The sequence below is a fragment of the Anolis carolinensis genome, chromosome 2 (assembly GCF_035594765.1).
Source record: "Anolis carolinensis isolate JA03-04 chromosome 2, rAnoCar3.1.pri, whole genome shotgun sequence".
NCBI classification, from domain to species: domain Eukaryota; kingdom Metazoa; phylum Chordata; class Lepidosauria; order Squamata; family Dactyloidae; genus Anolis; species Anolis carolinensis.
Genome location: NC_085842.1, coordinates 204,429,986 through 204,502,074, shown reverse-complemented (window position 1 = coordinate 204,502,074; position 72,089 = coordinate 204,429,986). Strand labels below are relative to the sequence as shown.

Here is a 72,089-nt window from a genome sequence, read left to right as displayed (position 1 = left end):
TTGCATATTTATTGGCATTTTTCATGGTCTCCAGCCTCTTAAGATATCAAAATGTTCCACTTTAAAAATCTTATTTGCACTTTTTAGTCATGGAAGGATATTGTAAAATGCCTTATTCACTTTCATTGATTCTGTGCTTTTAAGGGTGTCATATAAAACTCTTTAATAGGTAAAACCAACCTACCTGAAAATGGTTTCTATATAGTCTGTAACAGATTAAGATTGGTACACTTGTGTTACGTTAAGTGAAAAAAAGCAGATCATGGGCAGAGCTAGTTGTCTGCCATGCATCTGTGCACAAGACATTCAGCATGCCATTTGTCATCACCAGCACTTCCATTTCATTTTTCAAAAGCAAGTTTCTAGTCCTCATGATGTGAGGTTAACAAAAACAGCATCTGAATAAGATTTTGTTGAAGCTCTGTATGATTTTGGATTTTAAGTGCACGGTGTGGTTTCATCTGTCCTTCATCAGCTGAGCATATAGAATAGGAAAATCAATCAAGACTTCATTGCACATATTGCATTTGAGTGATCATGGACAGCAGAACTTACTGGTGATCCTTGCTATGGCACTTCCATTAGTTCTGCAATTGCTCCATGGTCCCATGACCATACTACCAGTTAGCAGCATAACTCTGCCCTCCCACAGTTCTGCTGCTCTGGAAAGTTATTTTAAAATAATATTTATAAAAACAACTTTGCAATTTCACCAAAGATTAGCAAAACAACATTTAAAAAGCTTTAAACCAGAGCTTTTCAAACTGTTTGTGTTGCTGCTACACTTTTTAGACATGTCTCCTTTTGCAAGACAGTAATTTGGCTTTATTAGTGATTTGGAGGTTAAACCAACTTTCATACAATATATATAGTGTATAACATTTTTTATAATAAGTTTCATATCATCTTTATTGTTTAAATGAGGTTAAGAGTTTTTTCCTTTACACTTCTTTTGTCCTACAGTTGATTCTTGTGTTGTTCCCTCTCTAGAGCCACTTCATGTGTTTCGTCAGCAGATTTGCTTTTCTTAATTAATTCTTAACTATAAACGTTATAAGAGTACATACATTTTGGTAGTGATTAAACCTTTCTGGAGGTTTTTACATAGAGGTCAGATGGTCACCAGGGGTGCTTGGACTGTGTCTTCCTGCCTGGCTGAAGGGGGTTAGATGCCCTTTAGAGCAGTGGTTCTCAACCTGTGGGACCCCAGATGTTTTAGCCTTCAATTCCCAGAAATCCTAATAGCTTGTACACTGGCTGGGATTTCTGGAGTTGTAAGCCAAAACACCTAGGGCCCCATAGGTTGAGAATCACTGCTTTAGAGTCTCTTACAGTAGTGTCCTTCTCTGGAGGTTTTTGGGCTGAGGCTGGATGGCTGTCTGTTGGAAGGACTTTGATTGTGGCATCCTGCCTGAATGAAGGGGGTCGGACTAAATGCCTTCTGTAGATCTCTTCCAACTCTAGTGAAGTATAGACTGACTGGGAGTCTAGGTTTTTAAACAGAGGCTGGATGGTTGTCTGTTGAGAGGGCTTTGACTGTCTTCCTGCCTGGCTGAAGGGAGTTGGACTAGATGTTCTTTGTGGGATTCTTCCTCCTCCTCCTTCTCCTCCTCCCCCCTCCTCGGCACTACCTTTGTTGTATGTGTGTGGGGGGAGGAGCATTTTTCTGATGACACACCTAAGGACTACACACAACACACTAGTGTGTCCCAATACACAGTTTGGAAAATTCTGCTTTAAACCATCAATTGGTAGAAAGGGGAGTGGAAGAGAAGAACAATTCCCCCTTCTGACATCACATTTCTGTGAGCATGCCAGCACAGAAGCATATCACATCAAGTAAGTGCTGGGACCATGGCGCAATCTTGAGTGATTATTGGGTGGTTTGCCCATCAATAGCAGGGGACTGATTTATCACAGGGAGGGGCAGACCAGCAAAAAGTTGTGCAGGATGTCATGGGATAGGGACTGTTATCAAAAGTAATGGTCCTGATTCAATGCTGGTTTGCCACCTTCATATGATAAAGTCTTCATTTTCATTTTCTCCTCAATTCATAGCTCCACTGTTTTATTTAAAGTTCTCTTCTGAACTTTTGGCTTACTTGATCTGTTCCCTGCTCTATTGTTTATCTTGCTACAGATTGATAAGGGTAGCACTTTGGAAGCTCATTCTCTCACAAGCTATTTCCTGCTCAGTCAAGGAAACCTACTGGGTGACTTTGGGCAAATCACGCTCTCTCAGCTTCAGAGGAAGGCAATGGAAAATTTTCTCTGAACAAATCTTGATAAGAATGCCCCATGATAGAATTGTCCTAAGTCAGAAACATCATGAAGGCACACAACAACAAAGCCAGCTAAGACTCCCTTCACAGCAACCCAATTGAAATTAGAAAGGAGTATCTGGAGAAAGTGGAGCCCCTGGTGGCACAGTCAGTTAAACCATTGAGCTGCTAAACTTGCCGACCAAATGTTCGGTGGTTCAAATCCAGGAGTGGGGTGAGCTCCCGCTGTTAGTCCCAGTGTCTACCAACCTAGCAGTTTGAAAACATGCAAATGTGAGTAGATCAATACATACCGCTTTGGCGGAAAGGTAACGGCACTCCATGCAGTCATGCTGGCCACATGACCTTGGAGGTGTCTATGGACAATGCTGGCTCTTCAGCTTAGAAATGGAGATGAGCAACAACCCCAGAGTTGGACACAACTAGACTTTATCTATTCCTATCTGGAGAAAAAAAGGTTGTCCTTCCAGATTGAAGACTGGAAGAGACAGGAGTGTAGTCTTCCTTTGCAACAATCTAACATTGCCTTGGAGAACCTGTTTCTTGTCTTAAGTGAAAATCTAGCTGCACAGGGGATTGTAGAATCTGTAGCCCAGTGGTTCCCAAACTTATTTGGCCCACCAGCCCCTTTCCAGAAAAAATATTACTCAGGGGGTGTAGCTTAGAGCGGTGGTCGTGGCCCCTGCTCAAGAGGGCGGAGCTGAGCCTCTCCCTTAGTCCAAGATGCAGGGATGGGAGGGGAGGGGGCGGGGCCACAAATGCGCAGTCAGGACTGGGATGGGCAGAGTTACGAGCGCTGAGGCAGGGCTGAGCTTCTATCCCTGTCCTGCAACGCCTGCCAGGACACAGGGGGCGGGGCCTCTTCCTAACTGCCTGATGGGGCTGAACCTCTATACCCCGCCCCCGTGTTCTAACAAGCACCTCAGGAGAGGTATACAGAGGCTCAGCCCTGTCTCGCACTCTTTGGAAGAGGCCCCGCCCCCACCCCAGCCCCTTCCTTTAGTCCTAAAAGGCCTCTCACGAGAGGTACAGAGGCTCAGCCCTGTCTCGGGCTCTTGGAAGGAGGCCCCGCCTCCTTCCCTAGCTCCACCCTCTGTGTCCCAACAAGCGCCTCAGGAGAGGTATAGATTCTCAGCCCTGTCTCGAGCTCTTGGGAAGAAGCCACGCCCACTCCTCTAGCTCCCCCCTGTGTCCTAACAGGTGCCTCAGGTGCTCAGCCCTGTTTCCAGCACTTGGGAAGAGGCCCCGCCCCTCCCCTGGCCCTGCCCTTGTGTCCTAATAGGTGCCATCACGGCCCCCCTGGATAGCTGCAGCGCCCACCAGGGGGCGGTAGCGCCCACTTTGGGAATCACTGCTATAGCCCAAGAAAGTAGCTTTTCCAGGCTCTGCTTATAGACCCCTCTGCCCCATTAACCACAATTTCTAGCTATGCATTGTGGACTGCCGAGTACATATTTGATGCAACCCTGCAGTCAGGTTTTCCAAAGAAGCAGCAAAAATACGACTGTTGTGGACTGCATTTGGTTCACTGGGTCACAACTTGTGCTGCCTTCATAATACAAGTTGGAGCAAAAGCATCATTTTTAATATGTGTAAATTAAACATACTGAGTGTAAACGAAGAGAAGAGAGGAAAATCACAGAGCAACCAAGTTATGGCTAGTTTATTCAAACCCTGTAAAAGGTTTTAAATTAAATCATGACAGTTCCCAGTGGGTGATGATGTTTTCCATTTCTGCCATCTAGGAAATACAATGGCCCCTGGGAATTATTTTGAAAGAATTATTATTTTTTCCAGCCTCTACTTTGATAACTATTACTATGGATAATGGAACCTAGGAAATGATACAATGTTGGAGAACAGATGTTAATTTTAAGGTTGAAATGACATTATTGATGAGAGCACCGTCATGATGGCTTCTCATCACAATAAAAGTGCCAACTCCACTGTCCAATGTAAGAGAGGATCCTGTTTCTTTGCCATTTTATATTCAGATTAAGATTTGCACAGGTAATTTTCTGTAGCCACGTGCTTTGATTTTTTGTTCTCCAAAGCCTGCTGTATATAAAAACAGACTATTTTAAAGGTGAGAGCTACAGTCTGATTTTGTACATCTTGGTGCAAATCCACAACCATTTCATTTGTCAAAAAGGTAGAAAGTGGGCAAGCAAAGACACCCATTGGCTTGTCTTTGAGAACATCTGAGTATGAGCAAACATTTCACAAAACAGTAGTGGTGGCAGGCTTACCTGTCTTACTAATTCTTATATGGCACCTTTCATTGCCAGATGCCATCCTTTGTGTAAAAGGATATGCTGACTGGGGCTGCATCTACACCAGGCAGGTTATTTATTAATTTATTTATTTATTTATTTATTTATTTATTTATTTATTTATTTATTGCAACATTTATATCCCACCCTTCTCACCCAACAGGGGACTCAGGGCGGCTTATACAGTGTTTCCTCGCTACTTCGCGGTTTCCTTATCATGGACTCACTGTTTCACGGGAAAACACCAAGCACCTGAGGTATGTACTTTCTCCCGTCCCGGGGAGCCAGTGAAGCCTTTCCTACCAGCACCAGTGGGCCCCTTGCTTTGTGCCCACCATGTTGCTCTGGCTGCCTCTGCCTCTGCTTCTGCACTCAAGAAAGAAGGAACGCTGCTCCGGCCCGGTGAGTGAGTGAGCAAGGGAGGGAGGGTGAGAGAGTAGGGCAGGCGGCAAAGGCAGAAGCAGGAGCCTGGAAGAGGCGGCCAGGTTCCTGCTCCTGCCGCTGTTACAGCCAGGCCACGCCGGGAAACGTGGAGGACTTGGAAGAGGGGGCAGGACTCCGCCCTGTCTTCCAAGTCCTCCACGTTTCCCGGCGTGGCCCGGCTGGCCAGGCTCCTGCTTCTGCTGTCGCTCCTCCATGTTTCCCGGCATGGCCCAGCTAGAGTGGAGGCAGAAGCAGGAGCCTGGCCAGCCTTTGCTGCCCGCCCTCACTCTCTCTCTCTCTTTCTCTCTCTCTCTCTCTCACCCACCCTTCCTTGCTCGCTCACTCACTGGGCCGGAGCAGCATTCCGTCTTCCCTGGCTGCAGGAGTAGAGGCAGCCAGAGCAACATGGCGGGCACAGAGCAAGGGGCCCGCCCAGGGCCAGTTCGTAATTGAAGCTGTTGAAGCCGCCGCTTGGGGCACAGCCCTTGCTGGTTGGCGGCGGTGGCGACCATTGGGTCGCTCACCACGGAACAAGGAAGTCCTTGCTATTCTCCCGAGATTTTGTGAGATTTCTGCGAGATCTCATGAGATTTCTGTGAGATCTCGCGAAATATCACGAGAATATCAAGGATTTCCTGGATTTCTGCGGCTGGAGAGCACGCCGCTGCCGTCGCCGGTAAGTTGGGGGGGTGTGTAATTTGGGGGGGGGGGGCGGCAGTTTTTTCACATAGTGAAAAAATCTGGGGCCGCTGCTGGGCCCACCAGTACTGGTAGGAAAGGCTTCACTGGGTCCCTGGGATAGGAGAAAAGCCACCTAACTATTAAAATAATGTATTATTATTATTATTATTATTATTATTATTATTATTATTAAATTATTAAAATAAAGCTTCCCTACTTCGCGCATTTTCACTTTTTGCAGGTGGTCCTGGAATGGAACACCCGCGATAAGTGAGGGAACACTGTAATAGCATAATAATAAAACTTTATTTCTATTCTGCCCTGTCTCCCTGAAGTGACTCAGGGCGGATTCCAACAAACAACAGCATATATTCAATGCCTTCAAAAAACAGATAAATATTGGCATAAAATCCCAACAAGACCCCACATATGAATACAATGTTAAAAACTTAACATCAAATGAAACCTAATATCAGTGAATTGAGTATAACATCAATAACCTAAACCAGTAGAATCAGACAAAAATTATATAGTGTCATAACATCTAAATAAATGTTCACAGTAATTTAAAAAGCCAACTGAAGTTCAACAGAATTGTGTGGTTTGGATTATGTGGCCTCAGTGTACATCTGACCTAGAGCAGCCTCAGATCCAGCACGTACTACGTACTGAATCTGGGGTGATTGTCCAGACTGGCTGCCATCAAATTGGCCCCAGTAGGCTGTCACCACATCTTTTGTATTGCTGCTGCCATTCTTAGGCATCAACACCTAGACATAAGCGTTCATGTCTGTGACATCAGAACAGGGCACCCACACTATGAGCAAAAGGGGGGTCAATATTGCAGAGAGTGATGGCAACAGTATCCATCTAGACAGAGGATCAGTATGAAATGGACCCTATCCAGCTGCCTAGACTGTTGCAAACTCCAGACTATCCTATCCACCATTATTGCCTAAAGTGGGGGAAAGTCAGATTAAGGCAAGAAAAACTGGGATACTCATCTAAAATCCCTTGGAGTCATGAATTCATTGTGAGTCTGGGTTTTCTGGCCAGTGCAGAAAAGCTCAGGGATATCTTGGAGTTCTCTAAAGAAGTAAACTATCCATAGGCCACATCTTTTCCTATCACCCTGTTGGCAACACTTTACGATAAAAATCAGAAACTTATATTAGCTGTTATGTTTTTTAAAATCTACCCCAGCATACAGCAATCCTTTAAAAGCTTTTTTTGTGCAGGTTTTATTTAAAAGAGGTTTGTCATTGCCTTTAGCTTGAGACAGTGTGACTTGCCCAAGGGCACCCAGTGGGTTTCTTTCCATGGCTGAGCTGGGATTCAATCTCTGGTCTCCAGAGTTGTAGTCCACCACTCAAACCACTATAGTAATTTTATATTTTAGCAATCTTACATACATTAAAGTACCAACAAGGGCATTTCAGTCAAAATTATTTTGATGCAACAGATGCTTCTACTCTAATATAGATACACTTCAGCATCTGCTACTTCCTGGGAGGGAAGAGTATCAATCTGATGTGGTCTAGCTTCTCTCATCTCCCTCCTCCTTCTGATGCACTCTATGATTTGCATCCATTTCTGCCTTTGAAAGACAAAGATCCTGAGGAGGACAATAGAAAGACTGGCACCTCATGTTTTGTCATATCATAGGCTATCAGTCGTGGCCAAGTATGATTGTCTACGAAGAGCAGAGTCTTGGTGGTGGGTCCATAAGAGACTGTAGAGACCTATTCTGGATCCACGTTCTTCCACAGTGAGGACATACGTTTCCAGATGGAAGGCATTCCTGACAAGAGTTTGCTTGATGTGCCTTCCTCTAGTTTACAACACATGCAAAACACCAAGTACGTCCTTTTTTCAAAAATGAAAACCAAGAGGAATTTAGAATCTTAAATTTTAGAGGAAGGCTGCCACTTTGGGTGAAGTTTCCTTTAAAATCAGACCCAAGTTGACTGAGATACTTATCCCCATGTTGACACATGGTGACCCCATTAATTTCATAGGATTTTCTCCAAGATGTTTTGCCATGTGAAAGTCTAAATCAGTGGTTTTTTTGGCCTTCAACTCCCAGAAATACTAACAGCTGGTAAACTGGTTGGGATTTCTGGGAGTTGTAGTCCAAAAACATCTGAAGACCCCAGATTGAGAACCACTGGTTTAAATACACTAAAAGCACCAGATCCTATCGGATCATGTAAGCCAAGTAGGCTCATGTCTTGTTTGTGCTTGGATGGGGGACCACAAATGAATGCCCGAATCTGCGGGCTAGATTTCCGAGGAAGGAACTGGCCAAACCATATCTGAGTACTTCTTGCCTAAGAAAACAGCATGAAATTCATGGGGTCCCATAAGTTAACAAGTCACTTGAATTTACAGACGCACATTCAGTGACAGCAAGTGTTGTACTTCACTAGCAGATACATTATATAATCCAAAACTTGATGATAATGCCCACTCTGTTTCTTACTTGATGTTTCAAAAAACGCCAGCAACAGCAACACCTGAAAGAAGTTAAATAAGCCAGTTAACGTTTCAATTTGAATCCATTTATTTCTAATAATCTGAAACATTCACAATCATCTACTCATGTACTAAAACAAATAAAAATTTATATATCCATCTGCACTGAGGAAGATATCTCATGTTGAAGCTAATAATTAGACACACACTCATATGCATGTATAATTTCATAACTGGGTCTATAGTATCCCCATTTGGACAGAGTGAGCTACCTACAGAATAATTAATAGAGCGCTGAAATCCTCAACATCCCATATACACAGAAAGCCTAATTTAACTATGATCAAATCAGTTCTATTCATTTGAGGGAAAATACATTCCTTTTTAAAGCTTCCATGAGCATATCCATTTGAAATAGTAACACACACTTCTCTATTTCTGGCCCAAAATACTCTTGCAAAAAAGTTGAAATTGTAACACTACAGAAGTGATGTCTGATGTTATGAATTCTGTTACTTTGATTAGGACATTTTTGAAATAACACTTTTATCCTTTCTATCCCCAGTTTTTCCTCCACTGTTTTATTATGATAGTTGCCTCTTCCAAAATGTGGTTTGTCTTTCATATTTCTACCATTGATGTCCATCCAAGTCAACCATTCTTTCCCCAGCATGTGAGGGACACCTCTCTCCCAAATCCATGCAATTATCTCTCTTTCTTTTTAAAACCTTTATCTCATATCTGATTGTTCACATCCATGACCACTGCTTCTCTTGTTTCTCTTCTTACTTCATACAGTTATCCACTTGCTCTTTCACATACACCATATGCTGCAGCTTTCTTCCCACATACACCCATAGGAACCCAAGACAGCATGCCACATATTTCTTCTTCCTGCTGCTTGCTTTCTCCCTTCCATTTTGTGTTCTTCTGCCCATCATGTTTGCCACTGGCAACTCTTTTGACTTATTAAAAAATCTAGTGGAAATGGCAGGGAAATCAGTTAGGTTTGAGAATCACAATGTAGCAAACAAAATTTCCACCCATTATGTTCACAGGGAAAGGCCTTCAAACTTAGATGAAGTTTCATTTGGGTAAAAGACACTCCATACGGTTTGTGTGTGTGTGTGTGTGTGTTGTAGTTCACACAATGAATTGTAATTTGTTGGTTCCAGACAAATGTGAGGGGTAAAATTCTTATACTTTTATTCTACGCTCGTAGCCTTCTAGGAGACGACTAACCAACCAGATTGTTTTGGATACTAGATTTGATGGGTCCTTGGTTGGAATGTGCTGGAATGTGTCATGTTTAAATTTATTGTTTTTTTCTCATTTGGAATTTTAGTATAATGAGTATGTTATCGTCATTTTATACTTTTGATTTTAGGTGAAGTAGTTGTGGCATTGAATGTCGAAGGCTTTCATGGCTGGAATCACAGGGCTGTTGAGTGTTTTCCGGGCTGTATGGCCATGTTCCAGAAGTATTCTCTCCTGACGTTTTGCCTACATCTATAGCAGGTTGTGAGCATACCTGCCATAGATGTGGGCAAAATGTTAGGAGGGAATACTTCTAGAACATGGCCATACAGTCTAGAAAACACACTACAACCCTGTGGCATTGAATGTTTGCCTTTATATATATGTTAACTGCCCTGAGTCCCTCTGGGGAGAGAGGGCAGTCTAGAAATAAAGTTTTATTACATTATTATTATTATTATTATTATTATTATTATTATTATTATTATTATTGCCTATCTAGTGCAACATTCTGTTTCTCACCATATCCAACAAGCTGCACATGAGCACAATAAAATCTCTCATTCATATTCTGTCAAGGACAGAACGCCACAAGATCAAAGATAACAGAGTTTATTGGATAACAGAACTCAAAATGCCCGTAAAATACAAGGGCCAGGCAGTATTAGCCTTTAAAAGCAAAAAGGGGCAAGGAAAAACGTTCAAAAGATAAACCGGATTAAACCGGAGTTTAATCCGGGTAAAAACAAAACAGCTTGCTTCAGCCTGGGGATAAACAAAACAGAAGCCGGGGAACAAAGTGTTCAAAAGAATGCAATTAATTGGCAGCAGATTCCTCTCTGCTGCCAGCACTGTGCTTTGAGTAACTTGAGTCACTCCTCCACACAGCAGGCAAGATTTCCAATACACACAGATCAGCCGAGGATTGAAGCAGTAGAGTAGACCCAGTTCCTTTCCGTAGTTCAAGCCAGACGTTTGTAGTTTCACCAAGTCCGAGTAGGGGGAAGTCAAGCCGTGGTCAGTTCAGTCCGAAATCCAAAGCAGGAGATGGCGTCCGTCAAGAAGACGACGGAAGGTCAAAGCTAATGAGATTAAGCACAAGTTTGCACAAACAAAAGCCCACACAATTCCTCCCGCCGTCTGACCCCAAATTCCAAAACAACTTACGTATCAGCACACGAAAACACACCAGTCTTCAGGAAAGCGTCCCACACAGATCCCAAGCGTTCGTCCAGATTACCTTGCCCAACGCAATTTGCAATTGCTCCCAAGCCTCATTTTATGCCAGTTACAAATCCTCATCACTATCAGCTGCCCTCCTTAACCCGGGCGTTTCCTCATCACTTTCCTCATCAGAGCTGGAACACCTCTGACTACGCCCCACAGCATCCCCAGCTGTGGATCCCGTCCCATCCCTCCAGCTTGTCCATGGGTCTAATCCTGAAGGTCCCCATTCATCTTCCATCCCATCATTGCCAGTGGCACCCAATTCCTCCCTCACCCGAGTCCAATCCATCTCATCCTCCTCCGAGCTAACCAGCCCCTCCTCCATTCTCTCCGTAAACCCCTCAAAAGACTCTTCGTCAGATGGTGCTGCAAAGATATCTCGCAGTCTCTTTCTTTCTCGCTCCTCGAGAGTATCTGACTCTCGAGGAGTCTTACGCCCACGTCTGCCAGTAACAGAGCCATGAGGCTCAATCATAACATATTCCCAATTGAGAGGTGTACTGTCTCCTGATACTGAAGGGTAATACAATCATTGTAACTACCAGCTCTTGAAAGACTTCCTAATTTGTCCAACTCGCTTTAAAAGCTGTCAAATTTGTGGCTATCACTACATCTTATGGAGGGCAATGTGTGAAGGTGTACTTCCTTCTATCTCTTCTGTGATCCACCATTTAACTCTATTTATGATGGCAAGATCTAAACTAAGAAGCTAAAAATGTTGTTTAAATCAGGAAAATCTTAAATCCACAAAAGTGCAACCAAAATGCAGAAAACGTGTCTCATAAACTTTCAAACTTAATTGGCTTCTTCATCAGGGAAAAAAGTAAAAAAAAATCATACTGAAGAAAAGGGATAATGTTAAACATTGGTCATTTTGCTTATGAGGCAGTGGTCCTAGCAGTTTTGAACTTTCTGGATGGTCTATTCATGTAACTTCCACAATAATGAAATATCACTTTAGTACATCTTTATTTGTTGTGACCAGAACAACCCACAGCTGCATAGGGAAAGCGTGCCCAATCTATTTGTAGGATATCACCTAGCTACAGCTAGCTCAGGGAAATGTCAAGGAACGGAAGAGGACAAGATCGAGGGGACAAGTGATTTCTATGCATTACTGCAGGAGTAGGGGAGTTGATTTGTTATGCGTTCTTCCACACTGTAAATTTAAAAAATGAAGAAATGAGTTCACAACAGGAGAATCAATCAATAAGCTGTTCTTGTTATCAAAAAGTTGGACTCCAAATTATGAATTATATGAATTATGGGAGGTGGCTCCATTGAGACACACAGTGAGCCTTTGTCCTATAGTAACCCTTCATGAATTACAGTGGAATGTTACCCAACACACCTTGGACTTCAGGAAACAATACCTCAAAATTACTATAATCCAATCAGAGTGAACTGAGAAACATGAGGGGATCACACAATGGAGCTTGTGCCCAAGGCCCTTTTTCCTGTTCCACATAGTATGATCTGAGAACTTCGTCCTCTGCTGTGCCCCAAACCAGACCCTTACTTGCAACACCCATTGGGATGACCATTACCCTAAAGCATCCATTGTTTACCTGGGCTGGCATCATTACATCCACCAGAACCAAAATATTATTGATTGCCACACCACATTCCCTTCTGATCTCACCCTTCTCAGGGGAGAATCAATAAATGGAAAGATTCTTCAAAATAATCCAATAACTGTAATTTGAGTTTCCTACCACAGCAGGAACCAACCAGCGAAGACATCTGAGGGAATCGCAGGCCAATTACGAAGCAGATTCTAGCCGGACACTTTCTGAGCTAATCAAAGTCTAGCATGGGAATCTTAAATTGTGTCAAATGTAATAATTATGCTTTGTATTCACAATTGCAGTATGTCAGATCTTTGGAGTACTTTCTCCACTAACATCCTCTCTGACTATTGAGAATAAACCTCTGATTTTGCCTTCTACCCATCCATGTCACATCTGGCCTTCTAGGAAGCTTGACATGCTGGGCTCTGAAACCCCGGTTCTTACAGATGCTCAAATTACACTTTGACCCAATTGCTACTCCCAGTCCCAAACAGGTGATAATTGTGTGGAAAGACTAATTGGTTGTGCTTGCTTGGTGCCAGGTTTTAATGGCCCCACAGCCTATTGGATCCTATGCTGCTGCTATAAATGTGTGAAGGGTGCCTAAGAAGAAAGAACTGAGGGACTCTTAAACTGCTAAACCTTTAACAAACTAGTCTCTCTGAATGAAATCCATGCCAGTTTGTCTTAGTGCTATTAAGAGAAACCTTAGCAGATTCTAATCACCTTTCTTACTTCGTGGAAACAGAAATGCAGGGTGGAATTGTGGTCAAAAGCCTTGCTGAAGTCAAGATACATGAAATTCCACAAATTCCCACTGTCTACCAAACCAATTATTCTATCACACAAAGAAATTAGGATGGATTGATGTGATTTGGTCCTAGCAAACTCAGCTTGGTAGCTAGTAATCACTGTTTTTTTTCCCTTCTAGACATATAACACATCTATTGTTTTGTCCCTTCCTCTCCTTCCCTTCTGTGATAAAATCCTAGGGCTTGAAGGTAAGCCAATGCATGCATAATTTCCCAAATCATTGCACTTCGAGGCATTATCCTTTTCTCCAACTCCACAAATCCTCATATGCTACTATACAGGAGAATTTCCCTTGCTAAATAGATGCTTGGCATTGTCAAATATGCCAGTGCTGGCTTGCTATTGGAGGGAAAATGCAGAATCCCTTTTCCCATTCTTCCTACAGATGAGGACAGGGAGATCCATGTGCAACAAAAGAGTTTTTCTGTAATAAAATATTATATACTGTCTTGTTGTTCTTTTTATTTAAAAAAGAATCATTCTTTAGTAAGCAATTTGGATTGGGCATAGCAAGCTGTGAGCAACTGATTGGATTTCTACCATGTGCTGTCGCATGGTGGCCATGTCCCATAACATGTGGCATATTGAAATGAAGAATTATAATGTATAACAAACCAATGCACAATGTTTTGGCCTCTTCATACATCAATGGCAAGCTCACTAGGGGTGCACACAGCATCCAGCTCATTGCAAACACATAGTTTGCAGCAAACATAAATCCCCACCCCTGCCAATTGCTGTCAAAATGTGTCATAGACAAACTGGAATCGTGATTCTGAGACAAAAAGAATAAACTGCTTGATTAACTCTTATAGGACTGAATATTAGAAATACTAATAAGATTGTGTATTTCAAAATGTGTTGTGGAAAAAACATAGTTGGTGCACTGTATAGGTATGATTACTCAGTACTGTTCTTCTGTATTTTAGGACCTTTGAAAATGAGCCAACCTATAAAAAAAAATACAGTAGAGTCTCACTTATCTAGCATTCGCTTATCCAACGTTCTGGATTATCCAACGCATTTTTGTAGTCAATGTTTTCAATACAGCGTGATACTTTGGTGCTACATTCGTAAATATAGTAATTACTACGTAGCATTACTGCATATTGAACTACTTTTTCTGTCAAATTTGTTGTAGAACATGATGTTTTGGTGATTAATTTGTAAAATCATAACCTAATTTGGTGTTTAATAGGCTTCTCCTTAACCTCTCTTTATTATCCAACATATTCGCTTGTCCAACGTTCTGCTGGCTCGTTTATGTTGGATAAGTGAGACTCTACTGTATAATGAAATCATTCTTGTAGCAACTTTGGATAGTTAGAGCAGCTAAAAAATGTATTATGGAACATAACTGATGGAGGTATTTAGTGGTTTTAGAGTATTGCACTGAAATTAGAGTATCATCATCATCATCAACAACAACAACAACAACAACAACTTTATTTATAACCCACCCCCCTCTCCCCGAAGGGTGTCATTGTGGTTATTCACATCTATCTCACAAGACCATGATATGACCTTGATCTGGTCTCTCAATCTGACCCACCTAAAAGTGTTGTTGTTAGAGGACTATATGCCATCTCAAGCTCATTAAAGGAAAGTGTACTGAACAAAAATGCAAGTCAATATCTTACATCATGAGCTTATATCCAGCTGGAAGTTCAATATAACCTCTGTATATGTGGGGAATATGTGCCCTAACTTAGTGTAGAAAGAAGAAACCATGGATAATTTGGAACCCTAGAGAAATGAATGACTTTCTCTGGAATTTGCTATTGAGTCTCACTGGAGGGCCTTCCCAGGGAGGATACCTGAAGCACCTTAGAAAGGAAGCTGGGAAGAGTGAAAGTCCACAGGAGATGAGAAAGGAGAAGATAAGAGCTGATTCAAAAAATGAAGAAATAGCTTTGGGTCTGCAAGACCTGAACGAGGCTGTTGATGACCAAAACTCATGGAAGTCTCGCAGTCATAGGGTTGCTATAAGTCAAAGCCAACATGACAGCCAGCAGCAGCAGCAACATCTCACACAGCCCAGGCAAATAGTTTATCCTACACAATTTAAAAAGTTTTTCGGCAGTGCAGGCATATACTGTACCTAACTATGTATCTTTTCATAACTTTTACTGGTTTTTTTGTCATGTCAGAAGCAATTTGAGAATCATGTATTGACAAAGGCTTTCATGGCTGGAATCACTGGGTTGCTGTGAGTCTTTTGGGCTGTATGGCCATGTTCCAGAAGCTTTCTCTTTTGACGTTTTGCCCACATCTGTGGCAGGCATTCTCAGGTGTTGTAGGTACGACTTGAGAACATACTGGTGTGAGAGAATTGGACATCTACAGAGATGTTGCCCAGGGTATGCTCAAATGTTTTATCATCCTGCTGGGAGGCTTTTCTTATGTCCCTGCAAACTAGAGCCAACAGACGGGAGCTCACCGAGTCTCATGTATTCGAACCGTCAACCTTCAGGTCAGCAGTTCAGCTGGCACAAGGGTTTAACCACTTGTGCCATCACGGCTCCTACTTTTTACTGGTGCTATTGCTTGTACAGATGGCATTTGCCTATCACCATCAATTCTATAATAATAATAATAATAATAATAATAATAATAATAATAATAATAATAACAACAACAACAACAACAACAACAACAACAACTCTGGGACTTCCGAATTCAGACAGAGTTTTGGAGCACAATACTCCTGACCTCACAATCGTGTTAAAAAAAACAAAGTATGGATTGTTGATGTAGCAATCCCAGGTGACAGCAGGACTGAGGAGAAACAACTGGAAAAGCTGACACGATATGCGGATTTAAAGATCGAATTGCAAAGACTCTGGCATAAGCCAGTCAAGGTGGTTCCAGTGGTGATCGGCACACTGGGTGCAGTGCCTAAAGACCTTGGCCTGCACTTAAACACAGTCGGCGCTGGCAAAATTACCACCTGCCAGCTGCAGAAGGCCACCTTACTGGGATCTGCGTGCATTATTCGCCGATACATCACACAGTCCTAGACACTTGGGAAGTGTTCGACGTGCAATCCAATACAACAGCCAGCAGAGTGTCTGCTGTGGACTCATCTTGTTATATTTCAAATAATAATAATAATAATAACAATAATTTATTTATATACCGTTCTATCTCTTCGAGATGATTCAGGGCGGTTTCCAACATGTGTGCAAAACAGTCAGTTGTCAAAAACAACATGCAACAACTTTACACAACAGACATAATAAACATAGGGATACTCCACTGCATATAAGAAGGTTCCTCTCATGCCTGTGAATGTAGGTAACATATATGCTACTGCCAACTTAAATGCTATGGGAAACAAGCTGAAATAGTCAATTACTGCTCTTGTCTCTTTCCAATTTTGATATTGGAGAGTGCATCACTTGGCACATTAATCCTGTCACTAGGGATCATTTCCTCTCTAAGCGTGCTTCAGAAGCATGCTCTGAAGAAGTGATAGAATGCCTCTTTTGGAGTTCTTTCTCTCCCCCAATTATCCTCCCATCCCACAGCACTGTCCGCCTCTGATGATCTCATTTTCAAATTGGGAATTGTGTTTGTCACAGCTGTTTTTTTCCTCCTTATTTCCACACACATACCCTCCAAAACAAATGAAATCCAAACCACCATTTCTATTATACAGCTGGTGGGTGGAAGTGGGGGGACTAGATGGGTGGAATCCAAGCACACAATGAACCCATTTGCGACGGACCCAGTCCCATAGTTTTGCACATGGGCCCCTGGGAATTCAGCTGCCATACTGTGCGACCTATTTGGTAGATCTTGTGCTAATTCTCCATGATGAAAAGCTGCCCGCCTCCTGGGAACTACCTACAGCCTTTATCGCTGGCCAGGTCTGGCAGTTTTATCATGCACACCAACCGAAGACATAATCAATTCCCCAGTTGGCACTTTGCACTGAATACCTACTTTTTCAGCTTGATAGCAGGACTAAATTAGTTATTTAGCAAGTAGACCCCTCATTTAAAGTGAGCAAGTGCCTTGACAAGCCTCATTGTTCAAGGCTGTTCCCTCCCCCACCCATTGCTTTCCAAAGAGAGGCCCTGCAAATCCTGGGGAAGTGATAAATAGACAATTAGAAAATAGATATATTTTGTTAGATCTACAAAGCTCCCCAGTGCTGTCAGACGTACAATAAAAAGGGGCTCTGCTAAATTGGTGGGCAATGAACACCATCTGTACCACCATCACTCCTACAGACACAAAGCCGTATGCGGCCATTTACGGGACATCCCTGAGAATAGATTGGACCAATAAGACCAGAGGGAACAGAAAATACTTGACAAAGTTGGCTGCTCTTCATTTAACAAGAATAAAATATCTAATGGAGTGTAATGGAGAGCATCAATCACGTTTGGAGTAAACCTCCGTTTTAATACCTTGCTCTTCTCTATTTGTGCAAAATATCCTGCCTGTAATAGATCAGAAATTAATATCTTTAAGGGGTGGCAAGACGATGTTCTTTAAGTAGTAATAAGTGATGTACAGCACCCAATAATAGTGATCTAAAGCAAAGTTTGGCTTTAGGACAAGGGAAAACAAAGGATGACGGTATAGTTCAAATCATTCCACAAAATGTAGTGGAACATTTCTTGGCTGATTTTTCACCTCCTGTGAAGCTGTACTTTTGATTGCTATTACTCGAGAGGCCAAGAGACATAGGCACATATATAACATAAAAAATGGGATTTTTTAAAAACCAGTTTAACTGCCATGGCTTGCTTCATAAAAGATGTGGAATTTGATGTGGTTTCCTACATTAAAGTTTCTGTATTAAGCCAGTTCCCACTCATCAACATACAGTCCCAGAATTTTCTGAGGAAAGGTAATGAATATGAAATCAAATTCACTCACTAAGTTGCTGTCATGGAGAAAATAGAGGTGCAAGAACAGAATGGAATTGAGAGTAGATCACAAGCTAGATCACCTTAGAAAACCATAGTTCACGTGTTCCTTAAGAAATTGTTTAATAAAAGCATCCATGTGGCACAATTACTGGAGTCAATCATTATAATTGAGTCAATCAATATACTTTTCTGTTAAAGTGGGACATGAGGGTATCTAGGAACCCTATACAAAATTCATCCAATCCAGAAAAGAAGAGGAAGCAATATTAAATTGAAGGGGGAAGACAATAAGGATGGAAAATGGGGGTCACCGTTGTATTGAGGTGACAGAGAATCTACCCAGATACAAAGACATAACCATATACACTTCCAATCCTAAATAAATATCCACTAATTTCTGTGTGTGATATTTTTATTTTGTAATTTTATTTTGTAATTTCTGTATCAAACACAGTTCACAAACACATTTCATTTTACACTACAGAGTAGTTGTATATGCATGCTATTTATCCATGCCATTTTAGACTAGGATAAAAATAAAGATTTCCCCCTGACATTAAGTCTAGTTGTGTCCGATTCTGGGGGTTGGTGCTCATCTCCATTTATAAGCTGACAAACCGGCATTGTCTGGAGATGTCTCCAAGGTCATGTGGCCAGCATGACTGCATGGAGCGCTGTTACTTTCCTGCCAGAGTGGTACCTACCTATTGATGTATTGATGTTTTCGAACTGTTAGGTTGGCAGAAGCTGGGGCTAATAACGGGAGCTCACCCAGCTCCCCGGATTTGAACTGCTAACCTTTCAGTCAGCAAGTTCAACAGCTCAGCAGTTTAACCCACTGCATCACTGGGGGCTCCATTTGAGACTACTCCCATAAAAAAGATATGTTGGAAGAGATTCTGAACTATGAATAATTGCCATAGATTGATTGTGCTTTTTCAATGGACACTGCATAACTTGTCCTTAGGTTACAGAATTGGAATAAAACCCCATTTCTGAGAAATGTTTATAAAGATGCCATTATGATTCAACAGGTAAAGAAATTCTGGGGGTGTATGTTCAGGCCTATGCAATGTGAGAATCCCATTTCAGTCAAATAAAAGTGGTCATAACTGTCAGAGTCGTGTACTCCCAGAGGGGTCGCAGGGGAATTTTCAGACCAAGGACAATCCGAAGACCTGAAGACCTCAACGGCGGATCAGGCGGAAGATAACATGGGCTGTGAAGGCGGAAGAAAGCTGCAACAGATTGAGAAGCCACCGTCGTCGTGTTAACCCTGCCAATGGTTGGGACCCTCACTCTGTGAAGACTATGTGTTGATCGGTTGTGCACAAACCTCTACACATTAAAAAAAAACCTCACGCATAGATGTCTTCCAAGAAAAATACTACACTTGGAAGGCCATCATACTCTGACAATGAGGTATCGCCTAAGTAAGTACACTGAAATCAATTGGGAAATGAAAAGAAACGTCTTAGCAAATAGAAGCCCTGCTCTCAGTCCCGCCTTCTTTGCAAGCACAATTGGTGGGGATGACAGACAGGGCCTTCGCGGTGGTGGTCCCTCAGCTGTGAAACTCCCTCCCCAGGGATATTAGATCAGCTCCCTCCCTCCCGACTTTCTGTAAAAAAGTGAAGACATGGCTTTGTGACCAAGCCTTTGGAGAACTGGTACAATAATAGATACAAAAGATGTGCAACTGACTACTGGAACGACCCGGACTATACTTGTGGATCACGTGAATTATTATGATTGTATTGTGCTAAATGCTTTTAATGTTTTAATTGTATTTTATAACTTTATTTTGAATTTTTATTTCATTGTACACTATTTTTTAAAGGCATTGAATTGTTGCCTATTTATTTATTTATTTATTTGCAGCATTTATATTCCGCCCTTCTCACCCCGAAGCGGACTCAGGGCAGATCACATTACACATATAGGCAAACATTCAATGCCTTGACATAGAACAAAGACAAGACAAATGCAGGCTCCGAGCTGGCCTCGAACTCATGACCTCTTGGTCAGAGTGATTGGTCTCAGCTGGCTGCTCACCAGCTTGTGCCACAGTCCAGGCCTATGTTGTAAAGCCACCCTGAGTACCCTTCGGGGTTAAGAAAGACGGGGTAGAAATGCCGTAAAATAAATAAATAAATAAATTTCTACCGCTTGGGGAATAAATGATTTTCCAGATACAGTAGAGTCTCACTTATCCAACATAAACGGGCCGGCAGAATGTTGGATAAGCGAATATGTTGGATAATAAGGAGGGATTAAGGAAAAGCCTATTAAACATCAAATTAGGTTATGATTTTACAAATTAAGCACCAAAACATCATGTTATACAACAAATTTGACAGAAAAAGTAATTCAATACGCAGTAATGCTATGTAGTAATTACTGTATTTACAAATTTAGTACCAAAATATCACGATGTATTGAAAACATTGACTACAAAAATGTGTTGGATAATCCAGAACGTTGGATAAGTGAGACTCTACTGTATCCTGTTCAGTCTTTTCCTTAAAGTTATAATTTCAGCCACTTGTTTCAGTTGAGAGATTTTTAAGGTAAACTTTAATTTTAGGGTATAGACAAAAAGAAAGGAATAAATCAAACCCAAGCACAGAAACAATATCAAACAGTGCCAAAATAGAGGAAAGTAGCAGCATGTTACAAGAAAACCAAACAGAAAACTCCTGACTACTGTCTAATTAGCACTTGATGGAGGAAAAATGCTACAATTAAAACAAACTGAGCTTTTAAAAGATAAAATTAGGTAAAACAAACAGATTCTGGTACGTGGTTATATCCCATTTGGATTGTAGTAACACTCTACTTTGAAGGGTGTTTGGAAACTTCAGCTGATCCAAAGAGCTGTGGCCAAATTGCTAACAAGGACTGGCTGCAGAAAGCAAACCCCCACCCCACTATCCCCACCCCAATTGCAAAGCTCCACTGGCTTCCAGTTTGTTTCTGGGCACAATTCAAAGTGCTGATTACCACCTATAAAGCCCTATATGGCTCAGGACAAAGCTATTTGGTAAATCGTATCTACCCGCATGAACCTGCCTGTCTCTCAGGCTCATAACCATCTCAAGGATGGTTGGTGGAGATGTGAAAGAGGGCCGTCTAGTTGGCTGCCCCTGGGCTCTAGAACTCTCTACCTAGGGAAGCCAGCATGGACCCTTCCCTGTGATCCTTCTGACAGCAGATTAAACCTTTTTATTCACAGAGGCTTTTAAAGCAGAAGGTTTTTAATGGCCCAAAGGGTGCCACATGTTTTTAGAAATTCATTTGAACAGTTTTTTAACTTGTTTTTGTAATTGTAATATTTAATTCTATTTTAATATTTATATCCTGTAGGTTTCAACATTGGATATTTTTTAAGATCTGGGTCTTAGCCCTGGGAGAAAAGCAGTGTACAAATAATCATCATTACCATCATCTATATCAGTGGTTCTCAACCTTCCTAATGCCACGACTCCTCAATACAGTTCTTCATGTTGTGGTGGCCCCCAACCATAAAATTATTTTAGTTGCTACTTCATAACTGTACTGTTATGAATCGTAATGTAAATATCTGATATGCAGGATGTATTTTCATTCACTGGCCCACATTTGGCACAAATACCCGATACGCCCAAATTTAAATACTGGTGGGGTTGGGCGGGGATTGATTTTGCCATTTGGGAGTTGTACTTGCTGAGATTCATAGTTCACCTACAATCAAAGAGCATTCTGAAATCCACCAATGATGAAATTGAACCAAACTTGGCACACAGAACTCCCATGACCAACAGAAAATACTGGAAGGGTTTAGTGGGCATTGACCTTGAGTTTGGGAGTTGTAGTTCACCTACATCCAGAGATCACTGTGGACTCAAACAATGATGGATCTGTACCAAACTTGGCACAAATACTCAATATGCCCAAATGTGAACACTGGTGGGGTTTCAGGAAAATAGATTTGACATTTGGGAGTTGTAGTTGCTGGGATTTACAGTTCACCTACAATCAAAGAGCCCCTTGAACCCCACCAATGATAAAATTGAGCCAAAGGACAGGTAGAGAGATCTCCAGCCTTCTGTGCCAAAGGGGTTTCCTAAGACCATCAGAAATATGTGCTTTCTGATGGTCTTTGGCAACCCCTCTGAAGTCCCCTCACGACCCCCAAAGGGGTCCTGACCCCCAGGTTGAGAAACGTTGATCTATATTCTATAGGCAATCACTCATGGATGAGTATGACCAAGGGCAGAGTCTTGACGTTGGGTCCATAAGTGACTATAGAGACCTATTCTGGATCAGCATGGTCTTTCGCTCCCAAGATAACTGGCCCATCTACTCATTTCCCTCCCAAAGCAGCTCCCCAAAGGTGGACCCATTTATTGGTCTTTTTAGCAGTTCATTCTATCCATAAAACATTTTTTAGCATCATATTTCAGTTTAGTTGATTTTTTCCTATTAGATTCTTCACTGTTTAGCTTTTACAATCATGCATAAAAATGGGAAATATTTTAGCATAGAGAATCCTAACTTCACTATTCAGTGATATATCTTTATACTTTAGGATTTTGTTTCCTTCTTGCATAGCTGCCCTTCTGAATCCTAGTTTTCCTAACTGCAGTCTCCAATCTCATTAATGATTGCACCAAGGTATGGAGAGTCTTGGGCTATTTCAATTTCTTCATTGTCTACTTTAAAGTTATATAAATTATTTGTGATAATTCTTTTTGTTTTCTTAATGTTCAACTGCAATGTAAACTTGCAGTTGCACTTGCTTCCATGACTTCCTTCTGTAATCATTCCACGTCTTTGCTATTTTCTGCAAGTAGTACGAGGCATATCTTAAATCTTTGATGTTCCTTCATCCAATTTTCATGCCTTTTCCTTCCGGGTCTAATCCTACTTTACTTATGATATGTTCAGCATACATTTTAACAGATAGGGTGATAAAACTTAGCCTTGCCTGACCCCATGCCAATTGGAAACGGTTTTATTTCTCTGTATTCAGTGTTGATGGTAGCTTCTTGTCTCAAATACAGGTTATGAATCAGGGTATTCAAATATTGTGCTACACTTATTTTTTAAGGAGAAAACAATAGTTTTTTATGAGCTACACAGTCAAAGGCTTTGCTATAATCTATAATGCACAGGCTTTTTTCTGAAATTCTTTGGTATGCTCCATTATCCAACATAAGTTTGCAATAGTGCCTCATCTTTTCCTCTATGCAGCTTGTATCAGGACCGTTATAGTGGTCCTGCAACAATGAAAAGGCAAATAATGCTTACATTATATGTATAGGTAAAAGTAAAGTAAAGATTTCCCCTCAACATTAAGTCTAGTTGAGTCGGACTCTGGGGGGTGATGCTCATCTTCATTTCTAAGCCGAAGAGCCGCTGTTGTCCGTAGACACCTCCTAGGCCATGTGGCCGGCATTACTTCATGGAGCGCCATTACCTTCCTGTCAAAGTAGTTCCTATTGATCTACTCACATTTGCATGGTTTTGAACTGCTAAGTTGGCAGAAGCTGGGGCTAACAACGGGAGCTCATCCTGTCCCGCGTATTTGAAGTGCCAACTGTCCAGTCAGCAAGTTCTGTAGCTTAGTGATTTAACCTGCTGTGCCACTGGGACCCCATGTTATATGTATATTATAGAACAAATGCAAAGAAAAACGTAATGTCTAGCTGCTGAACTGCATTAATTATATTATAAACTAATTAAGAGATGGAAGTTAGAGTGCATGTGAAATTGTGAGAAAACAGCAAAGAAGGTAGAAGATAAGGAATTTATGATCAGAGCAACACGTAACAAATGGAATGGGGTTAAATTATTAAGGATACAAGAAGTAGAGGAAATAATTAGGAACATGAATGAAATAAAAACAGAAAAATATAACAAATTAGAAAAAGATGGTATTAAGATGGTATAGAATTCCTGATGGTGTAGAACTCCTGTATTTTGGCATGTTGGTTAATTCAGCATTATTTGGCTTTACCGTTTTCATATTAGCAGTTCATTATCTGTGGCACAATCTACTCCTGATCTTGTTTTTTTACAGATAGAATGGAGTTTCTCCATCTTCTGTTTGAAATTTTGTAGTCTATTCCATTTGAATACCGGTAACAAGTGATATCCTTAGATGCAGTCACCATTTTGGTTTCCTGAATAATGAAACTGTGATGAACAAGCTTGCCTGTCAGAACGTATCTCCCTGCTCCATGTGAGAGATTAAGATCTTCTGGAGAGGTTCTGCTCTCAGTCCACCTCCTTCACAGGCACAGTTGATGGGAACGAGAGACAAGGCCTTCTCAGTGGTTGTTCCTCAGCTGTGGAACTCTCTCCCCAGTGATATCAGATCAGCCCCTGCCCTCCTGGCCTTCAGAAAGAAAGTAAAAATGTGGCTATGGGACCAAGCCTTCAGATAGCAATTGTAGTGCAATAAATGGACATGTAATATGTACAATGGCAACTGGAATTGCTCTGGATTAAGATTTTGGTCTGCATGATTTTAATAACTGGTATAATGTTTAGATATTTTAATTCTTTGGTTTTAATTTTAATGTTTATTTTAATTGTATGTTGTTTCTATGGCAGCGAATTGTTGCCTATGTGTACTGCCGCTCTGGATCCCCTTTGGAGAGAGAAGGGCAAGGTATAAATAAGGTAAATAAACAAACAAATAAATCCCAAACCCTGCTTTAGTGTGAGATCAATTTATTTCTGGATTCCAGCATTTATTCAGTTATTTCTTCTGCCTCTGCAGTTAGGTCATAAACCTGAATTATGTTTATGCACCTTGAGCCAAATTTGGTTTGGAACTCAATTTCAGAGATTCAGATTGAGGCCCAAGCTGACCTGGATCCAGACTGATCTGGAGTACTTTCATGCTACACAGTTTTATGCTTTGCAAGGATATTTCTTGTCCCATCTGCAGTCCACATCTCACCCACATTCCTCACACTCTTTTCCAGACTGTAGTCCAGATTCCCTCTTTGGGAAGAACTCATTTGCAGTAAGGCACACAACTACCCCAAAAGTTCTATTTAATAATTGATGGCACTCATGAATAATAATAAAAAACCCAAATTAAACTCACTAATACGGAGGACTATTTGCACAGAGCTATTCTATTTAAACAGCCATGTAAACATCCTGTACAATCCTAGGGTTTGTAATTTGGTAAAGCAACAAACAAGCTCTTCCTAAATGCCCCTCCCTAAATTCCTGGATTTCATGGAAGGTTGCCAGAAAGGGGCATCTAAGGGCCTTTCCAGACATGCCCTATACCCCAGGATTTGATTCCAGGTTTTCTGTTTACCCAGATTTCTGGCAGTGTGGACTCATATAATGCAGTTTAAAGCAGAAAACCTGGGATAAAGAGCCTGTCTGGAAGGGCCTATCTATCTATCTATCTATCTATCTATCTATCTATCTATCTATCTATCTATCTATCTATAAAAATGTAATGTGCGTTTTTCCCATGGAGTAAACAACAAAACCATTGAACCAAATCACACCAAATTCGTCCACAAAAGACATAGTCATCCAATATGTGTCTTTCAATTTAAAAAAAAAACTAGAAAAATAAAATCCAAATTACAGAGAACGAGGAAGGGCCATTCTCCCCCTGGCTACCAGTTAGAAGGGTAGGCCCTGCCCCCTTTAGGCCCCGCTCACTTTGTGTCATAGCAACCCCCTCAGACACAATAGCGCCTGTGAAGTGACGTACTAATGACGAGATGTATGTAGAAGCATGTTCTTTGTCTGAAAATGTATAAAAGGCAATGTCAACGCCTTGATCGGGGCTCTGGTTTGCCTTTGGAAGAGATTCCACTTCCAGAGTCTTCAGCTGAATATAATAAACCGGACTTTTTGGCCTCTCAAAGGATCGCTCTTGGTGTTATCTCTCCTATCATTTATATCAGTATCTGCTTTGAACTGGATTATCTTGAGTCGACACTGCCATATAATCCAGTTCAGTGTGGATTTTATACAGTTGTGTAGAAGGGGGCCTCATATAATCCAGTTCAAAGCAAATAATATAAGATTATAAATATAATATATAAAAATTACTGTGGTATAATAAAACAGAACAATATAATCTCTAAAATCAGAACTGTGAATAAAGAACAACACTCCGAAAACAGGGGAAATCCAGTCAGGAAACAATCAGGGCCAGCTAACACCTCTCAACAAAGGATTCCCTCAGCAAGGACGCTAAGGAGGGAGAGAAGTAGTATGTATTATCAAATTCATTATTATTACTATTGTTGTTGTTGTTGTTGTTGTTGTTGTTATTGTGTTGCTGTGAACCATGAACATTAACACAATATGGCTCCAATATTTTATTTCCCATACTACCACACTTTGCAATGCATGGCCGGGCACAGCTAGTAGTGCTATAATTTTGTTATGTTAAAGGGCTCCAGATCTGGATTAATCTAGTTCAGAACAATTAGATCTGGTATTATACTGAATCAGTTGCAAAACCCTAGCTTTCACATGGTTGCTTTTTTAAACAGTAACTTCTAATAGCTTTCTTCCCTTTAAACGGCATAGTACACCTTCCTACTTCCCACATAATATCATTGGGTGGTATTATCTCTGCATACTTAGAATTAATGGAAAAATATTTATTGCCACGCAGGCAAGATGGAATGAGTAGCAGCAATAAAGCCACCAGAGTTTCATTTCTGCACATGACCAAGCAAAACCATAGTCAGATATTTAATTGCCACTGCAAAGTTTTTTGTTGAGAAACATATTTCCCGCTCTGTGCGTGGAAGATGTTGAAACATTGCGTACTACCAATTCGCGAATGGGCTTTGATCATAGAGCAAGCTGCGAGAAACATTTGGGTGGAGATGGTTTCAGTTCTATTACCTTTTTCAAGGACACACAGATGAAAAGCTTTGGGCAGAGCACCTCCTGCCAAAAGTATTAATGGGAAGGAAGCAAACTGTGACCTTGTTATCTCTTTTCTGTCCCTGCAATAATGGCTGTTGGCTTTCAGACATAGGATGAGCATTCCATGCAGCACTCTGGCTTGTTTCCTAAAATACTGCACACTACTTTCATAAATTATACATGTCAGCTCAATAATTCCCTCAGGTTAATATATTGACTTAATTAAGTAAAACAAAGGGTGGATAATTAGACTAACAGCCTAAGCTTCTCTTTGATTCATATTTTTGTAAATGTATTTCGCCATAGTTTTATTTATACTCCAAACTTAAGCAGTATATGATTTTTTTTTAAAAAAGAAAATATCACCCACAAAACAAGAAGTAGATGCATATTTATATTCTGCCTCCGTATTTGTGAATGCGACTTTTGTGGATTTGATTAAAATGTTCTCTAGGAATTTCTATGTTCTCCAATGTAGCTCTGTAGTCAGCTTCAAGTGCAAGTTGACCATAGATTTGCACTGAAGAACCTGGAAATTCCTAAAGGTGTTTTCTTAAGTTTGAACAATAGCATTTTATTCATGCCTTTTCATTTTCACAGGGGTTGTGTGTTCATAACCATAGCGACTATAGAGGGCTGACTATTGATTTAGTGGGTACAAACTTCTAGAAACCAAGTCTTCAAGTCAATCCCCACAGCTTGCTTCCTGTGTCAAAATTATCCCAGAACTGATCCAGAAGGGACCAAACAAACTATACAACAGAATGGCATGTCAACCATAGGCAATTCCACTGCTCTGTCTGATCTTTGAACCAACTAAGGTTGAATGTTTTCAGTGGCATCAAAAGAGAGATATCTATGCTCACAGGACACTGCCAATATTTATTGCTAAAGTATAGTCTTGATCACTAGTATAGATGACTTTAAAGGAAGATTATACTAAGTCATGTAAGATAAGGCTATCTGTGACTATTATAAATCATAAGCTACCCACAAATTCAAAACCAGTATGGCTTTGAATTCCAATTTACTGAGAAAGAATGGTGAAAAAAGTCTATATTGTCCCCAATTCCCACTTATGGGCATCTCAGAAGTATCTAACTGTCTACTTTGTGAAACAGGTTGAGGTATTTTCCTCCATTCTCAATTCATCCCTCAGCATATTTTTAGAAAGAAAGCTTCTTGGGATACAAAATAAAATGTCCAGAAGTAAAGCCTGGAAAAATAAGAAGTGCCATTCTGCCAGTAGGGCCACTGGCCATACCAACTGTGGGATTTTGGGAGTTATAGTCCCACAAAAGTAGATTTTCCAAGATGTTCCAGAGGTTGGGAAATTTATATCTGAATGAAGAATGGCTAAGGAACTTCACTAAGAATTTAGTCACATAATGATCTCAGGCCCCTTCTACACTGCCACATAAAATACAGATTATGTGCTTTGAACTGGGTTAATTGGCAGTATAGACTCATATAATTCAGTTCAAAGTACATAATCTGGATTATCTGCTTTGATAACCATTGGTATTGTAGACCCATCCCGAATTACTCTTCCTGCAACTAACAAAATCGGAATGATGCAGAAAAAGATATAGACAGGGCAGTTGTAACAGGCTAATGCAGAAAGCCACATCTTAATGAAAATGAGGAATATCACCAATTTCCATTTTAAATCAGCTGCAGGCTGAAGTGTATTCCTCTATGGATTAGGAGTGGCAGTTGCATGTTGGGAACACTTTGAACCGAGACCTACCTCTACTTCACATTGAGACCATGTACTGATCACTTACCTTTCCTGTTCATCTAATATCCTATTCTGGGACAGGAGACATCCAAGGACATTTCATAGGTACAGAAAGGAACCTTTTCTTAAGTCAGGTATCTCTCCCTGATTTAGGAGATGATCTGTCCTAAGACCCTTGTGATACTACCTTGAAGTCACAGGGTTGCAATTCTAATCTATCTATATGACTGACGCTATTTAGTACATTTGGGTTGCCTAGATTCAGAATGGTAATACTTTAGAGTTAAAGCTTAACAAATCCAAATTTGCCTATTGCCTATCTGAATGCTTTCATTCTTTTTCTTACAGGGCGGGAAACCTCACATTGTTTCAAATCAGGAAATTTTGAAAATATACAAAGTATATTGCACAGGTCATTCAGGGATGGATTTAAATAACTAGCCTAGTTTTTTTTCAAAAGCAATTTGAAGCATGACACAAAGTCTACTAAGAACACATGAAAAACTCCAAGCCTTAGCTATACTTAAATAGCACTTTGATATTGAAATCTTTCTGTTAGAGCTTTTAACCATTTTAAAAAAATTATGCAGCTCACATTTTCAAAACTTAAGGAAGCTTTTAAAACCTTTATTTTCATTGATTTGCCCCGGTGGCAAAGTACGTTAAAGCACTGAGCTGGAGACCGAAAGGTCCAGGTTCAAACCCCGGGAGCGGCGGGAGTGGCCGCTGTTAGCTCCAGCTTCTGCCAAGCTAGCAGTTCGAAAACATGCCAATGTGAGTAGATCAATAGGTACCGCTCCAGCGGGAAGGTAACGGCGCTCCATGCAGTCATGCCGGCCACATGACCTTGGAGGTGTCTACGGACAACGCCGGCTCTTCGGCTTAGAAATGGAGATGAGCACCAACCCACAGAGTCAGACATGACTGGACTTAACATCAGGGGAAACCTTTACCTTACTTATTGTCATATCCCTTCTTGTTTTTATATTTGTGGGGTGACATAAATTGAGGATTTGCCACATTATTTGCTCTCCTGCTCCTTATATTGAGCCAAGAACCAAACGTTTGAGATCCATTCTATCTTGCCTACATTCTAAAAGATTTTCAGAAAAGACTTTTTATTCCCATGGGCTACTGATTCAGTGGTAACTCACAAGGTTTCTCTTTTCATGCTGGCTACAAAGAAAATTCAGGCAAAATTTATTGCTGATGTTGCAGTTGGGATGCTCTTATCTAATCATAAACTAACTTCTGGTATTGTTGTTTAGATTTAATTTGTCAGATTGTATTTTTAATATCCAAGATATATTTCGTGTAGTATATTATTGCACTTTTATATTTATATTGTGGTTGCGCAATGGGTTAAACCCTTGTGCTGCTGAACTGCTGACCTGAAGGTGGGTAGTTCGGGTGAGTTCTCATCTGTCAGCCCTAGTTCCTGCCAACCTAGCTGTACAAAAACATGCAAATGTGAATAGATTTGCCGGCCACATGACCAGGTGACAACTCAGGCTCCTCAGCTTGAAAATGGAGAAAAGCACCACCCAGAGCCAGAGATGAGCACCTCCTGCAGAAGCCGGAAATTAAAGGAGAAGCCTTGCCTTTGTTTGTGTTTGTGTGTCTCATCATGTGATTGGAAAGGCATTGAATGTTTGCCTATGTATGTAAATGCTGTAATCCACTGAGTCTCCTAGGGGAGAAGGGTGGAATATAAATAAAATATATTATTATTATTTCATCTTGTACAGTAGAGTCTCGCTTATCCAACATAAACAGGCCGGCAGAACGTTGGATAAGCAAAAATGTTGGATAAAAAGGAGGGATTAAGGAAAAGCCTATTAAACATCAAATTATGTTATGATTTTACAAATTAAGCACCAAAACATCATGTTTTACAACAAATCAACAGAAAAAGCAGTTCAATACACGGTAATGTTAGGTAGTAATTACTGTATTTACGAATTTAGCACCAAAACATCACAATGTATTAAAACATTGCCTACAAAAACATTGACTACTAAAAGGCAGACTGCATTGGATAATACAGAACGTTAGATAAGCGAAGGTTGGATAAGCAAGACTCTACTGTATTTATTTTGTATGCAAATCGCCTCTATTCTAAGTATTAATAAATTATGACAACACAGTATATGAGTGTGTGTATGTGTAAAATAACTATTTAAAAGAAAAAATACATATGTATGGTTCAATTATTATATATTGTATGTGTTCTGGCATTGCATATCTTTTGGGTCATTAAAGGGAGACTATATGAATGATATATGTCTTGTGCCAGGAGAGAGATGAGATGTAACTTACATAGGTAGACAGCATTTATTTTATTTATATATTTATTCAGCAATCCAAGTGGAGCTCCCAGTGGCACAGCAGGTTAAACCACTGAGCTGCTGAATTTGTTGACCGAAAGGTTGGCGGTTTGAATCCGGGGAGAAGAGTGAGTTCCCACTGTTACCCCGTTTGTCACCTAGTGATTCCTGGAGATGCATTCTCTCAAGTTAAAACGTAATTTTTATATTTATAATTTTCCCATTCTCAAAGGAGTCCTTTGTGAATGTGGACGGCTGACTGTATACTAAAATGGAGGGGGGGGGGGGTGCCATCCTCCAGGAAAATGTAGAGAAAAACACATTGAACAAGCTCCTGAAGCAGGGATTTCCACAGGTGTGGCAACAAAAATGAAGTCGCTTGGTGCAGAAGCTAACTTACTTTCCAAATATGGCAGCCTTGGGTGGCAGGCCTGCCCCAGACAAAACAACATGAGACAATTCATGGGTGGGGCAGGCATATAAAAGGATGCATCTCGATCACCTTCCCGACTATCACTTTGGCACAGTAATTTGTTTTCTTCCAGGAATATTAGGCATAAGAAATCAGCACCATGGCTGAAGAAAGAAGAGCCTATTTCACACATCAGAGCGTGTAAGATAACTTGAATCAATTATCCCCCGCTTGTTTTTAGTTTAAAAAGAGGGGAAAGGGAGGGGTAGGAAGGTAGATTTCCAGAATATACTGCTTTCTAACACCATCAGGGGTTCAATAAATGTTGCCTGAATTTGTTACAGTTGGACTGAAGAGATGCTGTGATGATCAGGTTCATTGCATCAGGATAAAGCAGTTCTTCACACTGGAAGATTGTGGAAGGTTAAAAATATCCCAAAGTGGCCAAATTATCTTGACAACTATAGCACAAAGGAAGAAAGCTTTTAGACTGCAAGCTAATGCATCATGCAAGATTACCTGATCAAGGTCACCTTAGCCCTGCATCTTGAATCCAAAGGTGGCCAATTAGATGCCTGGAAGGAACGTATGGAGTGAGCAGGGAGGAACCCTCTTCTTTTGCTTGCTCCGAGCAACTTATGCTTTGATGGGAAGTGCAAGTTTGGAGGCAGCTTAGCTATCATGGGCAAGAGCCAGTGATAAAAAGAACCCCCCAAGGCAAGGGGCTGGATTTAGATTTAGGCACACCTCTTTTGGAAATGGACTTCTCTACTCCACATGAATAGAAGCGCTATGTGACTGTAGTAGCTATCAGTCTGAGCACCATTATCCAAGATTTCCTTCCCTCCCTTAATGAGCACCCATGGGACTAACTATCCTCTGGAAGTACGAGTTGCCTAGATGAAGAAAGCTATAGTGAAATGCAGATGTTTGGTTTAATTTTTCAGCCTCTGCTTTCAGTGACAAATAGAAAAGACCTTCAAGAAGCATCACCATTGAGATGATTTGAACAAAATCTCTCAACATGTGACTATAAATAGCTATCTGCACTAGTAACTGGCTATCCAATAACAGATAAGGCTTCAGAATGAAATGGACTACATGGCTTTTAAATAGTAGGATAGACATTCTAAAGTGAAAGCAAAACAGTGATGTGTGGTGTGTATTTTTTTTCACAATGGTGATATACTCTGGAGGCTAGAGTGGCATATTGGACCCCTGGAAATCATGAAGGGATACAATCAGGACCATAGCCAGAAAAAAATGTTCACATCCAGATTGAGACACAGTTGATATTAAGTTGAGGAATACTGACAAACTAAAACATGTCCAGATTTTTTTTTTCTTCGTGAAACTGCAAGTTGCTTCTGGTGTGAGAAAATTGGCCGTCTGCAAGGAAGTGGCCGAGGACGCCCTGATGTTTTACCATCTTGTGAGAGGCTTCTCTCATGTGCTTGCATGGGAAGCTAGAGCTGACAGGTAGGAGCTCACCCTGCTCCCTGGATTCAAACCACCGACCTTTTGGTCAGCAGTCCCGTTGGCACAAGGGTTTAACCCACTGCATCACCGGGGGCTCCAGATGAGGGTGTCTGAAATGGTCAAAGGTCTGGATTCCTGAATTCCTATGAGGAGGCGACTTTAAGAGCTGGGTGCATTTAGCCTGGAGAAGAGGCTGAGTGGAGACATGATTGCCATGTTTAACTATTTGAAAAGATGGCATAAGGAAGAGGGAGCAGCCTTGTTTTTTGCTGTCCTGGAAACTAGGACTTGGAGCAATGGGCTCAAATTACAGGAAAGGAGATTTCACCTAAACCATAGGAAGAACGCCCTGACCGTACAAGCTGTTCAACAGTGGAACATTCTCTTCCAACTCTATAATTCTATACAAAAAAAATAAAAAAGAGACAATGGTAGGTAAAGACACAATAGGCCAGGTTTATTCACAAAGAAGTTTCTATTTAAAAACACAAATAAAATACTAGTCCTTGAAGGGACCTGAGATGAAGCAACTAAAATGAACATGTGTGGGTTAGGAAAGCTTGTCCATATTCTCACAATGAGCAGAGAATTATAACTTGCAGCTAGAGAGGATGTCTTCTACCAGCCGTTTGTAGACCCAAGCATCACCCTTCAGCCGCTGTCTGCGAATGCCCACGACTTCAGGCCTGCTCAGCTGGCAAACCTCCAGCTCAAACTGCATTGTCACTTTGCCAAAGTCTGACTGTGTTTGACACTTCAGTTTATAGCTGTGTAAGACAAAAGAAAAAGGAGAATTAGTTCAGGCACTTACAACAAGCAAGGTATTTCAGGGGAGATTGTTACATGAGTAAATTGGGTAAAGGGCCAATTTCTATGCAAGTGTTACACTGAGGACCAATATATTCAGTTAGTGTAATCAGATGGAAAATGGGGATGGGGAGGAGTTAGACGGTGAAGGAATATATCACTCTGTAGGGCACAGGATAAACACTCTATATTCCTTTTAAGGTAAAGGTTTTCCCCTGACGTTAAGTCCAGTCATGTCTTACTCTGGGGGTTGGAGCTTATCTCCATTTCTAAGCCGAAGAGCAGGCGTTGTCTTGTAAACACCTCTAAGGTCATGTGGCCGGCATGACTGCATGGCGCGCCATTACCTTCCCGCCAGAGCGGTACCTATTGATCTACTCACATTGGCATGTTTTCGAACTGCTAGGTTGGCAGAAGCTGAAGCTAACAGCGGTCGCTCACCCCCCTCCCAGAGTTTGAACCTGGGACCTTTCGGTCTGCAAGTTCAGCAGCTCAGTGCTTTAACACACTTTGCCACCGGGGCTCCTTAAAATATTCCTTTTACCCTGCCATAAAGTTTCCCTTGAATGATCCATAGGATATGCAATGCCAGATCTGAAAATGCATGTTGAATTTCACAGCATATGATTATTGTGAGTAACAAGGCAAGGGGCAACAGAAAAGGGATGGGACACTTGGGTCCTTTGGATAGTACTGAACTGCACATTCTAGCATGTGTGAGCTATGCTGGCTAGATTGATGGGGTTGCAGTTCTTCATCATCATTTTAATCAACATAAACTTAACAGTATTTCAGTGAAAGACCCCAGTGGGCATCCAGTTCCACCCTCCTTCTGCCATGCAGGAAAAACACAGTCAAAGCACCACCCACAGATGGCCACCTAGCCTTTGCAGCAGCAGCAGCAGCAATAACCCCACGGGCCATCCAGTTCAACTACCTTCTGAAGTAAAAGCACAATCAAAGAAGGCGGGGGAAAGGGTCTGAGCAGCAAGGAAAAGAGCTTGAGCAAGGCCGGGGGGGGGGGGGGGGGGGAGGAGAAGGGTCTATACTCTGGGATGCTGCTGCTGCTATTTGTGCAGTTCCAAACTTTAATTTCCCTGCATTTCTCAAAGAGGAGGAAGAGGCAAAAGGAGGAGGCAGGAAGCAACATGGTACCGTGGAGCTCCTGACTATCACTCGTGGTGGCCCAAGGGCTCCACGGAGCACAGTTTGAGAACCCCTGAGTGACACATTATAATAATAATAAATAAAAATCTTTATTTGTACCTGCCGCCATCTTTCCGAGGAGACTCGGGGCAGATCACAGAAACACTATAATTGCTGCGTATAGACAACTACACAAGTACACAAGTATAAATATATGGCATAAGTATAAAAAGAACAATACACGTAGCATCCCAATAAAAATTGTAAGAATTATAAAGTTTCCTAAAATGTAGTAAAACTGGCTATCTGCAATAATAAAGTGCGGTGTGGCACAATTGGTGGGTCATCGAGCTGGCCAGATTACACAGACTCAAAGGCCTGTTTGAAGAGCCATGTTTTTAAAAATGCCTCTGAATTGAAAGTCAAGAGAAAAGGTTATTGTTAAAAACTGGACTACACTGAGAATTGATACTTACCCTTTCTGTACATATTCAACATGCTTTTTGGGCAGCACAGCAATTATCTCCTTCAGCAGATCATCTGGATTCAGCAAGTTAGTTGTGGTCACATTGTAATGAGCCTAAAAAAAAAATTCAACCAATACAGTTACTTGTGACAGATGTGTTGAGTACACTGAACTGTTAGCATCAACTGGATTCACTTTCTTGTCACATTCACCATCAGGGTTCTTCAGTAGTTTTGCACCTCTAAAATTAAGTAGCATAGCATGGGGAAGGGAGTCATTTTTGGTTAACTTTGCTATCTTATAAATTAAGATCCAACACCACTATTCTGCATTTCAGGTCTGAACACTTGCTGCTCATTCCCTTGGGATTTCGTTCTGTTTAACATTTCAGTCTAGTCTTGTACATAAAAGCCCAGAGGCATTTTGTTTCAATACCTACCACTTCAAAGGTAGTCAAAGTAGCTTCAACGCTTTACTTTTCTAAAACCAAATACCTTGGTGTGAGAGTTGTAACTACCATAGCCTCTGCCAATTTGCCCCTTGAATTTTACTAAAGTTTAAATTTGAGCCATGAAATCCCTTGAGAGCATCCTACCTACTTGCCTATTAGTAGTTAAGCATGACATCTGGGTCTTTTTGTCAGATTTCTCTTCTGGCTTGATCAGAAAAGCTATACTACAAGAGCCATTTGGTAATACAAGGGCATTCAGCTGTAGCTGAGTCTCTGCCACTGAATTCCTGAAGCTGATAGTTGCAAAAGCTGACCACAATTTGGACTTAAATTTGCAAGTAACCTTCCAAATTTTGTCTTTCTCTGTTGAAAGTCCTAAAACCTACTGGACTGTGAATTTAAGCAGGGCAGAGAGAGAAAGTAGGGCAGAGAGAGAAAAAAACATTTAGTTAGGACCAGGGGCACACTTGCAAAACTTTATTTGAGAAGACAAGGCAACTCAGTTTAGTATGTTGTCTTTACCATATTACACAGTAGCTGCTCCAAACTGATACACTGCAAAGACCGATACTACTAAACAAAATTATTAAATAAGTTATTTAGTTATTTATTAAATAAGTTTGTCAGCAACACGATAGGGGCTTGCCATTTTAGCAATATCACACACACATATACCACAAATCTCTGTTTCATTGTGCTGAGGATCCTGGATGTTATAGCCAAAAGAGGTATCTGTATTTACTTCCATATTTAGCTAGAAAGTGTCAGATAATTTCATTATTGAAAGAAATCCCAGCAGATTGAGCAAGCCTACCTTTAATTTCCTTGGGCCATCTTTTGCAGACCCCTTCCTTTTATTTGGTGTAAGCATTGTAATCACTTTATCCAAACCTCTTTCAAGGCTCCCAAACATTTTGGTTCCTTTCCTTTTTTGGCCACTTTCCATATGAGCTTGGTTCAAGTCCAATTCTACCGAGCGACACCTGTTCCGAGATAGGAAGCGCACCATTACTTTCAGCAGCTGGGAATGCAGTTTTAGGCACACCAGTGAAAGGTCTTTTAACTACTGTTTTGGAATGGGAGAAGGAAGAAACTGACAAAGAGATGGCTAAAGGACTGGCGGCACTGCAGTAATTTAGGATTTTGTGAGAGAACTGTATATGTGCTCCAATTCTCCGGGGGGCACAAGAGTGAATTTTAATTATGGAAAATAGGAATGTATCCAAGACTACTGAAGTGTGTAATGTTAAAGATTTTTTCCCCCACAGCCTTTTAATATTTGTTGGTAAGTGTAAGAAAGGATTTAAATAGGTTTTTGCAGAGCAAACATAGATGCCATTGCAAAAAGCTTTGCACATCAATACAAGGATTATGACTGAACAATAGACTGTCTGAATATGTTCAAGTAACTGGACGTTTACCTTCTCTCGGGACTAATGACTCCTGCCATTAATTCTTCTGGTTTTGCAGGTGTTCGTAGCTTAACTGGGGTTTCTCTGGTGACTTGACTCCTGTCTGCAAGAAACACCACCCAAGTTTGAGTGAGCAGATTTAGACACAGGCTTTATGATTCCTTCTTGCTCCTCATGCTTATTAGCTTGGTAGCAAGACAGGGTCACCCACTGGCAGTAGCTTGGGTACATTTCACAAATCACCCAGGTGTGAAGAGAAAAATTATAAGCTTAAAGAACTCCATCTCCCACCTCAATGAAGCACCCCAAAAACTGGATAAAGACTGGACACAGTCAGTGTCCCCAGAAAGCGCTGTGCCTTAAGGTGGCCTATTAAAAGGAAAGCACCAAAATGGAAGGGATAGAGAATTCAGACCACAGACAAGAGGTGGGACTTAAAGGCAGATCCTAGGCAAAAAAAAAACTATTAAATCTTTGCAAGTTGTAAGGGAATAAGATCAAAACAAGTAACCACAAGTAACTTTTCAGGTAACAAAGTAGCAAAGCCTTGTCATTTAGATATCTTGTGTATGTATATACAAATACACACACAGAAACAATGACAATGTAACTTAGTAAATTCTCACCTACACAATATCAATTTAATAACAAATGGAATGTTTAGATTTATATAGTAATAGTTAAAATTAGATAAAATAAATGTAAAGAACTGGAAAAGAAGATAGGAAGAACATAGGATAGTATGGGAAGACATGACTACCAGTTTTGATATCGGACAACAGCAGTGTTCTTTTCTGTTATGGAGGACATTTGGAGCTTTCAAAACTTTAGAAGAATTTTCAAAACTGTGTATAATAGTACTTAAATTGAAGACACAGATGTAATAGTTATAACAAACATAAGGTTTCTCTTCCCCTTCAATCCCCTTCCTTGATGATATAGTAGACATTTATATAGTCCTAATCTACTAATTGGAGCTCCAAAACCCTCATCCCCTTTATCTCCTTTTTTCTTTGTGAATTTTTTTGAAATGCATAATAAAAATGTATGGAAAAAATAAAGATGGTAATTTGATAGTCAATAAAGGCAATTAAAAAAAGGAATGAAATATGAACAAGTGTTTTAATGTGATGACTTGTTTAACAATATTTTAACTTTTTATCATCAGCTCTATCTCGTCAGTTGTCTTGTAACCTGGCACTTGCAGATGCAATAAGGTAAGCATTTTCAGAATGTTGTTGTGAGGATTCTTTGAGGAAGTTGTGACAAGATTATGGAACCGTCATCATGCCTATTAAAATCTGTAAAGTAGGCACTGATATGGAAAATATTGATGAAGTAAAGGGTTGAGATAAAATAGGTCTTTTGGCCTTTAGACTTCTTGTTCTCTAACTGCTGTAGGGGAGAAGTACACAAGATCTCTGCACAGCAAAACCACTGGTCACAGGACGCTGCTGATATATCCATGGGGAAAGCGTACTCATAAGAAGGAAGCTCTTTGCTTATAGTGGCCTCATGCCAACTGACAACCCTATCCCCTAACCCTATGCAAGTATTTCCAAGAGCAGTTTCAAAGGCCTCCATACCTTCAGGTGTAAGCCCATGGTTTGGAGTGGTCAACACTCTGTTCTCATTCATGATCCTAGTTGGTGTCTTGGGTGGAGGCAGAACAAAGGGCTCTGGCTTTGCTGCAACAAGAGCACTACAGTTCTCTTTGTCAGCGTGCTTCTTTGTTCCTCCTCTTCTTGGCATGGGAAGGAGAGGTGATGTAAACTCTCCAACATCCAGCAACATCGGGGGCTTTAAAAACAGGATAATATAGATGAAGGGAACATTTTGCTTTACCCTCATCAATCCATTTGTGAATAACAGTCTCATTTGCCAAGTTCTCAATCATCTCAGCTATTGTTAAACACAAAGTTCAGTTTTCCGATGGAAGAAGTCTATGTATCCACACATTAAATGATTTCCTTTTCCTCATTTCAGAGCATTAGTTCTTTATACAACCCCACACTCGCTGCAATATGAAGAGGAAATGTGAATCTAAGATGAAGCTGCTACCTTTCATAGCATTGATTAATCATTCTGTCATTGCCTAGAATCCTTTTAGTGACATAAGTGCATGTAAATGAAATTTATATGTGAATACAATAGGATTTTAGCACCTTTTTATGTTGCAGTCTCCTCCCAGGTGGCCTACCTCTCTGCAAGGCCAAGTACCCCTGCCCTCAACTATTCAGTGGCCAGAACACAATGCAGGGAGAATGAAGATCAACTAGATGGTTCCAATTCTGCAGTTACCCACAGGAACTAAAAAGGCATCCCTCTGATCCTCTGGGGTGGGAGGCAGCAGGGGTCCTAAAGGATACCAGCTTTCTGCAAGTTGACTACAAAGGTGTGGGTCTGTTGCTCCTCACTTTCCACTGAATGGCTGTGAGTAGGCACAAAGTCCATAGATGTTTTGTAGTGTGCAGGGAGGGGGGACAAAATTTCCTTAAATGGCAGGATCTCAGCCATTCTGTACTTTTATAATGAATAGCCCCATATTCTGAAATTGTTCATTTCTACAGATTCTAGCTCCATGTTTCTAACCTTACCCTAGCAGGAATTTTTTAAACTTCTTCTAACTTAGAAGTCTGGGTTTTTTTTCATGTCAGGAGTGACTTGAGAAACTGCAAGTCGCTTCTGGTGTGAGAGAATTGGCTGTCTGCAAAGACGTTGCCCAGGGGGCACCTGGATTGTACTTTCATCCCACTTTTCATTTGGAAGGCTCAGAGCTGTGTCTACCTGGGGCCCTTTCACATTGCACAGTGGTAGTGTCGCGATGCCACAACTGAACTAGTTCCATCTTATGAAATCCTGGGGTCTGTAATTTAGAGAGGGCCATTTACAGTACTCAGCCAGAGAGCTCTTTTAGTGCTATGAAAGCCCAGATTTCATAGGATGCAGCCAGAGCAATTAAAGTGGAATCATGGTGCCATAACTGTGTAGTGTGAAAGCATCCCTTGTCTCCTTTCTAACACTAAATAAATATATTGCTTGCTTACCTTTAACATTGCTTAACAATAATAGAAAGATGACTTGGTCCAGCTAACTCACTAATGTCGCTATTATGCAGATGTTATTGGGCATGATCAGAGGTCAGATCAGGAATTACTTGTTTTAAGGAAGAAGTATAACCACCAGTAGATTAATATTCAATTCCAATAGGATACAGCCCTAGCTCTGAGAATAGTTTACATCAATTATTGGTACAATATATTTCATTTGGAAAAAAAGTAAAAGTTATATATATACCTGTTTGGTTGTGGGTGTATTACATAACATTACTGGGAGGTCTTCAGTAGAGGCTAAAAATTCCATGGATCCAAACACATAAGGTGTTTCTTTACTGTCTGGGTCATCATCATAACTCAGGGTTTTCTTGACCTGTTCAAAATAATGTTTTCAAAAATCTCATTGAACGAATCCCTTTCAGATCTGTTTTGTTGTTACTTCAGAATATTTTTTTAAAGCAGGGCACTATGCTAAGCAAAGTGGCCAAGACTGGTACTGATAACCTTTAGTTTGGTTAACAAGTCATCCATGCAATACTACTCCCATTAATTTTGGGCTGAGACCCCATTTTGCTTATCATCACTAGTAATGAAGACATTCAAGCTTGAGGTTATCCATGAGAAAGTAATTGATAACCTTAAAACGTTTAGCGTCAAAGTTTTGCCTCTGAAATTGGAGGGCCCAGTGGAAATCCTTTCATTTTTATACATGATGCTTTTTCAACCATGATGCTCCTTCTGTGGAAAAGTCGGCACCAGTGACGTGCTACTTCCATGTTAACCTCTTATTCAGGCACTAGATGGATGGTGGTATGCTTATGTCTGAAAAAGCAACTTTCTGAACCTTTCAGCCAGGCTCCAGATACTGCACTTTTAACAAGTATAATTTCATTACATAATAGCTTCTGAACCAGAATGCTGAATGCACGATGACTCAAACCAGTGTTTAGCTTTAGCTTACAACAATTTAAGAAACAGAATGTGTCAGTTCCTCAGAATGACAAACTGCTTCTAGGATTGAAGATAGATAACATTTATTATTATTATTATTATTATTATTATTATTATTATTATTATTATTATTATTATTACCACCACCACCACCACACTCTTTCTCTCCACAAAGAGACTCATACCTTCCGGTCTCTTGATGGAGTGACGCCAACACAGTCTGCTGTTAGAGAAGGAATCCTCAGACGAACAGGCTTACCGTGAGCCTTCTTGGACTGAAGCAAAAGGTACGTCGCAGACACATTATCATATTTCCACTAATAACAGAAGCAGATGGTACCTTTTAAGTACATATGCCTTGGGGTGAGGAAGATACTTGTCTATGAATTACTAGCAATCCTAGAGAAGCTAAAAATGGCTACATTCCATCTTTGCATAACAGAAGATTATACATTATGCTTTTTGTAATTTTTTTATCCAATATCAAGCACGGAATTCTATACAGCTATTTTTCTTGCAAAAACAGTAACAGGATTGTATTGTCGAAGGCTTTCACGACGAGAATCACTGGGGTGTTGTGCGGTTTTGCTTGCATTGGTGGCTGTTATCTTCAGATGCAGGTGAAGCGTCAAGAGAAAATGTTGCTAGAACACAGCCATACAGCCCAGAAACCACACAACACCCCAGTAAAAGGATTGTATAGGACAGTGGTTCTCAACCTGTGGGTCCCCAGATGTTTTGGCCTTCAACTCACAAAAATCCTAACAGCTGGTAAACTGGTTGGGATTTCTGGAAGTTGTAGGTCAAAACACCTGGGGACTCACAGATTGAGAACCACTGGTATAGGAGAAACATGACCATGAGTAACATCATGCAAAGTCTGCCTCCGAGAATAAATTCCAGGGCACAGATGCTGAACATTCATGCATTTAAACTGAGGAAGGTGGGGGGAAAGTCAAGATAGTTGCCTCTGTATTTTTGCGGGTTTAACTTTTGTTGATCTGATTGTTTGTGGATTTGAATAATACATTATCTCTAGGAATCTCTACATCCTCCAGTGTGATCCCATGGTAAACTTCTGCTAGAAGTTGATCGTAGAATCACATTGGAAGGCCTAGAAATACACAGAGAGGTGTTCTCTGGTTAAATTAAAAAAAATGTGGATTTCCCCTGTCATTTGGGGGGGGGGTGCCTGCTCCCCTAACTCCATTGAATGTAATGGGTGTGAGGATTTATCGAATATTTCAGTGCCATATCCTAAGCATGGAAGCAATAAAAGCCATGAGATATTAAACAACTAGATCAGTTTTGGCACATAATCATCTTCCTGCAGAAGAAAGAAGGGAGAACATTCAGAGTTCTGCAGTCTGGCTCAAACTCCAAATTTGTCTTACTGTGAAGACTTTTTGTTAAGTTACAGAAGAACACATGTCTGTTACTCATTTTTTCCTGCCTTTGGCCCCTCAGAATAAGGTGTGTCTGTTTTGTCTAGTTGAGTAAGTTAGGCCATTTAGAGTCAGACCCACATTCATTCTACCCTTCCTCTTTATGAGGAGAGATTTCTGTGAAATTTGCCTTCTGCCTCAAGCCTCTACTGCATTAATGTTATAATTGTAAAACAGTCTGTACTTTTCGAGTCAATGTGCCATGAAATATGCAAATTCTTACCATGAAATAAGCAGTTGATTGCCATGAAAAGGAAGCCTGAGCAGTAAAAGAATTCAGATTTGCAAGATATTCTGAAGAGATGTGAAACGTAGTGCATTCTATGTATCACTGGTGACACACAGACATGCACACATCATATTGTTCAGGACAGCTGCAAGAGAGCAATTACTTAGCCAGTGGGTTTCAAACTGGAACTGTGTAGTTGCTCAGAAGTTTAAAAGAGAACCCACATTGGGTATAGCAACCATAACAAGACTTCCTTAAGAACTGTGTAGGCCATCACTCATTTTCATCAAGAGACATATAGGGGATTGCTGTGGTGAGTTATAGGATCGTCCTATGCATATACCCTTTGCAATATATGAATTGATGGGACTGCCATGTGCCCCCTAGCCATCATCACAGTCCGCTGCAACAACCATTGCTGCCACCATGACAATTCTACCAAAGTATTTTTTAAAGTTAGATAACTCAGCATCTTCAGAGAAAAAGCAATGAACCACAAGTTTAAGGACAGACACTAGGTCTAAACTAAACTAGGCCTGTCCAGCCTGTGGCCCACAGACCAAATATGGCTCAGGACAGCAATGAACACAAAATCGTAAAGTTACTCAACACAGCATGATTTTTTTGTTTCCTTTTTTTGTAACTTGATTGCACAGTTATTGAGAGCAAACTTTGTAGATGACAACAGAATAAAATGGAGTGATTAGAATATGTTACATCTACAAATATTCACATTATAATTGCAAACAGTTCAGCCAGATCTGCTCCACAATTTCAAAAAGAAAAAAACCCTCCAAACAGGGCAGAGAACAATTAGGATTATTATGTGAGGACTTTTTTTGCTTATTGTAGTGGCGGATTTCACCAAAATTATGCATGGACTCATCAGTTATCATTATTTTATGTGCTCAAGACAATTCTTCTTCTGATGTGGACCAGGGAAGCCATAATTAAAGTAATGTACACATGCAGATATATATATATATATATATATATATATATATATATATATATATATGTGTGTGTGTGTGTGTGTGTCTGTGTGTGTCTGTGTGTGTGTGTGTACACACATACACACACACATACATACACACACACACACACACACACAAACATGGCCCACCACAGAAGGTTTGACTTCTGTAGACTTGATTGAAATGTTCTCTTTACAGAAGGTGATCAAAGTGGTGCCGGAGAGCCTAGCTATTCTTAGAGCAGTGATTCTCAACCTGGGGTCCCCAGATGGTTTTGGTCTACAACTCCAAGAAATGCCAATCAGTTTACCAGCTATTAGGATTTCTGGGAGTTGAAGGCCAAAAACCTGGGGACCCTATGTTGAGAACCACTGTCCTAGATGAATATTCTCTCAGGTAAAAAAAATTACAATTTTTTAATTTGCATTCCTTCACTTTCACAATGCCCACAACTCCAGTGAATGTAAAGGGCTTGCTGAAACGTATACTCCATTATATACTCCATTTTAGAGAAATACCCATCCACATCTTCAGTTATATGCTGTTATTGGCTAGCAGAAATGCATCTGTTGTTGACTTCATTATTAAAAAGTACAAGTAAAAAATATGTTCCAGATATCTGTGTCTGTCTGTCTCACATACAGAACAGTTCCAGCCAGTAGTAGAACTAAGAAGTATGTTTTTCCGGAATCCCAAATATATTTCAACCACATGTGAATTCTCCAGTGGGAAATGTATCTGACAATAAGGCAGGCCTTTTCAATGTTATTTCTTCCCAACATTTGGAGGTCTTTCTTTTCACTACAAAACATTCAAGTAGTTGTAAATATTGTTTCAAATTGATTCCTTATAAAGAGATCTAGCAGTTGCTTTCTACCTTTTAATTTTCCAGGAACATTGCTCTTCCATGAACAGTATTCAAAAAGTATCTGAGGAAGGTGAAAAGGGCAGAAGAGAATCTAACATACAGACTGGACACTAGGTCATGCAAGCAAGAACTAAGAACCAGAACCAGAAACTAATTCAGAAATCTGTTCCTTCTTTTCCTCCATCGATTGGATGTTGTGTTCCTCCATCAGTTAGACTGAGTCATTAAGATTAACTCACAGAGTCAGTTAGATCAAACCCTAATGGTTTGTAATGGACCCTAAGATGTCTATGTCCTTGTTGCCATACAGTAGAAGTGGCCAGTCTAGGTCTATACAATTTCCTGTTTCTTTTACATGATGAACCCTGAATCCACAAGAGTGAAGTGGAAAGTTCTGAGCACAATAAATGCTTTTGATCAGTAGCAGAGGAATTAATCACAGTGCTGTCATGCAAAAATTTGATTCCTGGTGATACTAAACTTCATCATTTCCACTATCGAATTTAGGACATGGGTAGTCTGTTGCTAATCTCTCAGTCACTTTGTTGCTAATCACTCAGATTGCTAGATCCAGATCTACCTTCTGCCTAATAGTCTCAACACTGACCACAGAAGTTGAGAAGTCAGCCTAGAGTATACCCAATGTTCTTCCAGCTGTATGTTGCTGAGGAAATCTGCTAGAATGGGGCAAGGATCCAGGGAAGAGACCTAAGTGAGCTTCAAAGCAAAACCAGAATTTCTTGGAAGAGTAGTGAACCTTTGGTGCAAAACAAAGTGAAATTATTATCTTTATAGCTCTTACCTAGCATATTAGACAACTTCAAACCTAGTAACAGAACAATTAAAAATTAAGAGTATGAAGCATCTGTATTTAAGGATTTAAATTAATACTGAATTAGAGATGTTAGCTTTGAAAACCACTGTACAAGATTTAGTTTTACCCCTACGAACAAATACATTTTGGCCCACTTGGTTCATTCAACAGTTATTATTAAAGTCAAATATTACCTCTGAAATGACATCTGCCATGCTTTCTCTGCTACATTTGTGAAAGACGGACAGTTCTGTTATGCAATCTTCATCAAGATGTCCAAGCTTTAAAAATAATTAAATACTGATGTCAAATGCTGGTAACTGCATTTTTTAAAAAGTAATACTATTCTCTTTTTACTACTGGGTATTTTGCATATTTCTGCATCTGATTACTAAGCATATGTAATCATGAGAACATTTTACACTTAACTATATTGTCACATATATTTATTGACAAATTCTCTGTATTGGGGAAAACATATAGATATGTAATTCCTTCTTCTGAATTTTAACATATACATGGGGAGTCATAAACAGAACTGTATTAGGATTCACAACACACAGTGGATGTATTGAACTGTCTTCTACACAATTGGATGAGGGCTGAAATACGGAAGCAAAGAAAGATGAGGGTGAACCCTCTGAAAAAATGTCGGACATAGCTCATCTGGCATCAGGCAAAATATTTGGAAGCTGGGAGTAATCCCCTAGCTATTCCACATTAACAATGCAATCCCCAATGTGTCTTCTGCAGTGTAAACTTTAGTGAGTTCAGTGCAGTTTACTTCCTAATAAATCGGTACAGGATTAATATAAGAGGCATTTAAAAGCCTCCACAAACAATACATCTGATTATATATTCCCAGATGCAATTCCCAACTTATTTTGGCCCTTGATTCTTTTTCAAGCTATGACTTCTACAGCTCTGGCTTTACCATCGTATCCTAGATCGCTCAACTGCCATTCAAATTTTGGGAGCTAGTATGTCTGCCTGCTTTCCAAATATGTTACTAGCATTAATTTCTTCATTAGAGATATAATTTTGTATGATCTACTGTATCTCCTATTGCTATAGCACACTCTTTCTTTGAGGGTTCAGAAAAGATACAAACAAGAACTGTTTAAATACACATAGCCAAGCATAAATAAAGCAATAGTGTTAGAGTAGAGAAACAGTGACACTCAATGGACAACAGGAGGCCAGAATAATTTCATTTGCTTCATCTCTTACACAGAAGCACAAAAATATTTGTAAAAGATTTTTCAAACAGATCTACTGCTCATCCTACTATAGATGCAAGGCATGTTTTACCAATGTCTGAGTTTTGGAAACATCTGCCCAAAAGGTATGATTTTTAATCCCCACGTTTTGCACAGAAGTGTTTCTAAACAAGTTTAAAGGACACATGAGTTTATTGGTAAAGAAATTGAGCTTGTTTTTTGAACTATAGGTCACTGGGCATGGTCCCCCCAAAATTAACTTTTCTTAACCCTAACATACAATGCAGGTTCAACTGATCTAAAAGCCTGAACAGCTTCTGCCAATCTGATGGAAGAAAAAGCAATCTAGATAAAGAAGCAATCTTACATAATATCAATATCATGTGTATCCTATTTGCACATGAACCCAAGGGAGAACTTATTTTTGTTTAACAATACAAAATAACAATCAAATTCTTTTAAAAGTCTTAGATGAAAATCTAGGTTCATCAAATGGTTTGCATGGTTCTATCCAAATGTTTAAACACATCCCATGTATTCTTCATAGTTCTTATAGTTGGACAATGGTAAACTAATACAGTAGTATAACCCCCTGCTAAGAAACAGGAAAATCACATTCAAAGCACCCCCGACAGATGGCCATCCAGCATCTGCTTAAAAGCCTGCAAAGAAGGAGCCTCTACCACGCTCCAGGGCCGAGAGTTCCACTGCTGAACAGCTCTCACAGTGAGGAAGTTCTTCCTAATGTCCAGGTGGAATCTCCTTTCCTGTAGTTTGATGCCATTATTCTGCGTCCTAGTCTCCAGGGCAGCAAAAACAAGCTTGCTCCCTCCTCCCTGTTCATACATGGCCATCATGTCTCCTCTCAGCCTTCTCTTCTGCAAGCTAAACATGCCCAGCTCTTTAAGTCGCTCCTCATAGGGCTTGTTCTCTAGACCCTTGATCATTTTAGTCGCCCTTCTCTGGACACATTACAGTTTGTCATCTCCCTTAAATTGTGGTGCCCAGAATTGGACACAGTATTCCAGGTGTGGTTTTTCTTTCTTTTCTTTTTTTTTGTCAGGAGCAACTTGAGAAACTGCAAGTCGCTTCTGGTGTGAGATAATTGGCTTTCTGCAAGGATGCCCAGGAGACACCCGAATGTTTTGATGTTTTTACCATCCTTATGGGAGGCTTCTCTCATGTCCCTGCATGGAGCTGGAGCGGATAGAGGGAGCTCATCTATGCTCTCCCCGGGTTGGATTTGTACTTTCCACTGAGCTCTTAATGTTAAGCATCTTGCAAAAGGCCATTATTTAGTGGTATGCTCCTCCAAGACAGACCCGTGAGGCTGCTATCGTAACAGCTCAGGCTAGGTTCAGATTAGCTGTATATTCTCATTCACAGCAATTATTTTACTCACAGGATATTTGCTTTGCCACTGGACAGCAAAGGAGTCGCCATGCATGAGCCATGGGTGATTTAAGAGATGCTTAACCATTATGCGTTTCTTTGGGTCCACCTAGTGGATAAGAGGATAAGTGCAATTCGAAGTATAGCTATGACAAATCACATTTAATAAATATGCAATATGTTGTAGCATTCAATTTTTAAAAAGGACTGTGAGGTTAAAAGCCTAAAAAGACATTTCTAGATTTTTCTCAAGCTTTTACTTTAAGGCAGGTACCAAATAAATTGTTGTTGCTGTATTATTTTGCTGTTCAGAATGATGAAAACAAAAAATCACCTCCAATTTTAGGGATTCTATTTATTCTAGCTTTTTAAAAATAAAGTATTTGTAGTTCACTCTTCAAGAATGCCACAGAGAATGTGATAGCAAAAAGAGAGTGTACTCTTTGGCCAGCTTTCTGCTTTTTTAACCAAAAGAAAATTCAAATAAAGGGATGGGAAGTTTATTTATAATTTCTAATGAAATGGCACAACTCTTTCAGGTTATTCCCATTTATTTTTTAAAAGTGTAAGACCACAAATTCATGGATGATGATTCTACTGGTACCCAAACAGAGTATCTTTTGCAGTGATACTAAAGAACAAGGGCGAGTTATATTCTTCGTGCCCTTTGATGCTTTTCTAAGGCATCTCACCTTAGGATGCTTGACTAGTTGGGATCATAGTTAACCTTGACTTGATCTTTCAGTTAATAAATGCCATAGTGTTCTCTCCCCAGTTCCTTAAGCCTATAAAAAGCTATTTCAATTTTTAAAAGGGGATTTAATAGAACTGGGGTGGGAAGGAAGGACAAAGTCACAATCTACACTAACCATTTAATGAAGTTTGAAACCAGCTTCAAACTGCAGTGGTCAGACAAAATCCCACAAAAGCAAGCCTTAGTATGTATCAGTGCTTTGCGGTGTGTAATTACCATCCAGGCCTCAAACCACTTCCAGAATTTCCTATGTAATCAACTGCACAGTGAAACCACTTTCTTCACTACCAGTTTGAAACTGCATTAAAGGATCAGTGTAGATGGGGCCAAAAAATCATGCCATTAACTTCTGGCATTTCTGTAATTATGACAGAACTGTCAGTGTGTTTGTTTACCTGCAGCATCTGGTGAAGAAGCAACACACTGCCAGGCGAAAGCCATTTTGGAATCTCATATTTCCCCCTCTGTAGAGAAAGCAAGTGCGTCATTCGCTATAATTGAATTGGTGAAACTTACAACGGTCATTGTTAAAATAGCACAGCAATTTTTCACAACCATTTTGAAGACAATTGAAACAGTATCGGCTACTTTTCAAGGGTCAGTCTTGAAGCTTAACAGCAACAGAGCTTGACCAGTGATGGGCAAGCTGGAATAGAAACATTAAATAGACCAGAGTGAGCATCAATGCAGTGGAAGATTTAAGTCCATAGCAGACAAGAATTAAACCATAAAACCTCTCATCTTTAGGAAAGAGGAATCAAAGAGCGTGAATGAAATTCAGCGTTAATAGTCAGTGTAATATCCAACATGCCACATGATTGAAGCTTTCCACCGTTTGCATCATAGCACTCAATCATTGCAAATACCACTTCATTGCGCTGGATGAGTTGAAGACATTTTATCCTGCGTGTCTAGCACTGAAATTTAATGTAAGGGGCAGGCCCATTTTGATTACCCGTTTTATTTCTGCGATTCCTAATAGGGCCAAATTTAAGACATCTGTGCTGGAAGGACAAGAAGTGATTTTATCAGTGTTAACATCTACTGAAGTGTAGAAGAGAAGACAATGTAGATGGCTATTGAGTCCCATAAAAGGAGTCGCCTTTAATCAAGTAGGTGGCACAAGATAATTGCAGGGGTTCAAGACAGTTGAGGTATCTTATGGTGCTAGGACTTCAGTAACACAAGAAGAACCTTCATAGGGCCCCCACATGATTCCTATCTCTTCTTTAACAGCAGGTCTCGAGGGCCACATTTTTCCTATCCCTCATTTTATTTTTATTGTATCATATAATACAACTTTTCTAGAGATTACATTAACATTAGTTTTTACTGATACTTAATTTGAAAGACAAAGACATTATGTCACCAAGGCACACAGTTGTTGTTTTTTTTTTTTACCAAGAAAAGATTTCTTTTTTTATTCTAACAGTAGTAACTATTATCACTAGATGTTAAGGGATGCAAAGTAAAGGCCAATATACAGGCAGCCCCCAAATTACAGACAGGGTTGTTCTTAAGTTGCATTTCTATGTAAATCGGAACAGATACATTTTAAAGTGTAACTCTAGCCTTATATTACGTAAGCTTTGGATAGCATAGGGAAGGGTTACCACCCCAGTAGTGTTTGTTTTGCTCTCTGCCCTTGTTCAGAAGATTTCACTTCACTTTCTGTCCCTGTGACAACTGGATTTTGAAACACATAGCTTGTTGTGGAAACAAGGATTGGCGAGAAAGCCAGGAGTGAATTTCCCTTTGTAGGGGTAGATTAACTAAATAATAGATGTAGGAGAGGAAATACCTGCTCCAAAAATGTGTTGGACTACAGCCTTGATCATCCATTGTAGCTGTAACCCATCACATCTGAAGCTATTGGACTGATATTACATCTTGGATTAACCTTATCAGCTTCTGCTTTTAAATCAACATATTTCACATTTCTGTTGAAGATTTCATGATGATCTCCCAGGAACAAAATTTAACAGCTGTTTGTTTCCCTAGAGTTTTGATAGAATCTAAACCAACAGAAAGAAAAATTGGAGGCACATAAATGGATGCAGACCTAACTCTGTGTTAAGGGGAAAATCTTAAAATTGTTTTGTTATTCTACTAAGCTTCGTAAAGTTTAAATAAATTCTCACTACAGATAACAAACATTTCGTGAAGGTGGGACAAATTTTATCATAATCACAATGTTCCAGCATTAAACGCTCACATTTGTGTCAGAGAACTCTGAATTTTGCATCAGCAGAAGCCCAAATGATAGTAACTCCTTCTGTGTGTTGCATGGGCATTCAGCAAACATATTCTCTTACTCTCACAGGCAAGGTATGATTCTCTTAATTTTGAGCTATTTGTCCAAGGACAATATAATTCCATTTTTCATTCAGCTTTTCAGATAATGGCTTTGACTGGAGCCAGTGAAAACCTTCATGAACCTCTCTCTATACCAGTGGTTCTCAACCTGTGGGTCCCCAGGTGTTTTGGTCTACAACTCCCAGAAATCCCAGCCAGTTTACCAGCTGTTAAGGTTTCTGGGAGTTGAAGACCAAAACATCTGAGGGCCCACAAGTTGTGAACCACTGCTCTATACCAATCATCGCTCCTAATTTTGCTAACTGGCTCTGGTTATGTGATAGGATTTTAATGCAATGAAAAACGTTATTCATTTGCAAGTCATGTTGAGAGCTGTAGGACGGAGGGAAGAGAATTAAAGTTCCATTCGGCTCATGTCCCAGCATCAGTACAATGTCAGATTTAGGCCACAGGTAGGAATCAAATGGCTTATGTACCTTATGCAGTCCTGAAGTGGTCTAATGGGTCCATCAAGACCCCATTTAAATCACTTCCAAAAATTGGCACATACAGACACATCTTCCAGTAAAACCACAATGAAATATTTTATACAAACAGAAATTCTTTTTTATGGCTCTAAAAACAATAAAACCCTTCCAAGAATATTAAAAAACATGCAAACAGAACTGAAACAGGATCAGCAGAATTGCTATATTTAAAAACTGAAGCTGCAAATGTTTTTAAGTCACTGAGAAGAGCCTATTTAGGACTCTGCCATTCCCCCTCCCCCAAAAGAGTGTGATAATTGAAATTCAATAAGCCATCAAATCGAGATGCAGATAAAGAGTTTGGCTTCATTACTAGGGCACTTGTTTTCCTAGATTCTTACACAGACAAGCAACAGGACCGGGGTTAGAAGAAAAGCAGACAGGCGAAAAACACAGCCTCTAGACAATAACCAGGTTTTCCACTCTACAGGAGGCCTGTATCCTTCATTTCACTCCATGATGTGGCCAGAAAATGAAAACATCACCCAAGAACAACACAGCCAGCAGAAAAACAGGAATTACACACCTGGCCAGGGTTCAGGAGAAGAAATTGTCCTGGGCAGATTAAATTATGTGGGTGCTTGCAACAGCACAAGTACCTGAGCATGCTGTAACTGCTATGCTGGCATATTGTCGTGTACGAACACATTTAATGGATTTCCCTCAAGGCTGTCCAACATATAGTGAGAGATTTTTTACACCTTCCTGCAAATACAGTGGCACTGCTTGGCTACTGCCTAACAGAGATTATTGAGGCAGGTGGAAAGGAAATAAGCACCGAGATTGTAAATTAATTCCAAAAAAGTCCTTGAAATTAAAAGCTGAACCTAAAATGTCTCCATGCAGTATGGTTGCACTATTTGTTACATCAGCAAGCATAAAGACAGGATAAAAATGGAGCAGCCTTCCAAATATAATTTGGAACTCTCACTCGTGCTTAAAGGTTATAGGTACTAATCTATAGTTCAATTTCTGGGAATAGGTATCTTCCATAGTAGCTCATCAAGCATCTTTGCTTAAAGATGCAACTGAATCCTAGAAATAAACCTTCAGAAACATTCCAGGATACATACATACCACTATTTTTCTATAGAGTATCATAACGTTATCATCATCAAATGGTAGAAATCCACAAAGAAGAGCATACAAAAGAACACCCATACTCCAGATATCTGCCTGGGAAAATAAGATCAACAAACAAAAGTCATGGAGAGCAGCTTAATATACAACATTGTATTATACATCTTAGCAAAAAATTTAATTCAGCAATGAACAACATAACAAGTGTCGCCTATTGTGAAATTTGGTTAACTATCCCACAAGCAGTGTTTTACTCATCACAATAAATGTGCAATCCTGTTGCACCCCAGACAGAGTTCACCTTGCCCAGTAAAACATGAACTGGATATCCTTACTATTCAGCAGCGTTGCCTGATCTAAAATCTCAATGAGACACTCTCTGATTTAAGGTCTACAAAACATGAAAGCATTTCTTTGACCTTAAGGTTCCTTCCTGTGCACTTTTTTCTGATTCCCCCCTCAGATGCCTGTCTAACCCAACTGTTCCTTCAGAGGAACTATCTTGGTCTGTCAAGTCTTTATCAGAGATTGCTAAGCTCCTTTTGGGTGAAAGGTCCTCTCCCTGTCTGCTGGACTTCAAAACAGTTCGACTTTCAAACTCCGTCCCACAGATAGAATCTTGCTCTGAAGTCCCCTTTTTCCTCATCTAAAGAACCATCTATCACTCTCCCAGGCTCTGAAACCCAATCTGCTCATCTTCATCTGGCAGAGCCACAACAAATCCCCTTTTCAGGTGAGTGGTGTGAGCTCATCTTCCTCCCAATTTTGGAATAGAAGGGATGCAACCATTCCTGAGATTATGGAGCAATTTGAAGGAATCTAGAAACCTGGCACTGGAAAAACAACTCTTCAATCTATCACAGCTCTGAAGCTGAGCACGAAGGAAGGAAGCTACAGCTTGTCATCACTGCATCTCCAAGATACTTGGAAACATCAGAACAAGACACATCCACAAAATTCACTGTGGGATATGCCACATTAGAATTATTCTACACCTCGTAAACCTTGGACATGTGAAGGCAGTGAATAGAGATAAGGAAGTAAAGAAATAATACAGAAATAAAAAAACCTGAAGAGTTCAAAAAAGTACTGCAATACCTCTGAACCAATGTATACTTTGCCCTGAATTAACTCTGGAGCTGCGTATGCTGGACTTCCACAACACGTGCTTAGATGGTAATCCAGACCACCCTAAAGTGTGAAGAAACATGGTAAGCAGGATCTTCATGAGCCCCTTTTTCATTTTAGCAAAATATATACACTGAACTCAGTAGGCAACATTAGGTCAGGTACCTGAGCTGTTACGGTATCTGTTATCTGTTATGAGCTAAGAAAGATTAATTCACGTTAATATTTTTGGTCTTTAAAATTTCAGTTGTCCTATTGGTTACCATAGGGATCTTTTAACCTGGGTTCACATGCTGGCTTCATTGTAAAAGTAACATCCCTGAATTTAATCTTTAGCCTGACAAAAGAGTTGGATCTTCATATTTGCAGATTTAACTTTCATTAATCTGATCATGCCCACCATGGCTTAGTTTACTGGTCGTTGATGTATTTTTTGATATTTTTACTCTGCTGTTTTTAATTATTTTAATTAAATTGTTTATGTGCTATTATGTTTTTAATTGTGTTTTAGCTTGTAATCTTTGTTTATGCTGGGCTTGGTTCCCATTCAAGCTGCCCTGGGTCCCTTCGGGAAGATAGTGGCAGGATATAAAAATAAAGTTATTATTATTATTATTATTATTATTATTATTATTATTATTAATAATAATAATAATAATAATTTGGTGGATATGTTATTCCTAAGAAGCTCTCTAAGAAGAGTGCCTCTATATCAACTTCTTCCCTAGTACTGTCAATTGACTTGACGCAACTCTCTAAGCAAGATCACTCCTTGGAGATACTAGAGGCTGAACTTGGCACCTTCTGTGTGAGATATAAGTGCTGTTAGTGCTTTCCCAGATTTAGCCTGAAAAGATTCATCAGACAAGGCAAAACCTAGAGGCAAGTGGAGGCACAGTTTGCTTTGCAAATAAAACAGCAGGAAACCCTCTAGGGCTGGGGAAATATTATTTAATGTCTTCAGTAGTGGTTGGCAAAGAGAGCAAAAAACAATGAACTCTAATGAAACTGAGGCCATACTCACCCTTGGTTTTGCACAGAGACCAAAATCTATCAGCTTCAGGTTGTGCTCAGCATCAATCAACAAGTTCTCCTGAAAAGACAGAGACAGCATGTTACAAAAAGTGCATTCACAAGGATTCAAGACAGCCCTAACTGCATGTTGTAAATGAAACTATTTTTGAACAGGAAAAAGCAAAGCTCAGTGAAATAGTCAACCATGCACACATGCTTAAAACAGAGTGAGAGGAAACAGCTGCTCCTGAGATAGAAGCAGATGAAGAAAAAGTAAAGAATCAATAGAAATCTATATCTTCTTGAGTTTTGCAAAAAAAACAAAACAAAACAAAAGAGTTCACTCATTAGCTGAACTGGCACTGAGGCACACTACATGTGGCCATGCAGGCAACTAACCTGTGTGCAGTGTGGTTTCTTGCAGTGTGGAGAAACTATAAGTTTGGCTGGACAGAATGTCTTTTGCAGGCACCGGCCAAAAGCAGGGAAGTAACAGGCCAAGAGCAATGATGTAGTTTTGTGAAGCAAGAAAACAAATTTAACAGATACACTAAAGATAATGTGGCTAAAGTATGAGTGCAAATTAGAAAGTAGGGTAGAGAAAAAGGGCTTGAGGCAAATGTGACAGAATACAAGTAACAGAAGAAAGCAAGGGCTTATCAGAGGCAGATGTATAGTCTTGAAGAGTGGGGTAGCCAAGCAGGCTGTGTCCCAGAGTTTAACTGAGAGAGGATACATAAAGGGAGCAATGAAACAGAAAAGAGTGTGGTAAGCAGAAGCCCAAAAGAGCAATAGTGGGGGAAGATGTGAAACTGGAGCTAAGGAGGAGTGGAGCTCTGGAGCATTAGCAGGAACCAAGTAGCAAAAAAGTCTTTGAATAAGAGAGCACTTATTGTTGGGGCAGAGCCTGGATTAAGAGGGAATTTCTGCCATTTGTGGCTTCTACTGATGTCATTGCAGCATTAGGACCTGACAAATTTTAAAATGCAATGTGAACCGAAATAAAGGATATGGATGAATTGACTTTTTTGTTGAAGAAAAATACAGGCAAGATAATGAAAAGAACGAATTGGGACGATCTTCAGGACTATCTGGATAATTTGAGAAAATGAAGATTACGAGAGACAATTTTGCTATTTTTTTCTCCTTAGCAAGAAAAAATATTATTGAATAATAAGAAAATATTATCCAAGAAGATGGAATGGAAGTCTTTTTTTTTTTTTTGCTTTTTGTTTTGTGTGTGTGTGTGTGTGTGTGGGTATATTTTTGTAGATTGTAGACTTTTACCTTTCTCTCTTTTCCCTACTTTTCTATACCTTGGGTTGTTCTCATTCTTTCGATGTAGTATAAAAAATTTAATAAAATTATTTTAAAAAAATGCAACACGAACCTATGACAGTAGGGAAGCTGAATTGCCCATAGGTTATTTGACAGCAGGTTCTGAATACAAACAAAGGTCATAATCAAGAAGGTCTGCAATACAGGTGGTTAGACCTTTAGACATTTTGTTACTACCTTGGACTCTTACCGGTTTGAGATCCCTATGAGCATATCCCTGACTGTGTACATATGCGATAGCAGCTACAATTTGGCGAAAAAAGACACGTGCTTCCTCTTCCGCTAAGCGATCCTTTGCAATTATGTAGTCAAATAGTTCTCCTCCAGGACAGTACTGCAGGGAAAAATACAAAAGTGTCTGTGAGTTAGGGACTGATCTGGAAACCTATGAAAATGGTCGAGACTCTGTGACATCTAAAAGACAATTATTTTATTTTAGAAAAGAGAATGTTGCTTTATCTTTTAAGAGACACAGTGGTTGGCCAACTTCAGTGCTCCTAGAAAATTTCCTCTTCTCTCTCAAGGGAGTAATCTCATTCTCTCCCTCAATTAGTCTGAACTGATGGCCTGCAGAATACTTTTGGGTTTCAGCTATGAATCCTGAGCTAGATATGGCCAGCCAGGACCCTAGATCGATTCAATTCCCTCAGGTGAAGCTCGTCAATTTGTCATTACTGAGCCTTGAGGGACTTCATGGATGCACAGCACAAATATGCCATCGAAGTAGTGTCTGCAAGTGTGCAACACATTTATTTCTAGTAACAGATTGGCACCGACCTCTTCTGTTTCTACAGTGTGTGCAACACATTTATATCAAATACACATGTGCTTTCATATATCGCCTGCATAAATCGAATTGAGCAGATTGGTTTTAAAATTGTATACCTTAACATTTGGACAACTTGCTTTGTGGGTAGAATGCACCCATTGTAGATGCCAGTTTGGTAACCAATCTTGAGACATAAAGAAAAATTCTTCTGTACTCTGGTCTTGCACAACTCACAAACACAGAACAGAATGGTAGATAAATCTCTGGCTGCTACCCTTTCCACATCTGCTATTGCTGTGGCAGCAGACTAGCTTTCCTCCTGATCTATCTTGAGCAAAGTGAATTCATTAATGATGCCAAACCCAAAAGATACTGTAAACAAAGTTTCAAGTTCTCTTCCCCAGGACAACAGATTGAATCCAACACCTTTATTCAAGTGACAGAAGCAGCTACATCTGTGGAACCCAGAAGAGGCAAACCGGTTTCTTCCTCACAAATATGCTCTGCAAATCTTACAGAGGGCTACGAAACTCTCATTCAAGCAATGGCTTTGTTAAATAATTTTTATGAATATTGCAGTGAACTACCAGAGTCCAAGGGGATCTTCCTTTTGTAGAGGGGTTAAAAGCCAATCTTAACACCTGAAGGGTTTTTAATCTTACCTCTAGAGCCATAAATATCTTCTTTGGTGTCTCAATCACATGGTATAAGCGGCAGATGTTCTGGTGGCTTAAGCTCTTCATGGCTTCAATTTCTATTTTTACACGAGGCAAGTCATCCTAACAGATAAAAAATTAAGGGTATTTCTAGGCAATTGTATGTTGTAATAAACTGAAGGCCGAACCAAAAATTACTTTCCTTCAGAAGCAGGCTTCTTATTTTCCTTTCCCATTTATTTTTCCTTGGTATCATGTCTATTAAATTGTAAGCCTATGGTCTATTTGAGAAAACCTGCTGGCTCTGTCAGATAGATCCTCACCTATCTATCCAAATGCCTTTCTTCATAGAAAAAGAATTGCAGGGAGGGGTATAAATTATTTTCCCTTAATTTGGGGAAAAGCAGAGTTCTTTATGATATCAGCTGCAATGTTTACACTTGGTTCAGATTAAATGGACAAACCTAGTGACCAACATATTTCAGTTACTAACACATCAGAGGGAAGGAAGATTAGTTGACAAAAAAACCCTGCTGTAACAAGTGAGTTATATTTCATGGCTCGCCCACACAGCTATGCTTTTGAGATACATCTGACTGGAGAACTGAAAAAACAGGGGATTTGGGTGATAATGATAATAGTAATAATAAGTTATCTGCCTCTCCTAATGGTTCTAAGTGAAATACAACACAGCCAAAACATATCAACATAAAATACATCTATCTATCTATCTATCTATCTATCTATCAATCAAAATACACTAAGAACACTAAAAAAGACAGGGAAAGAGACTGAGCAGAATCACAAGGATTACCTATAGTCATATCTTCGTATACATATTATTTTGTAGGCATCGACAACAAAAAAGGTACGACAACATTTCAAAGTCAATAGCTGAAGGTAAATTCAAGTTATAAGTTACTGAAGAACATGCCTATACAGTATAATCAGACTACAAAGTGATTCCAGAAATTTTAAAGTGATACATGAAGTCCTAGTTTTTTTAGGATTAGAGAACTCCTAGCATTAGTAGAGACCAAAGTGATTCCAGATGTGTGAATGTAATCTTTTAATTAAGACAGTGTCACTGCCTTAAGATCAAAAAAACTCCCAACAGTTTCACATTAGCACATTATACAGTTAGAAACATCATTCATTCAGACAGAATTGGTCTCTCCTCACTTAGAAACTCACTTACCCCCAGAGTCAGCTTGTCCATTATTTTTATTGCGACTTGTTCACCAGTAAGCAAGTGACGGGCCAATTTTACCTTTGCAAAGCCACCTACAGATAAGAAAAACCATGAAGAAATATTTGTCTTCAACTCCACCTTAGAAAGCATAAGGGAAACTACTTATAGGGTGCAGGGGAAGATACTGCTGGCACAAGACAGGATGGCTTGCAGGTGCCTTTCAACCTGTTTCCTGCTAAAGCACTATTATTTATCTGAACAACCGACAAGATACGTGTCTGTCTATCATCTGGTTCATACGTGACTTGTTCCCCTGGAGATTCTACATTTTTAAGTAACAATTTTGTATTCCTTTTAATATACTTGCAACTTAGACTGTATAGCTATGAGATACCTGTGATTCATTTCTTGAAATCTCACCTCAAAATACAGCTCGCCTGTAAAATTTTCAATACTTGCCTTAAAACCCACATATGTATATCTGGATCAACATACATTTATTACTTGTGGGTCTTGTCAACTCCTCTCTATTTCTTTTATTAATATGTCATGTCCACTGATGCAGTTATAGACCAAATATAGGGTGTTTGAAAAAGAACTCCTTAGTTTTAATGTATTTATACTTAAAACTAGGGAGTTCTTTTTCAAACACCCTGTACAGACAATAGAATATTTTGTATTGCAAGTATACTAATCCATTTAGTAGACTGGGATTGATGCGTAAGTAGGTATACTTCAATTCTAATTTACCGCAGAATTTAATGCTGTATTTAAAATCACAATTTTTTAATCTATACTACGAGGGCTATCCAGAAAGTAGGTTACGTTTTGGATTTTAAAAAGGACAAAGTATAGGATAAATCATTTACCATATGCAGATGAAAGACACATTCCAATACTACAATCTCATTGAAATTTAGGCACGTTTTATATAGATAAATGAGTTTGAAAAGTACTGCTCCAGTAAATTCCCTGCTTGTGTCCTCAGCTCTTGCCCCTTCTCCCTTCCTGCAGCATAGCCAAAACGCTGTGCTGCCAGCCACGCCCCCATTGTTGGAAACGGAGGAGAGAGGCGGCAAATTTACTGGGGTAGACCTTTCCAAACTCATTTATATATATATGAAATGTGCCTAGATTTCACTGGGGATTACATGAGATTGTAGTATTGGAATGTGCCTTTCAGCTGCATATGGTACTTCATCCTTTGTAAAATCCAAAACGTAACCTACTTTCTGGATAGCCCTCGTATATTTATTATTTCATATTCATTGTAAATTATTATTTAGGACAATTCTGGACAAAATGTAGGGTAAGTCATTAGTAAGTTAACTTTTACTAGCTCTTGTAAAATTCAGTGTCCACATTCAACAGACTACACCTGTTGAAGGACCAGTAACAGCAGTAGGTTTTAAAATAGAAGCCCTTTTGCACCCCAAAATATGTTCTGAAAGATTGGAAAACTGTTTAGATTGATTTCTTTTGTGCAGCAAAAGAAGAGAAGGAAGTTTTCCCACACTGGCTTTAGATCTAGATAGTTAGCCACTTTTCCTTGGATGTGCAAAGAAGAATACCTGTTCCAATTGTTTCATGTAGTTCATAATATTTGAGAAGTTCCTCATAGTCATCCACAGCCATACTGAATTGCGAAAGTGTCCCCTCCAGGTACCTGTTAGGACATAAGTGATGATTTATGCTCATACATTTATACTGATATATGGCAATAATTTTTAAAAATGCCATGGCAAACACCATAAAAATGAAATGCAATTCTCTAACTACTATATGGTGTAAACATTACTAAAACATTGGGGGTTTTTAATGCAGGGCAAGAAATCAGTTTAACCCTTGGAGAAATTTCTTCTTACAGAAGACAAATGAAAGCAGAAGGCCACAAGTTGGAATAGAAAGAAACACTTTAGAACTTCTTGGTTGGACCAGACTGTGATGTCAACTAAAGGTCAAACTACAAGCAGTAACAGAGGCAAGACTGCCTGCTAAAAAAATGGCAAGGTTGCATTATGAAGTTTGGGCCTGCCAATGTCTCAACCCAGAATTCTTGGCTACTGGCACCAAACCACACCAACAGAATGTCATTCTTCAGAAGATAATTTCACAAGCGTCTTACTACATGTCCAGAACTGTGTCACATATCTTTCGTTTCTTTACAATCAGTACATTCACTGGGTTGCTGTGAATTTTCTGAGCTGTATGGCCATATTCCAGAAGAATTATCTCCTTACGTTTTGACCACATCTATGGCAGGCATCCTCAGAGGTTGTGAGGTCTGTTAGAAACTAGGCAAGTGGGGTTTATATATCTGCAGAATGTCAAGGGTGGGAGAAAGAATTCTTGTCTGTTGGAGGCTAGTGTGCATATTGCAAGTGGTCACCTTGATTAGCAGTGAATAGCCTTGCAGCTTCAAAGCTTGACTGATTCCTGCCTGGGGGAATCCTTTCTTGGACAGTGTTAGCTGGCCCTGATTGTTTCATGTCTGGAATTCTCCTGTCTTCTGAGTGTTGTTTTTTAGGAGGAAACCATGAAAATGAGCAAAATCTGGCTTCTCTAAAATCAGAACAGTAAATAAAGAACAACATTCAGAAGACAGGGGAATTCCAGACAAGAAGCAATCAGGGCCAGCTAACACCTCCCCGCAAAGAATTCCCTCAGGCAGGAAGCAGCCAGGCTTTGAAGCTGCAAGACTTTTCAATGATAAGCAAGGTGATCAATTGCAACATTTACATTTGCCTCAAACAGACAAGAGTTCTTTCTCCCACCCTCAACATTACTCCACAGATATATAAATCCCACTTGCCTAGTTTCCAACAGACCTCACAACTTCTGAGGATGCCTGCCATAGATGTGGGCGAAATGTCAGGAAAAAATGCATCTGGAACATGGCCATACAGTCTGGAAAACGCACAGCAACCCAGTGATTCCGGCCATGAAAGCCTTCAACAACTGTTTATATTTCCCAATTTTTTCCAAAAGAATATTATGACATATGCTAAGACTAATACTTTCTGTTCTCACAATATTACGCCTGTGCAGTGTCAACATACATAAAAGCAGGTACATTTGCTTTCTGAGCCTCTTTGTGCGATTTCCATGCCAAACTTCTGTTCTAAGTCTATACCACATATGTAGCGCACAGCTTTCCAAATTGTGTCACGCCACATTAGTGTGTAGGTCTGTCACATGAACAAAAATCCTGAGTCTATGTTAAATGAGCAATAAAATGTATTTTAAAAATATAAAGTTTTTCATGAAATATGTCGTGTCCCCATACATTTCATTATTACAATTTATGTATACAGTAGAGTCTCACTTATCCAACGTTCTAGATTATCCAACACATTTTTGTAGTCAATGTTTTCAATACATCATTATATTTTGGTGCTAAATTTGTAAACACAGTAATTACTACATAGCATTACTGCATATTGAACTACCTTTTCTAATTTGTTGTATAACATGATGTTTTGGTGCTTAATTTGTAAAATCATAACCTAATTTGATGTTTAATAGGCTTTTCCTTAATCCCTCCTTATTATCCAACATATTCGCTTATCCAACATTCTGCCGGCCCGTTTATGTTGGATAAGTGAGACTCTACTGTATGTCCATATCTCTTGTAAAGGGTTGGTTCCACACAGCTGAATAAAATCCCACATTATATGCTTTGGAATATATAGCAGTGTGGACTCTGCCTTAATAATCTGTGTTATATGGCTGTGTGGAAGGGCCTGGAGTTGTGCTGGGTTTATGGCTATGGGGAAACTTAAATAAACTTCAGCCTACAGAGGAATCTCAGTTTAATTAGAGCGAAGTAAGGAAGGAGGAAGAACCCCATGTAAAAAGAAAAAGAAGCGCTGCTGTGTCCTTCATCCACTCACCAGGTGAAGGAAACAACGGTCCCAACGACTCTCCGCTCCGAGCCTTTCCCAAGCCGCCTGCCAAGGTTTAAAATTCCCGGACCGAGCAGCCACTTCCGGTCTCCGTCCAAAGGAAAAGCCGCATTCTCGCCGGAGAGGCGGGGCTTAGTGAAAAGGCGCATGGGAGGAAGGTCAGAACGCGCTGCTATGAAGTCGCCATGTTGGGATGTGTGGCGGAAGTTGTTTTAAACAGGCGAGCGAGGATGAGGGTTCATTACTTTGTGTAAGGCCCCTTCCACACAACTGAATAAAACCCCTCATTTTCTGCTTTGAACCGGGCTAGATGGCCGTGTGGATTCAGATAACCCAATTCAAAGTAGATATTGTGGGATTTTCTCCCTTGCTATTCTGGGTTATATGGCTGTGTGGAAGGGTCCTGAGTCTCTCTAGTGCAGGAATGGGCAAACTTTGACCCTCCAGGTATTTTGGACTCCAACTCCCACAATTCCTAACAGCCAGTAGGCTTTTAGGAATTGTGGGAGTTGGAGTCCAAAACGCCTGTAGGGCCAAAGTTTGCCCATTCCTGCACTAGTGCTAGGAATGATGTGGAGTCTTTCCCACATAGTCTACTGGCTTCATCTACACTGTAGAATGAGTCCAGTTTTGACACTATATTTGATATTGGTGTTCCCCATAGTAAAGAGATTTAAATATGGGCTTAAAGCCAACCTTAAAAATTGTGGCATAGACACTGAGAACTGGAAAGCCCTGGCCCTTGTGCACTCTAATTGGAGGTCAGCTGTGACCAGCAGTGCTGCGGAGTTCGAAGAGGCACGAATGGAGGGCTTAAGGGAGAAACCTGCTAAGAGGAAGGCGCATCAAGCCAACCCTGACCAGGACTGCCTTCCACCTGGAAACCGTTGTTCTCACTGAGGGAGAACATGCGGATCAAGAATAGGTCAGCCACCTCCGGACTCATCCCCAAGACACCAGAATGGGAGGACTATCATCCTCGGCCTACGAGGGATCGCCTAAGCAAGTAAGTCCCCGTAGTAACCTACGGATGCAAGAGCTGGACTATAAGGAAGGCTGAGCAAAGGAAGATAGACACCTTTGAACTGGTGTTGGAGGAAAATGGACCACAAGTTGAACTGGTGTTGGAGTGCCTTGGACCGCAAGAAGATCCAACCAGTCCATCCTCCAGGAAATAATGCCCAGCTGCTCACTGGAGGGAAGGATATTAGAGGCAAAGATGAAGTATTTTGGTCACGTCATGAGAAGACAGGAATGCTTGGAGAAGGTTATGATTCTGGGGAAAATGGAAGGAAAAAGGAAGAGGGCCGACCAAGGGCAGGATGGATGGATGGTATCCTTGAAGTGACTGGCTTGACGGTGATGGAGCTGGGCGTGGTGACGGCCGACAGGGAGCTCTGGTGTGGACTGATCTATGAGGTCACAAAGAGTCAAAAGCGACTGAACTGATAAGCAACAAACAAAATTATAAAACTTGAGTAGGTTGTCGTAGTAAGAAACTGAGAATGAAGAACCCATGTAAGCCATCTTGTAGTTAAAGGCCCCTTTTCTCCCTCTAGCTAGCAACTCATCCAGGGAAGGGGAGCTTCCACACAACCATATACCCCAGAATATCAAGGCAGATAATACACAATATCTACTTTGAACTGGGATATCTGAGTCCACACTGCCATATAACCCAGTTCAAAGCAGATAATATGGGATTTCATACAGCTATGTGGAAGATCTAGTGATTCAGAAGTGTTTTCCAGGTGTGTGGGGGAAATCAGTTATGTGTCTACTATGTGTCTTTAAGCCACAATTAATCCTTAGAGTTGTGCTTGTTTCATATAATTTTCCAGACACAATTTACTTTTGTAAAACAGTTTTTCTTAAATTGTATGATGTGGAGCACTGCCAATCTTGCCCTCCCTGTGTGTTCAGGGCTAATTTGGAAATGTTTATTTTAATTTTTATTTTAAATTACAAATCACTCTTCTAGAGCCCCTTCTACACTACCCTTATACCCCAGGATCTTATCCCAGATTATCTGCTTATCCCAGATTACATGGTAGTGGAAACGTGTATAATCCAGTTTGTTCTGATAATTTGAGATCAGATTCTGGGATACAGGGCAGTGTAGATCCAGCCAGGGCCGTAGCCAGAAAAAAAATTCGGGAGGGGTTTTGAAAATTTCTGGGGGAGGTTGAACCCCTAGCACATACCCCTCTCCGCTACAAACCTGTCAATATCTGCTTGAGATAGTGCCTGGAGGGACTCTTAATGTCTTGCATCTCATAGACTTAGCATGGGGATTTGGTTAACCAGTTAAAATTCATGAGTAAACGAGATTTTTTTATAACTTGAAAAATTTCGGGGAGGAGGGGTTGAACCCCTAACCCCCCCCCCCCCCCTCGCTACAGGCCTGGATCCAGCCCAGGATGATACTTCCTTCATCACAAACTCAGAGGAAATGATATCGAGTGTCTTTGCCAGCAAGAAGATAATGTTTGCTTTATTTCACTTATGTTGAAAAATAGGAATGGATGGTGCAAGAATGTGCTTTTCATGGAGTGTCACTATAGCTCTATAAAAGACAAATGATTTCTTAAGTTGGACTTTTTGAAGCAATGAGAACAAATGTCTGCCAGCAGATGGCAGCAGACCCAAGTAAAGATCTTTTTAAAAACAAGCAGGGCACAATAGTAATTCAGTGAATGAAAAGCATGAGATAAATAATCCAGCTGCAGTCAGTGCTCCACATTTGCTGAGGTTAGAGCTGCAGGACCTCTGTGAATGTGGCAAAAGGTTTAGAAAATCCTTGAAAGAACAAACACCTCTGTAGCGGTGTATCTACACTATAGAATTAATGCATTTTGACACCACTTTCACTGCTGTGGTTCAATGCTATGGAATCATAGGAGTTGTAGTTTTAAAAGGTATTTAGCCTTCTCTGCCACAGAGCGCCAAAACAAACTATGAATCCCAGAATTCCATAGCTTTGAGCCATGGCAGTTAGAGTGGTGTCAAATTGCATTAATTCGACAGTGTAGATGAGCCTAGGAATCTCTAGGTCTTCTTGCAAAACTCCATGGTCGACATCTAGTGCAGTGGTTCTCAACCTGGGGTCCCCAAATGTTTTTGACAGCTCCCATAAATCCTAACAGCTGGTAAACTGGCTGGGATTTCTGGGAGTTGTAGGCCAAAAACATCTGGGGACCCCAGGTTGAGAACCACTGATCTAGTGGTTATTGGCCTTAAGTTGTTCTTGAGGACATAAAGAACGTTTTACCTCCATTACTGATGTAACATCCCAACATGATTTTGGCCTAGGCTGGTACCATCTCTAAATCCTAAATTGTTTCAGATCTCCTGTCTCGGAAGGCAGGGAAATGCCCAACCTTAGGGGGAGTTTTTGCTTCACAAACCCATTTGAAGAGCCTTTTAAAAACTTTCACAGGCCTTGCATTGATAAAAGGTGTTCAGGGGAGCATCTTTGGATGGGTTAAGGGAAGGTTATGGATCCTCAGCGTATAACATGCCACTGGAATTGGGAGAAGCATACACAGCATTCTAACCATACATTTGCACATAACTTATTTCCCATTATAAGCAATGCTAAAAATTGAAATATAAAAGGGGAAATGATAAAAGAGGGAAATGCCATTCTTCCCCCCTTTGTATAACTTAGTTCTCCTGCCTTCAGTTCTTGTCATCCTCCACTTTCTGCCCATAGGATTGCTATGTTAGGGAAATAACTCTTGCTTTACAGAGATACGTTCACAGATAAATGGCATGCATATTGAAAATCAGGCTCAGCTATTTAATAGTGTTTACATATAAAGAAGTATATTAATTTGCGTGCTTCTCTGGTCTTATTTTTTCTGCAGCAGATGAACATAAAAACACACAGAATTCTCCTACAAAGAATAAGCCACTCAGATTGGCTAGCTCCACTTGTAGAAGTGTAAACATAGTGGTTCTCCTTCTGAAATACTTGCCATGTAGACCGTAGTTATGTTGACTGACAGCTCCTCAAGTAAAAGAGCCTCTGATACTTTACATAACTGAATTAACATTCTTTAATCTGAAGATTTAATTGTAGCCTGTCCCCTTATTTCTATTTAGTAGGAGGGAAGCTGTCTTCTCCCTTCAGTCACTTGCTCTGTGCAGCGAATACCAATTTTAGAACCAGCCCTTAACTATGATTGCCAGTCTGTGGTCCCTTTGAGTTATTATTGTATCAGCACTTCTCAAATCATTTTATTTACATCAACAGACACTTAGTAGGATATCTGAAAGGCTTGGTATGGATTTATTTCCTTTTACAGTGTTGGTGCTGACTATTTTCAGTCTGAAGTCCAGCAATCATAACTTTTTAAAAGTACGCTTTGTTGATCATAAGCAAAGTCCTCATTCCTGCTCCATTTCCATTTTCTATGTATGCTCAAATTCATGAATATTTATTGATTTAAAGGACTAAGTCTCAAATGGGGGGATGGCATGAGGAAATGAGGAAAAACAAACCAAGGTTTAATGTTAAATTCAACTGAAACACTCAAAATTATAATTTAAAAAAAACAACCATGGTTTTTCTGACACCACTCTACTTCAGTGATGGAGAAGCAAAGCCATGGAAGGGAGGAAGGAAGGTAGAGAAAAGGTGAATGTCATCACCACATGCAGTCATGCTGTTTTTCAAGAACTGCTTGTCAGGTTGCACTGCAGTCACTATAAATAGCAGCAGGATGGCCAGGGACATTTGGAAGTTAGATCCTGGCTTCATTTAAGATTTTTTCTGTTTTGTATAAATACTGAGAACTCAAACACATTATGTTAATTTTTATAGCTTGTTTTAAAAGTGATTAAATTATGATATTGGTTTTTAAAGTTCATCTGGAGTTTTGCCAAAAAAAAAATCAAAACTTTTGTTTTTGTCAGTTTTCCCCATTTTTTTTTTTTTCGCGTCAGGAGCAACCGGAGTTGCTTCTGGAGTGAGAGAATTGGCCGTCTGCAAGGACGTTGCCCAGGGGACGCCCGGATGTTTTGATGTTTTTACCATCCTTGTGGGAGGCTTCTCTCATGTCTCCGCATGGAGCTGGAGCTGATAGAGGGAGCTCATCCACACTCTCCCCAGGTGGGATTCGAACCTGGTAGCTTTCAGGTCAGCAACCCAACCTTCAAGTCACTTAGTCCACTACGCCATCTGGGGGCTCCAGTTTTCCCCATATGAATACTCTAATGTGAAATAATTATTTAATAATTTATCATGAGCAAAATAACAATTGATTCAAAAAGAAATGGAGGCTAATATCAGGGTTGTAGTGAAAGCCAAAAGAGACAAAAAGTAGTTTTGAACTGTTATTGCAGGTCAGAGGTTTAGACTGGATGGCCCTTATGGTCTCTTCCCCAACTCTAAGATTCAGCAGAAATGCAAATTTTCAGCAGAAGCACAATTAAAGCCCTGGGAGATCATGCAAACAAGATCTGTGAATCCCACCTCCTCCAAGGTGAACTGAACCACCTAAACTGAGCTATACAGACCAATGGGTACTCTACGATAGACATCAAAAGAGCTGCAAGAACCAGAACAAGCTACGAAAGTAAAGACAAAGATCCACCTAGAACAGTGGTTTTCAACCTGTGGGTCAGCAGGTTTTTTGGCCTACAACTCCCAGAAATCCCAGCCAGTTTAGCAGCTGTTAGGATTTCTGGGAGTTGAAGGCCAAAACATCTGTGGACCCATAGGTTGAGAACCACTGACTTAGAGGAAAAGTGCTCTTACCATACATCAAGGGAACCACTGACCGGATGAAAAAAATACAACCTACAAACAATTTACAGACCCACCAAGAAAATTAAACAAATGTTACGTTCCGCAAAGGATAAGAGGGATCCTCTAACCACTGCAGGAGTCTACCATATACCGTGCAGCTGTGGGACCACCAAACGCAATGACCAAACACGAATCAAGGAACATGAAAGGCATGGCAGACTAACTCAACCAGAGAAATCAGCCATAGCAGAGCACTCGATGAACCAATCTGAACACAAAATATTATTTGAGAACACAGAAATGCCGGACCACTCTGATAACCATCATGTCCGACTACACAAAAAAGGCATTGAAATCAACAAGCATGTGGACAATTTCAACAGAAAGGAGGAAGCCATGAAAATGAACAAAATCTGATTACCAGTATTTTTTTAAAAAAAAACACCAGAATTAAGACACTAAATAAAGAACACTCAGAAATGGGGGAATTTCAGACAGCAAACAATCAAGTGCCAGTTAACACCTCTCAAACAAAGAATGCCTCCAGGCAACAACAGCCAACAAATACCCCCACAGATTGACTTTGCAACTGCAAGGCTACTCAATCATAATCAAGCTGGCTAATTGCAACATTCACACTTGCTTCAAACAAACAAAAGTTCTTTTTCCCACCCTGGACATTCTACAGATATATACACTACACTTTCCTAATTTCCAACAGACCTCTGAACAAACCTCTGAGGATGCCTGCCATAGTTGCAAGTGAAACGTCAGAAGATAATGCTACTGGAACATGGCTATACAGCCCAAAAAACTCACAACAACCCACTGATTCCAGCCGCGAGTCTTTAACAACACAAAAAAGCAACTACTGGAGTAGCTTATAAAAACTGTAACTAGATAGTCCCCATTCTCAAGCTTGCAGTTTAAATGGCACGAGACTCAAGGAAGTGAGTTTTGAGGGAGAAATGGGCAGAGGCATGACTAAGGTGTTTTCATGTCACATGTATACAGGAGACTTGATCTTTACAAATACTTTTCTTGTCTACAAAAACTTTCTAATCATTGGGAAACACTTACCACATGTAACCTAGCCTGCTGCAGTTTACAAATAGATTGTAACAATATTTTTCCCTTCAAACAGTAACCTTCGGGTTTGTTTGATTTTGCTTAGATGACACTCAGGCATATCGGTGAGACTGCAGCTAGATTTTCCTGTGCTTTCTTATAAGTGCTTACATCAAGAGTAAAGCCATTGAAGAGCCTGTGTGTGATGTTAGAATGACACTGAGAGAATCTTACATCTGCCAGATGTTCTGCCAAGGCAAATCAGCTGTCAAGTATTGTGAAGGCTAACACCTTTCTTTTCCAAAAATTGCAAACCAAAAAAAAAAAGTGTTACAATATGCACATTTTCAGGCTAGTAATCTGTACTGGAAGCACCAGCTCAGGAATACTGGGTTGAATTCCTAGTTGGCCAGTGGCAAGACTGTGTGCCCAAACTACCTCACTGGTTAGCAAAAGTTAATTTGGAGTGTGTGTCCTTAAATTTGGTAGAAGAAAGGGCTGGGACAGAGGGAAAACGTTGTCCTAAAGCCATCTCCTTAAAACTGAGCTTTCCAAACATTTCATGTTGGTGATACACTTTTTAGACATGCATCATTTCTCAACATGATAATCCAGTTTTATTAGCACAGTGGAGATGAAATGAACTCCTTATAAGAGATACGGACACACACACATATTGTAACAATGGAATGTCTGGGGACACAACCTATTTCATGAAAACTTTTCATTTATATTTTTAAAAAGATATGATTTATTGAGATACGATGTCTCATTACATTTGCACGACATACCTACACACTGCAGCTGACAAACTAACACTTCATGACACATGGTTTGGAAAGTTTCACCTAAAAAGATAGCTGTATGATCTCAAAACACTTTCCAAGTTTCCATTTACAACAATCTGCCCAGTGAAAGTGACATTGGGTTGTAGATCAGCCAGAGGCTGATGGTTTAACTGAAGATTTAGAGTGGATTGTGGGCTTTCCTGTGGCCCAAAGTGATGGGCTCTCAAGTCTGCGAAATTCAGGTCTTACCCCATTCCCTCCCATCTTTCCCCATCTTCTGGGATGGCCAGCTACCCTGTGTTGATGCCCATCTTTTCCCCACTTTCCTCCCACTTTTCTTCATTTGGAGTCCTGAAGATGGATTTAGGGCGCTGCAGAAATGGAGCCTCACGAAGTCTCACCAGAAGTGCCTTTACGTCATGTGATGGCCTTCATGGGACTCCTGAAAGGCTCTTTTTCCGAAGCACATGGAAATTGAACCCTAAACCCATGGGGTGAGGTCTTTACTCTTGAGGTTGTGGTAGCGCAGTGGGTTAAACCACTAGCTGCAGGAAATCTGTTGACTGGAGGTTTGGCAGTTCAAAGATGCGAGTTTGGCTGAGCTCCCGCTATCACCCCTAGCTTCTGCCAACCTAGCGGTTCGAAAGCATGCACTGCAAGTAGATCAATAGGTACCACCTCGGTGGAAAAGTAAAAGGGCGCATCATGTAGCCAATCAGACATGCTGGCAACAGATTGGAGATGTCTACGGACAACAGGCTCCTCAGCATGGAAAAATGGAACAAGAGCACCTCCCCATGGCTGGAGTTGAGCATCGCCTCCAGATGCCTTTGTGTATTTTATTATTGTTGTTGTTGTTATTGTTGTTGTTATTATTATTATTATTATTATTTATTGAGAGAAAAGAAGGAGACTAACACAACTGGTAGCACATTTTCCACAACATTTTATAAATAAAAACTTGGTCTTGGGACTTGTGTGACCAAGCAAGATCAGGGTGTGGTCCAAGATGGTAAAAATGGTCCATGAGAAAGAGCACACAATCTAGGAGAGGCCGTAGCAAAATTATCCAAAAAAGTTGTGTGACAGAGGATTAACTGAGACTGGCCCCACCAAATCAGGACAGTTGGAGGATGTGATGGTAATATGGTTTTGATGTCTGGATTATTTGAGCACCCAAGGCTTGCCTGCTGCCTTTAGGTAAGTTGAGAATGGTGTTATGTTGCCAGTGTTGATTCAGCTGCTGTCTCTGGTCAGCTTCTTTAAGATGAACAGGAGTGCTATCTTTTTCTTCATCTTAAGCAACAAACATTTCTGGAGCTATCCCTGACGTAACCATGTTAGGGAACACACAGATTGTCCAAAGTGGCATATGTCCTTTGAGTAGTCATTTTCTGTAATGAATTCTCCCCGTGTGTCAAAATAATTGCTAGAGTTAATGTGTGAACATTAAATTGCTAAAATTTAATATTAAAATATTGAGAAAAAGTTTTTTACTCATTAGATTATGTAGAAAACTGAATTTACAGGAAACAGCCCGTAACAAATTACACTGATAAGGAATTGTAACCACTACTCAGGGGAAAGAATTAAATCATTGTTGAGAATTGTGTTGATTTCAAATAGAGTCTCACTTATCCAAGCTAAACGGGCCGGCAGAACCTTGGATAAGTGAATATCTTGGATAATAAGGAGGGATTAAGGAAAAGCCTATTAAACATCAAATTACATTATGATTTTACAAATTAAGCACCAAAACATCATGTTATACAACAAATTTGACAGAAAAAGTAGTTAAATACGCAGTA

At 40.2% G+C, this 72,089-nt stretch overlaps 1 protein-coding gene across 1 annotated transcript; it reads right to left on the bottom strand.

Moving 5' to 3' along the window:
- Positions 1–33,196: 33,196 nt before the first annotated feature.
- melk (maternal embryonic leucine zipper kinase) lies at positions 33,197–62,828 on the bottom strand. Its single transcript, XM_008114606.3, has 18 exons — positions 62,659–62,828; positions 60,337–60,431; positions 58,772–58,857; positions 57,580–57,696; positions 56,339–56,482; positions 54,821–54,889; positions 53,767–53,859; positions 52,666–52,764; positions 49,141–49,209; positions 48,002–48,100; positions 45,574–45,660; positions 41,235–41,366; positions 40,340–40,471; positions 38,629–38,842; positions 37,052–37,145; positions 36,445–36,613; positions 35,190–35,293; positions 33,197–33,527 (listed from the first exon to the last, which is right to left on the bottom strand). The coding sequence occupies exons 1-18, from the start codon at positions 62,817–62,819 to the stop codon at positions 33,350–33,352; spliced, it is 2,142 nt and encodes a 713-aa protein (XP_008112813.2). The 5' UTR covers positions 62,820–62,828; the 3' UTR covers positions 33,197–33,349.
- Between the last annotated feature and the right edge of the window lie 9,261 nt (positions 62,829–72,089).

Coding starts and splice junctions, on each gene's coding strand:
- melk (XM_008114606.3), bottom strand. CDS start 62,819: ATGCGCCTTTTCACTAAGCCCCGCCTCTCCGGCGAGAATGCGGCTTTT. Junction 56,483..57,579: donor AGATATTTATGGCTCTAGAG/GTAAGATTAAAA, acceptor TTTTCCCTGCAG/TACTGTCCTGGAGGAGAACT. Junction 38,843..40,339: donor ATACACCCACAACCAAACAG/GTATATATATAA, acceptor CTGTTTTTAAAG/CCCCCGATGTTGCTGGATGT.